This window comes from Piliocolobus tephrosceles, chromosome 6 (assembly GCF_002776525.5).
Source record: "Piliocolobus tephrosceles isolate RC106 chromosome 6, ASM277652v3, whole genome shotgun sequence".
NCBI lineage: Eukaryota > Metazoa > Chordata > Mammalia > Primates > Cercopithecidae > Piliocolobus > Piliocolobus tephrosceles.
In genome coordinates this window covers 118211965-118284053 of record NC_045439.1, presented here as the reverse complement: position 1 = coordinate 118284053, position 72089 = coordinate 118211965, and the positions used below count along the sequence as shown (strand labels likewise).

At 34.9% G+C, this 72089-nt stretch overlaps 1 long non-coding RNA gene across 1 annotated transcript; it reads left to right on the top strand.

The window, feature by feature from the left end:
- Positions 1-25155: 25155 nt before the first annotated feature.
- Positions 25156-55213, top strand: LOC111552857. Its single transcript, XR_002734760.3, has 3 exons — positions 25156-25217; positions 31871-31970; positions 54988-55213. It is a non-coding gene; the product is annotated as an uncharacterized LOC111552857 (long non-coding RNA).
- Positions 55214-72089: the final 16876 nt, after the last annotated feature.

Genomic DNA, 72089 nt, shown 5'->3' with positions numbered 1-72089 from the left:
AAGAGGTTTACTTGACTCACAGTTCTGCATGGCTGGGAAGGTCTCAGGAAACTTACAATCCTGGCAGAAGGAGAAGCAGGCACCGTCTTACCTGGAGGCAGATGAGAGAGAAAGCTGTGAAGAAGGAACTGTCAAACACTTAAAAAACTATCAGATTTCATGATAACTCACTCACTGTACGAGAACAGCATGAGGGAAACCGTGTCCATGATCCAATCACCTCCCTCCTTCAACATGAGGGGATTATACGTCCCTCCTTGGACCCACTGGGATTACAATTTGAGATGAGATTTGAGTGGGAACACAGAGAAAAACCATGTCAATCTCTTAACTCATCTTAATTTCTTCTTCACACAATAGCATTGATTTTGCCTCCTTGGAAATAAATATTTGATAAATATGCCAAAGTACATCATTGGGGTAGGTAATTAGTGCTATTCTGTGTTTCCTTGATGTTCTACCCAAGCTTAATAAGGCCTTTTTTTAAACTTTTATGTTAGATTCAGGGGTACATGCACAGGTTTATTGCACAGGTAAATTGCTTGTCACCAGGGTTTGCTATACAGATTACTTTGCCACCCAGGTAATAAGCATAGTACCCAATGGGTAGTTTTTTCACTTGTCACCCTTCTCCCACTCTTCACCTTCAAGTAGGCCCTGGTGTCTGTTGTTCTCTTCTTTGTTTCCATATGTATTCAATATTCAGCTCCCTCTTATAAATAAAACCATGTGGTATTTGGTTTACTTTTCCTGTATTATTTTGCTTAGGATAATGAGCTCCAATTCCATCCATGTTGCTGCAAAGAACATGATCTTGTTCTTTTTATGTACTATTTCATGGGGTATATGAACCACTTTTCTTTATCCAATTCTCCACTGATGTGAATTCAGGTTAATTGTATGTCTTTGCTATTGTAAATACTACTGTGATGAACATATGCATGCATGTTTCTTTCTGGTAGAACGATTTATATTCCTTTGAGATATATTCAGTAATGGCATTGCCAGTCAAATGCTAATTCTGCTTTGAGTTCTTTGAGAAATCACCAAACTGCATTCCACAATGACTGAATGAATTTACATTCCCACTAGCAGTGTATAAGTGTTCCCTTTTATCTGCAGCCTTATCTGCAAAGCTGTTATTTTTTACTTTTTAATGATTGCCTTTCTGACTGGTACTAAATGATATCTCATTGTGGTTTTGATTTGCATTTCTTTAATGACCAGTGCTGTTCAGCATTTTTTCATATGCTTGTTGGTTTCATGTATATCTTCTTTTGAAAAGTGTCTGTTCATGTCCTTTGCCCACTTTTTTACAGGTTGTTTTTGCTGGTTAATTGGTTTAAGTTTCTTAAAGATTCTGATATCTTCTTCCTATCCTATTTGTATGATTTTTATTTGGAATCTATATTTGCCTCAGGCTTCTAACTCTTAAAATTTATCTTTTGAAGAGTTATAATTGTGCCTGTCAAGACCACTGATCACACAGTACACCATATTAGTATCTCATTAGTTCTGACTACTCCAAATTATGATAAGCATGGAGAAAATAGAGGGGTAATCTCAAAAGCCTGGGCCTGAATGTAAAAGCTGTTGACTCTTCCTTTGACTAGCTATAACCTGTGGCAAGTTACCCAATCTGGACATCAAAAGTTTCCATGTTAGTAAAATGAGGATATGAATAGCTTATACTTCCTTTCGTTGTTAGGAGCATTAGATGAGATAGTACAAGGTGCCTGGCATAAAGTAAGTTTCTCATAAATGCTGGTAATAAAGCATTATAAATTGTATTGTGGACGACTGAATCTACTGGTGTACTATTGTTATCTCATATTGGTTCATGGGAGCTAATTGTGTGCATCTCTTGACAACATGAGGTCATGCTGGTAGTTTGGTAGATTAAGTGTGTGGAACTGGGTAAACGGTATATGTATGTTTTTTTGTACTGGTTTTATTTTTCGTAACTTTTCTGTAAGCTTAAAATTATTTCTGAATAGAAGTTACAGGAAAGAAAAAAAAGAAAGTGGCCATGGGAAAGTATTTACAACAATAATTGGCCGGGCGCGGTGGCTCAAGCCTGTAATCCCAGCACTTTGGGAGGCCGAGACGAGCGGATCATGAGGTCAGGAGATCGAGACCATCCTGGCCAACACGGTGAAATCCCGTCTCTACTAAAAAATACAAAAAACTAGCCGGGCGAGGTGGCGGGCACCTGTAGTCCCAGCTACTCGGGAGGCTGAGGCAGGAGAATGGCGTAAACCCGGGAGGCGGAGCTTGCAGTGAGCTGAGATCCGGCCACTGCACTCCAGCCCGGGCAACAGAGCAGGACTCCGTCTCAAAAAGAAAAAAAAAAAAAAAAACAATAATTGCCAAATATTCTACATCAGGACCTTTTTTTCTCTCTTTGATTCTTCTATTCTTTCTTTCCTTCATTCATTCTTTTTTTATGAGCACACAACTGACTGAATCTTATGCATGCTATCAAGGAAGCTCTTCCTATTAAAAAAGTTTGCATTGGCTATATGTAACGCAATGTCTCAAAATGGACATTGATCCATTAGTCATCATTCTTTGGCCTATGAGCACGTTCAGTATGCTAGAAATCAGAATAGCCATACTATCATCCAAGCTATATATACAATTCTTCTTCAAAAGGACATCTTGGGAAAATTTGTCACATGACTTACCAAAATCTACACAAAATGTGTCTTTAGGACAGCATAATACTCATTTCTCTTATTGGAACATCTAGCCAAAGAATAAAAGTTTGCTTGCTGTGGATAGTACTTTCAAAACCTATGAGAGTGCTAAATATTCAATATGTTTTAAAATTGTAGTAGTACTAGTAGTGGTAGTGGTGGTAGCAGGAGTAACAGTGGTGGTAGTGGTGATAGTAGCAGCACTAGTACTCATGGCTTACATTTATTGAATGTTTTGTTACACAAACATTCTACATTGTTCTAGGTACTCCATCTAATTCTTTTGATTAATCATTTCTACAAATCTATAATTCATGTGCTATTATTTTGCTATTTTAAAAATGAGAAAACTTGGGTAAGGAGTGTTAAATTTGATCCGTAACATATAATATTTGGAGTACACTCACCTTGAAGGCAGGAATTCTCTCCCTAGTGCCTACTTTTGTGCTTGTTCTGCTGCCTCCTTTTATGCTAAGTCATGTAATTTTTTTTCAAATTATGTTCCAATATTCTACAATGATTGACAGCCAGTTCATTATTTGAGAGTTTAAAAATCTATTATTTTTATTAATTTTGGAAAAAAAGGCAACAATTTTCTACTTGCAATTGCCCAACAGTGCTGTTTTCTGTGATCCTTTAAGAATGGCTGATAATAGCTTAACTCTCAGAAGCGTATATTCTGTCTAGGACAAAAAATCATCTGAATCTGAAATTAATTTGAAGCCTTCATATTATTTACTCATTTGTCATAGTTTTAGTTGCTTCTGAAATTGCTTTTTATATCCTTTCTGGTTTAGAAATTTTATTCTCTCAGAAACACCACTGGGTAATTCTCTTTCTATTCTGCCATCATTTATCTTTATCTCATCATCACAAAAAACTAAGTCGTACATTTTGTTTGCCTTTTTGCTATGGACACTGCCTTTAGAGTACTGTTCCACTACCCTTAGATTACTCTGACCTTTTATCTTCCTAAAAGTGTATTCTAAACTTTCTATGTCAGTCTTTGATTCTCCTTTGGCTAAATGCACATTCCCAGATAAAACTGTACTTTTAACTTTAAGTTCTGGTAATTCCTCAGTTTCTGTTTTGTTTTCTAGTTTGTTGGTTTATTTATTTTTGTTATTGTTGTTTTATAGTTCCCATCCTATTTATTGCCTTTGTATTCTTTCTGAATGTATTGATAGACATCTATTTTTGCGACTCTCTAGAGGACACATATACTCCTACACTTTTTAAAACATAGAATCCTCACAGAATTCAGGTCTGTTGCCCAGGCTGGAGTACAGTGGTGCAATCTCAGCTCACTGCAAGCTCTGCCTCCCGGGTTCATGCCATTCTCCTGCCTCAGTCTCCAGAGTTGCTGGGACTACAGGCGCCCGCCACCACACCCAGCTAATTTTTTGTATTTTTAGTAGAGGCAGGGTTTCATCATGTTAGCCAGGATGGTCTCAATCTCCCGACCTCGTGATTCACTCACCTCGGCCTCCCAAAGTGCTGGGATTACAGGTGTGAACTACCTTGCCCTGCCTATATGCCACATTTTCTTAATCCAGTCTATCATAGATGGACATTTGGGTTGGTTCTAAGTCTTTGCTATTGTGAATAGTGCCGCAATAAACATACGTGTGCATGTGTCTTTATAGCAGCATGATTTATAGTCCTTTGGGTATATGCCCAGTAAAGGGATGGTTGGGTCAAATGGTATTTCTAGTTCTAGATCCTTGAGGAATCACCACACTGTCTTCCACAATGGTTGAACTAGTTTACAGTCCCACCAACAGTGTACTATACAGTGTAAAAGCATTCCCATTTCTCCACGTCTTCTCCAGCACCTGTTGTTTCCTGACTTTTTAACAATCGCCATTGTAACTGGTGTGAGATGGTATCTCATTGTGGTTTTGATTTGCATTTCTCTGATGGCCAGTAATGATGAGCATTTTTTCATGTGTCTGTTGGCTGCATAAATGTCTTCTTTTGAGAAGTGTCTGTTCATATCCTTTGCCCGCGTTTTGATGGGGTTGTTTGATTTTTTTCTTGTCAATCTGTTTAAGTTCTTTGTAGATTCTGGATATTAGCCCTTTGTCAGACGGATAGATTGTGAAAATTTTCTCACATTCTGTAGGTTGCCTGTTCACCCTGATGGAAACTCCAGCTTTCTCATGATGGTAAGTAATCCATGGTTTTTAACAGGGTTAGGATTTAGAGACACAGCATCAAAGAGATTTTCTTTAAATTTGACCATTGCTCCTTGGCTCTCACGATGTTCAAATTTTATACCTTAACTGATACATCTGGAAATATTTATATATCAGGGATGAGTTGGTTGCCAGTTGGAGGGGAAGATTTTCATTCATTGTGCTCCTTCTCCCTATCACTATCTCCTTGGATAGAAAGGTTTCAAAAAAGGTTGGAGTGTTATAAAGATCTACTCTTTCCCATACATCTCTTCACCAATATTCTAGCCTTTAACATAGCAGGAATTCAATTTTAAGCATTGCAGCAGAAAAGGAAATTTATTTGAAATCAGTAATGTACATAATTTGTTTCTGGCCTGAGTTTATAATAATTTCAGAATTTGCCTACAAGCAGGAAATGTTTCCAGAAACAGTCAGAAGCTATCTCTGCGTTTTCTTATCTGCTTCCAGCAGGCAACACGGACTGTAGTTAATCCCTTTCTCACAAGTGCATGCCTTATTCTCTTGGAACTTCTCTAAAACATTAGCTACAAGATCCTTGCAAGCCTTATACTCAGCAGGCACGTGATCCTTGGATTGCAGGTAGACAGTTCAGTTACTAGTTACAGCACTACGTATATCAGCACAGGATTGAGAAGTGTACCTCGTGATTGTTCACTTTCCCTCCATACAACTCAGCAACTTTTAGTTTAATTTTCTCTTTTAGTTAGGCTCATTTGGTTGCAATTAAAGTTATTTCAAAATGTAAAAGGGTTTATTATGTAGCAGGTTTTAATTTTTGTCCCTAAACTTACATCTATAAGAAATATGACTGCCTGTATTTTCAAAATACCAATTAGAGTTTGATTCTGTGCTGCCTTTCACTTGTGGGAAAATATGACTTACAATCTTTTTGTAACATCTGTTCTTTGACTGCCCCATGTTTGCACCACAGCCCTAAGGTCTTTTGTAGTGTCAAAATGTTGGGAAAAGAGAACTGCTCCAGCTCTCAGTCATCAGTTTTCTGGTTACTACTGGGGCATCCACTATCACTGATGCTTAGATCCCTTCAAACCTTTTCCTTCTGCTGATTGCAAACCACTCTTGGGGCAGAAAAGATTTTGTAACCATGGACCTGTCTGCCAAGGTATGCCATGCAGTTGTCCTTTCTAGTGCTTGCTATATAAATTCCCTGGTGGCATCGCCTCTTTTTAAGACATGTGTTATTTTATTCCTAGGATATATAGACCTCTCTTGTTATGAACTAAATTGTGCCCTGCTCCTCCAAATTCATACGTTGGAATCATAACCCACAGGACTTCTGAATGTGATTATATTTGGAGAGAGGGCCTTTAAATATTAATGAATATTTTCAAATATTTCTCCACCCATTATTGGAAGCATACATATGGCATGCTGAAAGCAAAAATATGGAAAGAAAAGCAATTTCTCAAATATCTTCCCTAAGTACCTATAATAATCATTTTTCTCTTTCTTTATGGTCCACTTATTTTTTTTTTTTTTACTAATTAGTGCCATCTCCTATTTTATAATTGTTCTTCCTCATAATCTAATCTTTGACTTGTCCAATGATGGTCACCATCTGTCTTCTATCTGGATCATTTTTCTATATAATCATCCTAGTAGTTCTGTTTTCATTGTCAGCTGCTGTAGCCCCAGAATTAGATTAGTTGCCCTAAAGTCAAGTATCAGTGACAGGAGAATAGGACCGAGAACACAGCATGCTGTTCTGTTAGTGGCCTGGTAAAGCTGATGGCAAGGAGATAAGCATCTGAAAGGATACTGTACGACATGAAGAATAAAAAAGAGGCAAAAATTGCATGACAGCTGAAGATTGAAATAGATAATAAGTAGCTACTATAAATACAGATTTGCATAGAGAAAAACTAGGTTTAGATATGATTTTTATGAAACATTTTTCTAGGATGCTCAGCATCTAACAAGTTAGACCCTTCAAGGAAACTTGTAAATATCCACATTATTCTTCAAGATAAATTTCAATCAGAGATATATTTCCTGTGAATGTGTCTCTAAGCTAGGAAAGAGGTCTTACAATTTATGGGAGTTGTATTTTGAGGGCTCATGTCTGGATTTAGCACCTAATGTAAATAGTGTCCAGATATCTCTTAGGTTAAATATTTAACCTTGACCTCCAGCTAAGAGTGTCTTTAAGTTTGACTTCCCAAACGGAGGAATCAAGGAAAAAAGAAAGTAGGTTGATTATATATGCAATTGTGATTCTTGGAAAATACAGCTGAAAAATCAGACCCTTCATAGAGTTAGTGATAATGAAGTTAGAATTATTTGAGGGGTAAATATGTTTTGTTAGAACTATGATCTAGAACAAGATGTTTCAGATAGGTCAGGTTAAGATGATGCTATAATTTGTATATTTGTCCTCCCAACCCTCATGTTGAAATTTGATCGTTAGTGTTATAAGTAGGGTCTAGTTGAAGGTGTTTGTATGATGGGGGTGGATCCCTCATGAATGGCTTGGTGCCATTCTCAAGATAGTGAGTGAGTTCTTGCTCTATTAGTTCCTGCAACAGCAGGTTGTTTTAAAAAGCCTTCCCCACCTTTCTCTCTTGCTTCCTCCCACACTGTGTGAGCTCTGAACTTGCCAACTTCTTTTAGCCTTCTGCCACGAGAGGAAACTTCCTGAGGCCTTCCTCTAAAGCAGATGTTGGCATCATGCTTCTTGTACAGTCTATAGAATCATGAGAAAAATAAATCTTTGCTCTTTTTAAATTACCCAGACTCAGATATTCCTTTATGGCAACCTAAACAGACTAAGACAGATGACATTGTAAAAATCCACTAAATTCGGTAAGCATTAAAAACTTACATAAAAAATTATGAAGTATAAGTTATTTTTACCCACACTTAAATTATTGATTTTTATTAGGAAATAAAAAGTGCTACTCTTGGAAGTAAGAAAAGCCTTTGTCAGACATTCTCACAATTGTTTAAGACTGCTAAATAGGTCCTCACCTGAGACTTCTGAGTGCCTATCAGCTACTGGAGAACGTGTGGTAAGTAAAGCTATGAGACTACAGTACTGAACAAATCAGTGGGAAATACCATGCCATGGAATTGAGTAAAGAATTTTTATTTGTCATCAAACCTCACTAAAAATTGTAGACATTCACAAATACATAAGTGAGGGCTATGTTCAGAATCTACAAATTCAGATGACTATAAGTGCCTGAAAAGTAATGCAAACAAGTGAAAACGCTGAGCCTAATACACTAGACAGTGGTGGGGACAGTTTCTTGCCAGTTTCTTGCCATAGCTAAAAAGGAAGTTGCCGTGAAACTGATTTTGTTGCTGTGAAGAAATACATGCCCAGTTTCAACATTTTTTTTTTTTCTAATAAAACCAGAAGTCAACAATCTCAATTTTGTGAGAAATATTTGAATTTTTAAATATTGGCAACTAAACAAATTTATTAAATAATGAGCTTGCCAAAAACATATTTGTAGATCAAATCTTGTCTGCAAATGGTCCCTCAGCAATTCTGAGGTTAAAGATTTAGGCATCCTGTATTTTTCATGGAACCAAACCCATATGAACTTGAATTTCTTTATGGGCCTTATATAAAGTCTATGAAGCGTGGAAAGGGTTGGAATCTATGAGTCAAATTCATAAATCAGAATTTCTTGGGGAATAAACAATTTAGGCTCTGTAGTCATTTTGGAAAAAAACACTGCTCTTTGATCTGTTCACCAGAGACTACTTGAAAGAATATGGAAGCCCAGAGGTGTCTGGATGAAGTTTATATGGGGAAAATTTACACTTGATTCAAAATTTTACACACTAAAATTGAGGCTTTGAAAACATATATTGCATTTTTTTCTCTATAACTGCCCTTATGTAATTTTTCTCTTATGAGATATTGAGGTAGGAATTATGTGGTTCTTAAATTTGCCAATTAAAAGTATTTCAATCTCTTTATCTTTAAAGCAATGTTTTTCAAGTTAACAAAGTCTATTTTGTTAACAAAGTTATTTTGCTATTTCAAGTTAACAAAGTTTATGATTAAATGTGCAGTTTTTTTCACAGTTCCTATTCTTGTTCACTCTGTTGCAAGTTAGTATGCAGATGTAGCTGAAAGTTTATGTGTTAACTTGATGTAGAGAGAACTCAGATCCATGTGTGTGTCCTCTTGAGCCTCATTAGTCATTGTTTGAGAGATGTTACCCTGCCTTCATCTGAAACTTTGCTTTTTTCTGCTCTTACAGAAGTGTGTGGCTGCTGAAACATTTCAGCTACATTCCACTGACTTTGACTGCTGGTGACCTCCTGGTCTGGTACCTGACACTACTGACTAGCTTTATTGCTAAAACCTTGATAACTTTGGGCAATTTACTGGGCTTGCTCTCTTTAGATTCCTAATATTAGGCATCCTATCAATGCATGACTCTTGATAGCCTCTATTCCTAATAATCAGCCTAGTCCACAATTTTTATTTGAATCACCTCACTCTATGAATGATCTCAGAGAAAGGAAGTAGAAGATAAGCTCACTTATGAATAAAAAGAAAGATAAGCTCACTTATGTCTGAATCCCCTTGCTCAGCCTTTTCTAGGTATGTGCAGAGCCTAAAAGACCCCATGGGGCTAATCAGCCATGAGACACTTGGGGGTTATTACTGTTCTCTACGGCATCTCATTACTTTATTTTTAAATTTCCAATTTTCTATCTGAGGTGATGTTCTGTTCAATGTTGTACTGATGTAAGGAAACTCAAACTAGTTCCAGCCTCTGTTTGGGAAAATAAAAAACTAGCCTTATTCCTTCAAAATTCTTTCTAATATGCCTGTGTTTTTTTTTTTTTTTTTTTTTTTTTTTTTTTTTTTTTGAACAGCAGCCTTCTTACCTCCATTCCCTTCATTCATTTCATTCTCATCCATTGTGGAGAGTCAGAAAATATTTGTTTCCTCTGCCCTGTACCTGTTATCATCCTCATTCCAAAAAGATTTATCCCTCTTCTATTGTATGGACAAACTCCTTAACTCACATTCCACATCCTGTCTAGCTATATGTCATATATTATAGAGTAAATGACTGAGACAGAACACACACCAGACCTGCTAGAGTAGGCATCCATTCAAGAAACTCAAAAAGCGATCAGAACTAGTTTCCAGTACCCACTGATTCTAGAGCAGCGCACCACTCATTCTAGATGCCTAGCATGGGTGGCATCAGACTCTAAAAAGGGAACCCTTATCACTAGGTTTTTAACTAGTAGTGACCAGGATATAATAACTGAGAAATAGAAAAAAATATTGCTTTGACTCTGTTTTTCAATGCCCTGTTTGTTTGTGGTTGGATAAAGGTTTGGCAGGGGGCATTTGGATTTCCCCTGACATAATTGAGGGGCTGGAGTACAAAAAGTTCATGTTCCACTGAGCTTTACAGAAGTTCAGTTCTTTTCTGGCAGGCAAGTAGTTTTGAATGACTCAACTCTTACCTCTTACTTCAAAGATTAATTAAAAGAGTACAAAAGAAACTATTGGCATTTAGAAAAGCCATTCTTGCCAGAAAGCTTGTCTTTCAAGACAATTTTCTCACTACAGGTCTAAAAGAGTACACTTAGGAGTCTCACAGATATCTGTTGGTAGTTTTAATGCCAACCACATCCATGAGCCATAAGCTCCAGATTTACGTATACAACAGATTTATTAGCATCTACAGCGGATATGTAATACGCATCTCAATTTCGCAAGTGTATAATAGATCTTTTGATTCCTATTCACTATCTATACCAATCCTCATTCACCGCAGGTCTTTTTTAGCCTAGTAATTGTGACCATAACTCACCATTTGAATTGAATCTAAAATTTAAAAGTCAAGATTAACTATTCCACTTATCCCGTCATACTTTCCACTCAATCAATTAGCAGGTCTAGTTCAACCTACTTTTTAGACGTAGCCCAGTCTGATCACTTCTCATCACCTTGATAAATAACATGGACATCTGGCCTACAATGATAAAATGGCCTCATAATTTCTCTTCTCATGACTCTTTAGATTCTTCTGTTTTAGAATAGACTCTAGGGTCTAGCATAACAGTTTAAATATGTACATCATACCAGTTTCTTAAAAATTCTTAATATATAATTCAAATTCTTTAACATGGTCTAATGGATCCGACATGAGGCAGTGCTTGTTTTCCTCTCCAACCTCATCTTGGACTGCTCTTGCTATTTCTCATTTGACTGAAGCCATCCTGACCTAGTCACTGAAATACACCACACCCCTTTTGATTTCTTTTGCTGCTTGAAATCAAATTTCCAGTCTTTGAATGGCTTAGATCTTCAATTCAATTTGTTCTCAGCTTAAAGAATTTTCACGAGTAATTTACTTAAAATTGCTCTTTTCTTCTATTGTTCAAGTCAATTTCTAATGTATTTTCCCATTTTATTTTTCATCATAGCACTTACTAGTATCTAAAAATGTATTGCACATTTGTTATTTATTTTTTTCTAGATTTCCCCCATTATAATGCAAACTGCACTAAGGCAAAAAAAAAAAAAAAAAAAAAAAAAGGCATGATTCTTAATGTATATTCTTGGCATCTAGTATAATGCATGGGACATTATAGTATTAAGCAAGTATCTGTGCAAGTAAATGAATAAGTGAGTGGAGGACTCATTATTGTAGATGTTTCCCCTTTAAAGAATGAATACCATATCTTTAAAACATGGACACCACAAGACAAGAATATTTAGAGGTCCTAAAACCATATCAGTATTTCAAAGTGTTTCTCTATTTAAAATTTTATTAAGGTATATTTTCCCAGTGACTTGTCTATTTCATTTGCATTTTCAAATTAACTAATGTAAACACTTTACAGCAATGTCTTATGTTTTTAAATCTCTGCTGTGCCTCTAATTATCTCCATTTTTCATTCATAAATTTTTTTTTTTTTTTTTGGTGGAGGGGGGGCCTTCTTTTTTCCTGGTTAATCTTGTCAGATATTTGACAGTCTTATTATATTACTTTTCTCAAAGACTGATGTTTTTCTCTCTGCTGTATCATTGTTTCCTATCTCAATAATGTCTGTTCCTATTTTTATTATTTCCTTTTGATAAATTATTATGTTTATTATTATTTTAGTTATTTGAGTTCAAGGACTATTTTCTTAATTTCATCCATTTTCTTCCTAGAGTTATCTTTTAAGGTGATAAATTTCCCCCTAAAACCTACCTTATCTGAATCACACAAGTGTGTTTTATTTCCATAATTATTGTTATACATATTTTATAATTTTCATTATGCTATCTAATTTGACAAATGAGTTATTTAGAAGTATGTGAGAATTTTTTTCTAGTTATTGACTTGAAAATTACAATATAGACAGATATTTTTAGCATATATGTTATTAGTTCATTGATATATGTTGTAGCTTGCATGATGGCCCAGTACATGTTCAACTTTTACAATTACTCCATGTGTCCTGGAGAAGAACATCCATTTCTTTTTTTTTTTTTTTAATTTTTTTTATTATACTTTAAGTTCTAGGGTACATGTGCACGACGTGCAGGTTTGTTACATATGTATACTTGTGCCATATTGATGTGCAGAACATCCATTTCTTAATCACTGAGTACAAAATTCTACACATCCCTTATGTTAATGGTATTGTTCAAATATACTATACCTTTACCAAGTGTCTTACTGAGTGTTCTGGAAATTATCAAGAGAAAATTACTAAAGTTCCCAGTCTAATTGCAAATATTTTCCATTATATCTTACATATTTTGGATCATTTTATTTAAATATTTTTAAATTTTGAATAATATTGAATGTATTAATTTGCAACGATAGTACAGAAAATTCTTATATACTTCACATCTACTACATCATGTTATTACATCTTATATTAATGCAGCACTCTGGTCATAATTAACAAACAAATATTAATACATTATCATTAACTAAATTGCATACTTTATTTTTATATTTTTTATACTTTTTATATTTTCATATTCTTAATTTTTAACTGATAGAATTTTTCCAATCCCATGTGTTTCATTCACAGCATGAAATTGAATTGAGTCATCATATTTCCTTAGGCTGCTCTTGACTGTGACAATTTCTCAGGCCTTTCTTCGTTTTTAAGGAGTTTTGAAATAGTTTTGAGGGATATTGGTGAGGTATTTTTTAGACTGTCCCTGAAATGGAATTATTATTTTTTTCATGGTTAGATTGGCATTACGGATATTTGGGCGGAAGACTACAGAGGAAAATGCCATTCTCATCACAGCATATTGAGTGTACATATAATCACCAAGATTTGATGTTGACATTAATCAACTAGTTGAAGTAATATTTGTCAGCTTTATCTTCTGTAAAGTTCCTCATATTTTCTCCCTTTTCATACTATACTCCTCGGATGGAAGTCAATAAATGCAGCCTACACCTAAGTGGTAAGGAGTTATATTCCACCTTAGTGAGGGCAAATGATGAACATAAATTATTTGAAAGTCTCTTACATGAGAAATTTGTCTCTTCCTCCAATTTGTTTAATAATTTATTTATGTAAGTATGATCTCAAGAAAAATAGTTGTATAATTAGGATTATAGTATAGTACTATTTTATTTTTTTCTTTTTTTAAGTTAATATTTTTTATTAAATTAAAATATATTTTTAAATTTTTATTAATTTTTTTTAACTACAAAGCACTGTTAGGTATAAGGGCAGAAACTAAAGATATTACAGACCCTCTATCATAATATCTGGCACATTATTATGTTTAATATATATCAATTGAACTGAATTGGATTTGTTTGGTCAACATCTTAGGTGAAATACTGATGTATAAGGTAAAATAAAAGCAGAGCTACTTTTGTCAAAGAGAAGTGGGTGGCACAACAAGGCAGGGAACCGAGCCCAGTGGGCACCCCCAAACTCCACCTACTCAGAGGGACATGGTGAAAATCATACCGTGTTAGAGAACACAGTTTCCAAATCAAAGAACTTAATAAGCATATAATTTTTCCTGGCTTCAACATTCTATAATTCCATGACTGAGCTTTAAGGAATTCCTTTACTAACATCTAGTTTGCCACATGAAAGTAATATGAAAGATATTAAGGATGTTGTAACATTATGCCATCAAGTGGATGGTGGGTTATGATGGAGAACCACAAAACCATTTTGTATTTCTGAACAAATGTACTGCATACGAGTTTTATTATCTTTCTCTATAGATCTTTATTTTTTGCCTTACTGCAAACTAATGTGGTATGCAATTGAACAGGGAACAGTTCTTTCAGCTTCGTTCTGTAAAAAACTGTCAAGCTGTCTACTTGTAACTACATAATTACAAGATTATATAAACTGATATAATTTACTTAATACAACACTTATTTAGATACCATATTTGCTTTTGAAATTCACTGAAACCATTTGAAACCAGAGTCTAAGAAATGTATATTTCCAATCTATTAATGGCAGACTATTTTGCCAATATTTAGTGAATAAGCTGATTATTTAGGCAGTAGAAAAATAAAATCCATTAAGATCACTTTAGGCAGGAAATAAGAGTATTAAAGATTAATCAGAGTGATGTCATATCTTTGAGAAGAATTTCAAAGCGATTGATCTCATCCTATTACCCAAACTTTCCTTTGCCCTTTATTTCTATCCTCTTGTTTTATTTTATTTTATTATTATACTTTAAGTTCTAGGGTACATGTGCATAACGTGCAGGTTTGTTACATATGTATACTTGTGCCATGTTGGTGTGCTGCACCCATCAACTCGTCAGCACACATCAATTCGTCATTTATATCAGGTATAACTCCCCATCAAAAAGTGGGCAAAGGATATGAACAGACATTTCTCAAAAGAAGATATTCATACAGCCAACAGACACATGAAAAAATGCTCATCATCACTGGCCATCAGAGAAATGCAAATCAAAACCACAATGAGATACCATCTCACACTAGTTAGAATGGCAATCATTAAAAAGTCAGGAAACAACAGGTGCTGGAGAGGATGTGGAGAAATAGGAACACTTTTACACTGTTGGTGGGATTGTAAACTAGTTCAACCATTATGGAAAACAGTATGGCGATTCCTCAAGGATCTAGATCTAGATGTACCATATGACCCAGCCATCCCACTATTGGGTATATACCCAAAGGATTATAAATCATGCTGCTATAAAGACACATGCACACGTATGTTTACTGCGGCACTATTCACAATAGCAAAGACTTGGAATCAACCCAAATGTCCATCTGTGACAGACTGGATTAAGAAAATGTGGCACATATACACCATGGAATATTATGCAGCCATAAAAAAGGATGAGTTTGCATCCTTTGTAGGGACATGGATGCAGCTGGAAACCATCATTCTTAGCAAACTATCACAAGAACAGAAAACCAAACATCGCATGTTCTCACTCATAGGTGGGAACTGAACAATGACATCACTTGTACTCGGGAAGGGGAACATCACACATCGGGGCCTATCATGGGGGGGGGGGAGGGGGGAGGGATTGCATTGGGAGTTATACCTGATATTTTTTTCTTAAATTATTTCAGCTTTGGCCATTGGCTATTAAGCTCTGTTAATTGTATGCCATGTCCCTTTATCTTATCCCCAGATTGTGGTGCTTTTTGGATTTGGGGGATGTGTTTTTGGGGTGTGTGTGTGTGTGTGTGTAGTTTTCTTGTTTGTTTTGTTTTGTGTTTCAGCATTTTCTTACTTTCTGGCATTAGAAGATGCTTCAAGCTCATACTGTGTGCTTCTTACTACACTCCTAGAAGCAGACCATGCTGCTATTAAAGCCATCAAGGCTCTCTGTTTCCAAAGAGCTCCGTTTTCAAATATGTTTGCAAAGGACCTTGATGCCTTCAATTGGGGCATGGTGTTGAAATCCAAGATTTCAGTGCTGTGTGTTACTGGTATATTATTGTTTCTAGGTTTTCTCAGTGCACAGAACTATAAAATGTGTGTCCACATATAACTCACATGTGCGTACATATCTATAAATATTTCTATATGTAATCTTCAGTGTTTATATCGAGTTAAGCCTGAATTTTATACTGATATATTCAACTGTAATCTATTACCACATATATCATTCTATTCTTCTTGTTTGTCTACAACCTCCCACCCCAACAGTAGGAAACCTGGCCCCACCATCCTGATTCATTACTTAGGTTTCAATTTAAAAATAAATATATAGTGGTAGCAGAAATTTTTACCTGTATCCTTGTAGGAAACAAGTTCATGAAATAGAATGCAGTGTTTTTGTAGTTCCATTATCTTTTAGTCTTTCATTCATTTTCAAAGTTACATAGATATCATCTTTCTCCCAACCCCTTTCAATGGGGGTATATCATATATTTGTAATACAGTTAGATTACTTGCAACATTATAAATTATATGGTGGCATCCCCTCTCTTTTCTAAATGTGTATTTTTTAATTTACACAAATTAAAATTCAACCTTTGTGTGGGGTGTTTTGATCTTGACGAGTATATAATGTCATATATCCACAATTATTTTTTCATATTGAGTAGTTTCATTTCCCTGAAGAATCTCCTGTGCTTCATCTATTCAATTCTTCCTCACCAAACCTCAGGCAACCAATAATGATTTTTCACCGATATATTCAACTGTAATCTATAGATTTGCTTTGTCCAAAATATCATATATGTAGAATCATGCAGTATATAGCCCTTACACAATGTCTTCATTCACTTACCATTATGCATTTAAGATTCATCCATGCCTTTCCATGGCTTGGTAGTTCATTTTTATCATGGAATAATATTCAATTTTATGAATGTACCACAGTTTGTTTATTCATCTATCTATTGAAAGACACCTTTGTTCCTTTCGTTTATAATGACTATAAATAAAGCTGCCAAAAACCTGTGTGTGCTGGTTTTGTGTGAACATAAGTTTTCAAATCAGCTAGGTGAATATCTAGGAGTGTGATTGCTGGATAACATCATAAGACTTTGGTTAACTTTGTAAGAAACTGCCAAACTCTCTTCTAAAGTAAATGGTAAAGTCTTCCAAACTTTACCATTTTGCATTGCCACCAGTATGAATGAGAATTCTTTTTGTTACATATTCCAGGCCCAAGATGGTAGATCCACCAATGGCTTGCACCATGGACCTGGAAAAGTCATAGACACTCAACACCAGCCCATGAAAGCAGCTGGGTGAGCAGATGTAACCTGCAAAGCCACAGGAGCAGAGCTGCCCAAGGCCATAGGAGCCCACTTCTTGCACTGGCATGACTTGAATGTGAGACATGGAGTCAAAGGTGCTCATTTCAGAGCTTTAAGATTTGATGGCCCTGTTGAATTTCAGACATGAAATCTGGGAAGGTCCAGGGGTGGAATGATATGGTTTGCCTCTGTGTCCCCACCCAGATCTCATCTTGAATTTTAACTCCCATAATTCTCACATGTTGTGAGAGGGAACAGGTGGGAGGTAGTAGAATCACGGGGACTGATCTTTCCTGTGCTGTTACCATGATAGTGAATAAGTCTTATGACATCTGATGGTTTTATAAAGGGGAGTTCCCCGGCACATGCTCTCTAGCCTGCTGCCATGTAAGACATTACTTTGCTCATCCTTTGCCTTCCACCATGATTGGGAGGCCTAGCCATGTAGAACTGTGTCAATTAAACCTCTTTCCTTTACAAATTACTCAGTCTTGGCTATGTCTTCATTAGTAGTGTGAGGACAGATTAATACAGGAGGCATTCAATAAATGTTTGCTCTATATTTACGGGAAAAGCTAAGTACTTACTCATTAGTTTCCTTGACAATGAATGTTGTAAACACCCTTCATATATGTGTTTGGGGGATGGTGTGGTCAACAGAATTTGCTCAGTGTGCTTTGGAACTGAAGTTGAGGCAGTGGTACATGCTAGGCCAACAGAGTTCAAGGTACAACTAATTTAAGTCAGCATAAAGGTCAAATGATAAGTGAGAACAAATTCAAATGCCAAATTTGTGGAGACTGGTCAAAACAACATCATGGAAACTATTCTGTCAGAGTCAGAAACACAGGAATGATGACAGTGATAAAATGAGGGCAATATACAAATGACTATATACCTACAGTCTGAGATATTTCCCTAAATCTCTTTAATAGAGGCCCATGAAGATAAAGGTGTCCCCAAGTTTTTACACAGGATTTTCTTTTCTTTTTTTTTTTCTTTTTTTTTTCTTGAGGCAAAGTCTCACTCTTGTCCCCCAGGCTGGAGTGCGATGGCATGATCTCGGCTCACTGCAACCTCCACCTCCTGGGTTCAAGTGATTCTTTTGCCTCAGCCTCCCGAGTAGCTGGGATTACAGGCATCTGCCACTGCACCTGGCTAATTTTTGTATTTTTAGTAGAGACAGGGTTTTACCATGTTGGCCTGGCTGGTCTCGAACTCCTGACCTCAGTTTATCCACCTGCCTCGGCCTCCCAAAGTGCTGGGATTACAGGTGTGAGCCACTGCACCTGACTAACTTTGTCTTTAAAACTCTGTTTTTCTGTAGCTCCGGCTGATTGCATTTATTTTTCAGACAACATGTTATCAAATCACTTCAGCTCTTATATGTATTGATTTTGGCTACAAATTCAACATAAAATGCTCTTCATTTTATACTTCATTTTGAAAGATTTAAGTTGATGTTCAAGTTGGGTTGTTTTTTCTAATCATATGGTTTTATAGATCTCTAGTTCAGGTATATGGTGGTAGATCAGGCGGCTTGGGGAGAAAAGAATAAACAATGGATTGTCTTCTTACCCTTTAATCCCTGCAAACTTTTTCCTAATCCTGAATAAAACACAAAGGTTCATTGCATCTGGAGTCACAAAAGTCTCCAAGGTAACACAAAAAGTGGAAAACAAGCTTTCTTTAGTATTGCAGTATTACTGGAAATTTTTTTTTAAAAGTAACAGGACAATAGGAGAAAAACATTAACATCCTATACACATTCAGAATAAGCATAAAAATTTATCTTTCTTATAGAAGAATTAGAACATAACTCACTTCAAGCAGTATTTAACAATCAAGAATAACTTTCACTATTTTTTAGAACTGTACTTTAAATAGAATATGATATCTAAAGAGTATTAAAGAAACTTTTGAAACCAATTTTTTCATAACTGAACATTTTCAAAGGTCAGCTAATAAAAATAAAAAATCGAAAATGATAGTTTTTTAAATAATAAAGTATTATGTTTAAAAATAGGACAGGTTCCCTCTTTTTCATAAGTAAATCAAAATTTTCGTTCATCCTATCAGATCTTTCCTTCAAATTCAATTGAAAATTAATATAGATTATTAAACTGGATCTTTTTCTTCCCTATTTTCTTCACAATTGCATATTTAGAAACCTGGATTATCTACATATTTTTCTCAAATTACTGTTATATGACTTATCTACATGCTAGTAATCTATCTCAAATACGTAAGTATGGCAGGTATATTGAAATGCACTAACACATGTTCTTTTTTTAACACAAAATGATAATCATATGAGTGCCAGAAGGATTAATTTCCTGAGGCATCTTATAACTTTAACAGTAGAAAGTATGGTATTCTACACACAGATTAATTATAAAATGTGGTATTCTAAAATATCTGAATGTGGTAGGTTCTCAATTAACAACTGCAGAATAGTTTTACATTATTATTTTAATTGAGAAGCTTATGTAACTGAAAGTATGAATTGTGATGGGCTCTGTTATACATTTGTAGCAAATCCTTATCAATGTAAAACAAAGCCCAATTTAGGGCTGTAAGGTCACCTATAGATTTATTATTGGTAGAAAAGTTATTAGAACTTTGGAGTTTCTCAGCAGCTTTGCCCAATATGCCCGTGGAATAGCACATTTCTGATGCTACATTTATTGTTAAGGGACATTGGGAATGGATTTCATTTTACTATGCCAGTTATCAGCACAGTCTTGTCATTTTCATCTGCTACACATTTTGCTTGCTGTCTTCAAAATCTCACTTTAGTGTTATCTCACCGGCCTGTTGTCATAGGCCATTGGTCTAGCAGAAAGCACACTACCAATATAAACACAATAACAAAGAACGGTTTACAAAAGGGAAAGATAATTGTCACAGGCACTTTCCTGAATTTTATTCTCAAAGGCTTTGGACTCAAAGGATTCCCCTGGCCCATCAGCCAAACCCATGTTGTAGAGTGTCACCATATCCGTGTCATAATCTAATCTATAGATGAAAATATTTCCTCTTTGGAAACCTGATATATTCTGACTTTATGTGTAATCTCTTTCTCTTGCTGGTCCTTTATCAACAAAGAAAGAACTTGCCAAACTCATTAATTCTCTTCCATTTGAACTGAAAAATGTTATCAGTGGGAATGCTTGTGAAATTTTAAATGTTGATTTTTTCCTTCTGGAGAATAGGCCATGAGGTATCATTGAAGGTTTTAAATGCTTTCATATACATGCCCTTCTCATATATTCATGCATAAATTACATTGACTAAAGAAAACCAAATTTAATCACGAATAAGTGAAATTTCCTAAATATAGTAAAATATACTTTTACTCAAAGTTTTATTATCAATTATAGAGATGCCTCACTTAATGATAGGATACATTTTAAGAAATGCATTGTTAGGTGACCTCACTGATGTGTGACTATCACAAAGTGTACTTATACAAACCTAGGTTACACACCTAGGATCTATAGTACGGCTTATATTCTAAGGCTACCAACCTGCATAGTATAGCATGTTGCTGTATTGAATACTGTAGTCAATTAAAACGAAATGGTAAGTATTTACATATCTAAATACAGAAAAGATATAGTAAAAATATGGTGTATGTATATATGAGGGGTGTGTGTGTGTGTGTGTGTGTGTATGGTACACTTGTATAGGGCTTCTATGAATGGTGCTTGCAGAACTGGAAGTTGCTATAGGTGATTCAGTGAGTGAGTAGTAAGTGAATGTGAAGGCCTAGGACATTGCTGTTCACCAATGTAGACTTTAAAAAACACTGTACATTTGCTACACTAAATTTATAGAGAATATATTTCTTCAATAATAAATTAATCTGAGCTTGCTGTAACATTTCTAATTTATAAACTTTTTAATTTTAAAAACTTTTTGATTCTTTTGTAATAAGCTTAAAACACAAACACATAGTTTGGCTGTACAAAATATTAATTTCTGTCCTGGCGCAGTGACTCACACCTGTAATCCCAGCACTTTGGGAGGCCGAGGTGGGCCAATAACTTGAGATCAGGAATTTAAGACCAGCCTGGTCAACATAGTAAAACCCTATTTCTACTAAAAATACAAAAATTAGCTGGGCGTGGAGGTGCATGCCTGTAATCCCAGCTACTCGGCAGACTGAAGCAGGAGAATCGCTTGAATCTGGGAGGTGGAGGTTGCAGTGATCTGAGTTCATGCCACTGCACTCCAGCCTGGGTGAAAGAAAGAAATTCTATCTCAAAAAAAAAAAAAAATATATATATATATATATATACACACACACACACACACACGGTACATATATATATGGCACAGTAGATATGTAAACCAGTAACATAGTCATTTATTAACATTATTAAGTATTATGCACTGTATATAATTGAATGTACTATACTGTTATATGATTGCAGTGTAGTAGGTTTATTAATACCAGCGTCTCAAAAGTAATGCATTGCACTACAGCATTACAAGATTACAAAGTCACTACGCTATAGGAAATTTTTTTGGCTCCATTATAATCTTATGGGACTACTGTCATATATGCAGTCCATCACTGAGCAAAATGTCATTATGTGGTACATGACTGTATTTCAAACATAATTTAGTTTCATACTCTAGTTAATGGAGTATTAAAGAATACTTCGTATTAGTCTCATCTCTCAAGAAATGCTATTACAAGATACTTTATTCCTGTTTCTGATTTCTTTCTCACTCAGTATGTTGGTGAGCTTACACCTGCTTTCCTCTAGTGAAAAAATTAAAGATGTCTTTCTTAATATTCACCTGTAAACCCAGGTGGCCTACTTATCTGCCGATTTTGGACGAATATATAAAGGAAAATGTCAAGTAATTATATAAGGCAATGACACACTTGCTTTCATCTTACTAACCTTGTTTGGTTCCAGATTCACATATAATTTATCTGCTTTTGGGTTCTCAGTTTGTAGAAAACCTTTAGATTCTTCCAGTAGCTAATAGGATTTGTCATTCTGCTTGAATTTAGTTCGGAATGTTCTTCTGACTTTGGACCTTGGTTTCACTAATGATATGGGAGAAAATGATGAAGAAAATTGATGGCATATTGTGTAGTCTTTTCCTCTTATTTCATGAGGAAATTAGACTTTCTGTCATGGTGTTTGATATGCTAGTGATTTCCAAGTGAAATTTTCCCATTCATGTCCCTTACAAAAAAAAAAAAAAAAAAAAGACAAAAAGGACTCTATGTGAATGGCATATCCAGTCACAGTTTATTAGATTAGCCATGTATTTCTACCACAGAGATGGCAACATTTAGATAGGATAATGAACTGATGTTACCTGGAGAAAAACAAAAATGAGTTTGATCAATCAGTATTGCTCCATGAAATCTGAGTTGGAAAATACGGAGAGAATAAGGTGATTAGAAACGGTAAATATAGATGAAAGGTCCTTAAAAGAGAAATGACATTTTACAAAAGGTGGGAAAAATGTTATAGAGTAAGAAGAATAGATGAGGTCTGAATGGGCTTAGGGACACACACCTGTAGTCCCAGCTGCTTAGAGGGCTGAGAAGGGAGGGATTTTGAGCCCAGGAGCTCAAGGCCAGCCTAGGCAACAAAGTGAGATCTTATCTCTTAAAAAACAAAAAGAAAAGAAAGAAAGAAGAAAAGAAGGAGAGAAAGAGAGAGAGGGGGAGAGAGGGAGGGAGGGAGGGAAGGAAGGAAGAAAGAAAGAGAAAGAAAGAACACCTTCTTTAAAAAACACTGTATATTTGCTACACTAAATTGTAGAGAATATATTTCTTCAATAATAAATTGAAAGAAAGAAAAGAAAAAAAAAAGAAAGAAAAAATTAGAATATGTGAAATCCGGCTGTTCAGCTTCAGAAAGCAGACCAAAGACCTCAGATGATAGTATGTACTCGGGGATCACCTTCTTTCCTTCTCACTAGAGAGAGCTACAATCTTGTGGTAATGCAAAGGAATAGTAAGGGGTGACCCAGAAATGACACCAGAAGGAATAGAAAATATTCAGAAACAAATACGATGTCAGCACTGATGCCAGCTATGGTTCAGCACAAGTCCAGTTTGTAAGGCACAGAGAGTAAGACACCAGAAAAGAGCTGTTGCGTTGTCTTTTATATCTAATGTGGCTTTGTTTTTACATTTTCTCAATTGAACGTGAATGTCCTAAATTCTCAAAACTTTAAATGTAAACAACATGCATGGTTTTTCAGAAAACAACATTTTGAATATTAAAATGATAAAGTAAGTGTTTGCTGAGATCATGAGCATCAGGTCATGTGATGTGTTTCTTAAAAATAAAATTTCTTGGCCTCTCTCAAACTTGAGGACTTAGAATCACCAGAGAAATAGCTCGGAAATCTACATTTTCACAATTTGTCCATGGTGAGTTGTATTCATTCTTATGCTGGTCATTGTTCCATAGATCCTTCAGATTCACTTGGCTAGGCTATCTAATGGAAGTGTGGTCTCAGTGATTACAAAAATTGAAGAGATGGGACGTGAGGCCTTTCCTGGTGTGCTGTAGAGGAAGGAGTGTGGAGACACAAAGAGACGGGAATAAGGTAATGTATTCATCGTAATTTATTCATCTATCTACTAAACAATTTTCCTCCTGCCATTGGAGATGGGCCAGAGTAAAATCTGTTTACTAAGTTATTAAGAATTGTGTTGGTAACAAGAGCACCAATGCCCTATGACTGAATAGACATAACTTAAAAGGAAATGAATGATGCTGGACAACGTTTTGAGACAAATAGCAAAACACAATGGTTAAAAAAGTTATCAGAGAGAAGATAATTGATGTATAGTACAAAAAAGGAGATTTAACAAAAGTTTTCTTGGTATTTCTGAAAAGGAGAATTCAACACTTTTCTGAAGATGAATTCTTCTATAAAATAGAAAATAATTTTCCTATCTTCAGCAGAACAGAGGTAACATAATAAAATGCCTTTAATATTACTGGAAAGTACTGATTCAGAATAATCAACATTGAGATATATCCTAGTTGTATAGTCTAGTTTCAAAAATATAAAATGTTCGGGTATCCAGGCAGAGAAATGCAAGACAATAAAAACATTAAGATTATCTGAAACTTCTCCATAGCCACAGTAATTGCCTAAAGGTAATTGAGCCACGTCTACAAATTATTGAGGAAAATAATGATTCAAGTGTACTGTATCATGCCAAGGTGTCAATAAAGTATAAAGGTAACAAGCACTTATATCTAAATATAAAATCAAGTAATGTAGAAGTAATGTAGACCCCAAAGATTAATCAATGAAAAAAATTCCAGTCAAACCAGAAGCTCCAGTAACAGGACTTGTGATCACAAGAACACTAAGAACTTCTTAGTAGTCTATTAAGGTAATTTGAGGTAATTAAAGTGACAATATGGAGGGTTTTACACTGAAGACTATTCAAGGTTTTCTAAATTATTGAGCATATAACTAAAACTGAAAAATTAAATGCTTAAAAGTGGGAAGTAGAAGTGAATGGATTTCTAAACCTCTCATGTTTGCATTTGGCTCTGCAAGTATTTCCCTGTGTTTTCTTGCAGACTTCACGTTAAAAAATACATGCCCAAACAATTCAATTAGAAAATGGGCAAAAGACATGAAGAGACATTTCAACAGAGAGGAATTATGAATGACAAGTAATTACATGCAAAGATGTTCACGACCATGTGAAAGTCAAAGTCATACTATGAGATCTCACTATCAGAATGGCCAAAATGAAAAAAACAATAGTGGTAACACCAAATGCTGGTGAGGATGTTAAGAACCTAGATCATTCATTTTAATAAGGAGTTTGACTTCAGTTGTCTGATGTTTCTGCCGACAGCTTTTAAGGCTCACCCTCCCTTTTTCCCCCTACCATTGGTCTGGTCAAGTTGATAAAGCCTAAGTATTTCTATCTTTGGCACTGAATATCTAAGGAAGACCTCAACCCAGATCCATCCCCTAACCACAATTAAAAAAAAAAAAAAGAATTCCTCGGCCAGACTCCCTTTTTTATTTTCTCAAGCCATTTAAGAACTGTTAAAGAAGGCTGCCCTACTCTTCCCAGAGACTGCAATTATGTAAGTAATAAACATTTGCATATTGTTTTGATGTATGTGTACAGCATCATCAGTCTCAACCTCAAAGCAAAATTTGAGGTGGAGTTCTTGCCTGTCTTTACAGGATGACCAAAATAATACTCACACATTCCTGTTGGGAGTGTAAAATGGTACACCCAAACTGGAAAACAGTTCAGACATTTATTTTAAAACTAGAAAGAGACTTACCAAATGGCCTAACTGCACTCTTGGACGTTTATTCCAGACATTGAAACATTTATTTTCACATACAAACTTCTACACTAATAGGCATAGCAGATTTGTTCATAAAAGCAAAAGTAGATACTACCAAAATGATCTTCCATGATTAGAGTTACACAAACCATGGCATATCAGCACCATGGAATTCCACTAATTAATAATAAAAAAAAAAAAGTGTATAAATGCAACAACAGGTGAACAGGAAGAAAATGATACTGCATAAAAAAACCAATCTCGTGTGTATACACACTGTATGATTCTTTTCATTTAACTAAGGAAATAGGGAAACGATTATTGAATGTCAGAGGTTAAGGATAAGATAGGGTGGAGCTATACAGAGGTAGCATGCAGGAGCTTTGTGGGATTGGCACAATTATGTGTTTTGATTGTGGTGATGGTTACACAAAGCTACACATATAATAAAACTATACAAACTACACACGTACATATAAAAATTTATTTACAAGTGGTGAAATGTGAATAATCTCTGTGGATAGCACCCTTGCTAATTTCATGTTAATTTTTGTATTTTACTATAGTTATATAAATTGTTGACATTGGAGGAGGCTAGATGAACGGTACACAGGATTTCCCTATACATTTCTTTTTGCATTCCTGTGAATCCATATTTACTCCAAAATAAGAAGTTAAAAACATTTTGAAAGACACTTCAGAAGCAGAACACAAACAGGAAGGCTGCAGGATATACAGGACAGAATCCCTATAACTTTACTTTTCAGAGACAGAAAATTACACCTATCTAAGTTAAAGGGTAAGTGTACAGTGCAATGTCTAATTCTTTGTTTCCGAGAGTGGACGTACGGTACCTCCACGGAAAGCTGGAGTTCTTGACATCGTCTGGTTTTGAAAAGCAGAGGGAACAGCTAAATCAGAAAGCCCACAAAGAAATAATGTTTGCTCCAAATATCTAGTCTCTCTATGGAGTGGAAATACATTATGTGCTGTCAATAATCCTATGGCCACATTAGTAAGTTAGAAATAAAAGGTAACAAAGTTCACAGGCAAAATTCTGGATTATCCCATTATCCTGAAACAAGACTCTGGCCGCTTCCTAATTAGGAGCTTCTGCAAATAGCTCCTTTTGAAAAACAATAACAACAAAAGAAAAACTTACCTCTTTCAAAGATGAGTAATCAGAAAACATCCAACTAGGATAGTACAGAAAAATTTAGAAAAAGGAAAGAGAAAACAAGAATAAGAAATAACCAATGAAGAAATATCACAAGAAGAATTATTAAACCCATATATATTTTGATATGTCATTATAAATGTTGATGTTATGTTGATGATTCGTGATTAACCATATTTTTCTATGCTTATAATTTTTCTCTAGTTAATTTGTTTTCATGATAGGCTGAAATTAAATTTTCTAATATACTCTTATAGACAATCACTTTCATTCCTTAATACATTGTGATTTTTCTTGAAGTTTAGAATATGGGTTATGGAGTCAGGCTACCTGAAGTTAAATAAGTCCTGGCTTCACAGTTTTGTGCCTTAGGCATATTTCTTAATCTCCCACAGCATGTACTCCTACTGCATATAAATATCCACTCCCCACTTTTTGCTGATTTTGATTTTGATTAAGGGAGCAATATATCCACCCGAAAACTCTCCCAGCTTTCCTTGCAGGTAGAGGTGACGATGTAATGCAATTATTGCCAGTGAGATCCAGACAGAAGTCACCTGAGTGATTTCCAGAAAATGTTGCTTTCTTGATAGAGGCTGTGCTTCCACCTCTTCTCATTTATCTCCTCATGCCTATAATGTTGGTCTCATGCCTGAGGGAAGAGAAAAGGCTTGCTATCATGAACGTAAAACTGAATGCCAGGAATGGTGGAGGAGATAGGTACAAGGAGGGTAGTTACCCTGCCTCGAGCAAAGGCATGAACCCCTGAACTGTGTGCTTTCTGACCACTTATTTGGTGAGAAAAAACAAGATTTGAAGGTGTTGCAGTGGTGTCACTGTTATGTGGAGCAAAATGCATTTCTCTAAAGTTCAGTTTTTCATCAGTAAAGTGAGGCGTACAAATCACATATTTCAGAGGTTTATTTTGAAAATTAAACGACTGTATTGTTTAAGCCACTATTGTTTCTATTATCTGTTACTAGCAGCAAAAGCTTAACTATTACATGAGATTTGTTTTTGTCACTATTGTGTTCTCTATATCTAGCCCCAAACATAGTAGGCATTAAATATATGGTTATGCAAGCCCGTATTGCTTTAATGAATTAATAGGGCCTGCCCTGAAACACATCAAATCCCACTGACGAATTGTGTTTACAAAATGTTGACTTTTTCATATCTCTTTGAGTAATATCTTATAAAAATATGCATAATATACGAAGTTAACACCAATTTACTGAATTAAAATTTTTCTTCATATAGGCAACCTTACTTTTTAAAGATTAATCTTGTTGGCTCTACAGGAACAAAAAAAAAAAATCACGTTTGTTTGAGACATTTACACCAAAGAAAATAAAATGAGATGGCTAAAGAAAATGCATCCCCAAAATGTGTCTGTTATTATAAAATGCTGTCAAAAATGCAAATATTTCATAGTATATTGGAAATACGAGTTTGAACCCTGAATAAGGCTACTTTGCGCATTACTAAGAAATTATTCCCATTTTCATTGCACTTGAAAGCATGGGATATTTTGTACATGTTAATAATTATAGTGAATTAATAAGCATATGTCATCATATCCTATTAACTATTGACATTGTCACTTTATGATTTTCTTTTGTCAATAGTTCAAGAATTTCTCATTTAATTTGTTGGTTTTCTTTTGGTGGATTTTTGCCACCAAGAGAATTATGAGACAACATGAGTGGTTATTGGATTCATTACTTGAAATACTGTGGATACATAATTGACAATTAAAATTATACTCTGACAGAGGCTCTGCTTCTACCTCTTCTCATTTATCTCATCATGCCTATAATGTTATTCTTATGCCAACATCACTTTTCTTTAACTTCCAATAGTCAAATGGATAATAATCAACCACTTTGATTAAATATTTAAAACTAAATATATTTTCTGTTTTTCATCTTCATTTTAGCTATGACATAACTCTGATTATAATTCATATAATTCATATAATTCTGGTTATGTTTGATTTATCCAAAATGTAAATAATGGAATGAAATTTTTAAACAGACTACCCATATGTCAATTAGTTCTCTAAGCAATGAATATTTCATAGATATTTAAATAGTTTTACATTACTAAATTTATGACTATCAAGCAGTGGTGATAGACAAATAAACAAAATGGCATCTTCTCTTTTTGAAGATAGTTACGGAGACTGAACAGTATATTTTCTCATTTTGGCTACTTTTATTGGAAAAAAAAAAAAATGCCCTAGCTTGATGTAGGCAAACCTCCTATTCAGTGAAAGGAGAACAAAATAGCCTCAAGTCTTGAAACAGAAAGTTCTGCACTGATGTGCCCACTTTCTGAACACGTGATGTCTTAGACAGTGGTGAGATATACCCAGGCAGGTGAAGATGGGTACCCATCCTCACAATAAGCACACATTACTGCACACACTGAGATCCCTGCATGTTTCATGTAATTGTTTTATCTTCAAGTTGAGCGTTAACATGAGTGTTAACACTAGCAAAACATTTCATGATTGAAATGATGCTAATACAAACTTGACATGATGCTCAGCTTCTGGGTTTGTCTCTTTCCTGTTTGACAAAGAAAGTGAAGATAATGTATCTGCATTTACTTACTAGCAGAGTATAATTTCAATAGTCAATTATATATCCACAATATTTTAAGTAATGAATTGAATAACCACTCATGTTGTCTCATAATTTTTTGGACAGCAAAAAATTCTGCCAAAAGAAAACCAACAAATTAAATGAGAAATTCTTGAAGTACTGATAATAGAAAATTATAAAGTGACAATATCAATAGTTAATAGGATATGATGACATATACTTATTAACTCACTGTACTTATTAACATGTACAAAGTATCCCTTGCTTTCAAGAGCAATGAAAATGGAAATAATTTCTTAGTAGTGAGCAAAGTACCCTTGTTCAGGGAGATGTCTAAGTAAAGCGAAATTGGTAGATAAATAGTTATACAATTTATATATCTGTATTACTTCTTTTGTAATCCAGGAGGTCATAAGGACCATCTTAAATAAATTACTTAGTATTTCCAGGATCCCTGTGATTGTTACCAGTTCATAGACATTCTTTCTACATCCTTACTTTTTCCTCTAGCGCTAACTCAAATTTATAAATAAATGTTACAAACCAAATACCTGGAAAATGGAGAAAGAATAATTACATGAAGATTAGTTTAAGGGGCATTAATTTTTAGTCTTAGTTGTGATTGTGTTAATTACGCTTTATTGATCTCTCTGCTCTGCCATTCACCCCACCTTCCATCAGTGTGCTGACAAAATACCATTTAGTGAATATTAAAGGTGCACTGATACTAACTTGTTCATGTGTGTTTCTCAGAAAACATGCATTTTGTCATTTTCACATATAAATTGGAAAACAGTTGAAAGAAGAGAATATTTTTCTTTGAGAAAAGGTTGTGAAATGACAAAAGAATTATCAAAAAAAACTATATTTATATACTCCCATAAAGTAATCAATTTGGACAATTTATTTTCATGTCACATGTATACAGTAATAGATGCTTATTTCCTTTACTCTTCATTCACTAGTACTAATTTAATTTTGGATCAACTAGTTAGGAACAGGAGGGAGTTGGTTAGGCAAATTTCTGTAAGTCCTGGAAGGCTATCATTATCCATGCTATAATATTGTATATCTGCTAATTTTTCTTTCTCACTGCAGAAACTCATGGGAATATTTCCTCTCCATTGACTTTCATACCCTAGAGCAGATGTTAAAATGTTTTAAAGAATTAAAATTATTATAGATATTGTGGTTTGCTGTTTGTTATTTTGGCAAGGCAGGGAGGTCATGGTCTTAGTGATGCTTGGTGGCTTATTGAGTAAATCTCTTTTTGCTTGTAAATCCAGGGAAAATACTCAAAAAGAAAAAGAAAAGAAACATTCAAAGATCTTTGAGGAACTGTGCCTTATGTGTCAGAACATTAGCCCTTTGGTCTTTGTGTTGAATTTTAAAATGTTATAATTCTATTCAAATTCATATCATTTCTTAAGATGGCACTGACACTATGTTTTTGTAACAGTCTCACTCATGATACAAATGTTTTCAGTATATCTTATGACAATATAATATGATAATTTTAATTATCAAAATTATTATCAATAATATCTGTTGGTGACTTATTATTTGCTAAGCAATTTCCCCATATAACAGATATGGAAATATAAATTTTGGCGAGAACTCTAGAAATGTACATACTTGTTTTCACAGTATGGTACCCGACTAGGGTAAAAATGTTAAAAAGTGCTCAAAAATCTATCTGATGACTCTTAACCACCTCTTTCACATAGAGGCTATATATGTTTGGGGAAGTCATAATCATGAGAAGGATTTGTGAGTCAGAATTTTTAGAGTTGATGTGCTGTTGCTCCTAGTAATAGGTATCTCCAAGGTAGAAAGTGGAGTTTGCTTGGATCTCACCTCAAGCCTAGGAGAGGGGCTTCAGCCTGTCTTGTTTCTTACTGGTGGGGTACAGAGTAGCTTGCTATTTGACTCCTGCCTGGAAATTTAAAGTCAAAACACAGACTGGCTAATGCTGATGGACCAGGCTGGACACAGATGGCTGAACTGAGGATTGGCCTGCACTCTGGGGCTTGTTAGGACAAATAATGCTGGAGTATTTCACAGAAAATACATGAGAATCACAAATGAGTCATGAATCATAAATAAACTATCTATGCAGAGTCACTGTGTATTCTATACAAGGAAACTGGCTAGAAAGCAGTTACCTTTTAGTCCTGAAAGAGTCAGGAATAGCACCTTGGGAGTCAGGGAGACGGTAGGTACAAAAGACACAAGGAGCCAATCATATCCATTTTCCTACTCGGGACACCCACACATAGCTGGCTCAAGCAAGAGAGGAGAAATTTATCTTTAAATCCAGTTCAGAATGTTGATATTTTGGACTGAATTTTCTAATATCTGAATCAATGTTGTATTTTGTGAATGAAAGTGATACATGATTTATTATGTAAAACCAAGGATTCTCAACTTTAACTGCATATTCGAATCACCTTGGGATACTTATTTATTATTATTATTATTATTATTATTATTATTATTATTATTATTAGTGGGCAGAAACTGTGCTTTACTCATCTCTCTATTCATAGGCCCTAAAGGGTTAATAAAAAAATAGAAATTATCATTTACCTGTTTTGTTGATAAGCCTTGGCATCAGTGTATTTAAGAGTTCCCCGTGTTATTCTATGTTATAGCCTATGTTGAGAAACACAAATTTTAAGGAACAGCAAACTCGTGGAACCTGTTGGAGATTTCATCCAGGGAAAGAGAAGAAATGGACCCCAGTGAACAAATGTAAGACTTGGGTGTGAGAGAAAAATATGGTACTTTATGACTTTGCTGTAGGAGTTATGCTTGTTCAGTGTTTTACCTACACATTTATTATCCCATTTTATTCTCACATTAACAACATAAAGAAGTGATTGGTAATTCCACTGAGTCCACATAGAGAGGAAACCTGTCTAGGTATAGGCCTGTTCTTTTTTCGCCCGTGTAGCTTTGCTGCATGTCAGCATAAAAGGAAACAAATAGTATATGAATTCAAGGGAAAAAAAAATGAGAATAGACTTTAAAAATCTAGGAAATGTGAAGATTAAACTTTTACTCTTTGCCTTCTTGCCAGAGATGTGATGTCTTCTCTATAAACTTACCTTTTATCATGCCCCAGGTCAGGATCTCTTTTATGTCTACCAGTTTTTAGCATCATAATTCCACCCTGCCTTCTAAAACTGTCACTCCCTTCTGAACATATGGCTTGGATCAGGGAAATATCTGTGGGAATACAGCTAACATTTTACCATATCTTATAAGAAAACTAGGTCAAAAAACATAAAGCAGTTCAGGCTAGCAGTTTACACCTCTGAAAACTTTAAAAACAATACAATTTCTGTCCATTTAAATTAAAGGAAAAAATTTACTATGGCCAATGATAGCTGGCTTTGTCTCTCATTTTTCACTTACTAAAATGATACCAGATTTTTTCAAATTTCTTGTATATGAGAATTATGGTAATTAAATAAAAGCTAAACTTAAAATTAACTTATTAAATGCATAAGAGTAAAGACATTATTTGGATTGTGTTTACCATGTATTATTCAGAGCAACTGACTCATTTGAAAGGATAAAATAATACCACGACATAATTGGAAGTGTTCTCTAATTAGAAGTCAAATAAGCTTATTTTCTTCTTTTCAAGTATTTTTTCACAATGGAATATGGACCAGATAGATAATTCATGTCAGTACTGAAACATACTGTGTTTCTTAAATGCAAACAACAGTTCAAGCTTTCATGCCTTTTCCCGTGTTGTAAGTACTGGGAGACAGCTCTTACTAATGTTTTCATATTTCTGCACAGTCTAGGCTTTCTGAGCAAAGACCACTGAAAAACTTGATTAAAGGATGATTAAATGGCAGACATAACTTAGAAGTTAGAGATAAGGTATCCCTCCAAAGGATTAGAGATTTAATTTCCTCAGAGTGATTTGCTCACATTCCAGGTGGAGACCTTCCTCTTCCCTAACAGGAAAAGATTTGTTTATATTCTATTTAAACAAAAGTCTATCTCTCTTTCTTACTCCCTCCCTTTCGAGGGAAGAGGGGGCAAATGCATCAGCCCTACAGAAGTTCTGAGTTTTATTGTATTGGATTCCATATTTACTGATTCCTTTCCAGTAGTACAACGCCTCTGCACAATCATGTGGACACCTGGCCCTCGTCACATTGTCCTCTGGGAAACTGGAGCATAGGAACTAGTGCTAAGGTAGTCTGTGAGTAATAAACAGCAGCCATTACTCCGACCCAGAGATCTCATATTTCCTGACAGAAAAGAAAACTACATAACCATATGCATGCACATATGCACATATCACATATATGTATATGTGTTTGTGTGTTAAGTATATGTAAGTGTTCCCTCCTCTTGAAACATCAGCTTCCCAACTCCTCATCCATCCTTTCTGCTTGGCAAATAACACTTTTCATCTAGAATCTGTCAATGTCTTCTTTCAATGAAGCAATGCCTAAGAATTACAGGTTGGTCATCCCTGATTATGTGTGTCTATAGGGCTTTGTGCATATTTCTTCAAATACTAATGATTCTCCCTTTTAATGTTTTGATAAGACTACATCTTCCCTTTTGAGTTAGAATCTTAAAAGATACCAACCATGTTCTAGTCATTGTTTTATCCTGGCAGCTATCACGTTCCTCAGGATATAATATGTGATTTAGAAATAATTAGTGAATACTAAGAGGTTTCAGTGGGTTCTGGGTTACAGGAAGATTATAATCTTTGTCATCTTTAAGTCTCAAATCAATTTTTACAGGTATAAAATTTTTAAATAAGTATAATGGACAGGCTAGTAAGTATATGCATTAAGGGAAGAAGGTAGAGGCAATCTGATTCATATGCATAGCTGGTCTTACAGATTTACAAATTGGTTAGTTGATTTCAGGATGAAGACGTTAATTGGCTAATTGTTTGTTAAAGAAGCAAAGATTCTCCTTACCTAATCTAATGACCTTGTTTTTCACTCTCAGACCACCCTCTGAGCTCATTATCTAAACTCCATAATCCAGACACGACACTGATTCACTGTATAAATATTGGTAATGTCTATTTTTCCTTGGTAAACTGTATTTAAATCATTCCTTGATGAAGCAGGCACTCACAATATGACTGTTCTCTAATAACAGAGGATTCTTAACATTTTACCAAAGTTTAAATAACAAAATATGAGGTAGTTTCCCATTTTCTGAAAGAATATATATATTTTTTCAAATACACACCCACTTTTAATGCACAGATCCTATGTAGTATTTAAATATGTAATGGTTTTTCCAAAGCACCACAAAGATTTTGGTTAAAAAGTAATTTGTAAACTTCACTGAAACTATCTTGTTTTATGACATGGTTCTCACTGGAACCATGAAATATGGAGTAATTTGATAAAGGAGGAGGCAAATAATCTCAAAATGCAGTGGAAGATCAATGTCAAAGTAACTAATTCCATGGCTAATTTTTTGTTATTCCATAAAATAAGACTATGTTAAAGAAAAATATTCGGGGATACAGAAAACTGATTTCTCTAAGAAGCAAGCAATAGATAGATATATTAGACATACAAAAGTAATCTTCCTTTGAAATCCTGAAAATTTATTTTAAGAAGAATGTTGACCATAACACATAAGTAGTGTCACTAATAGTTATTCAAATTGTACAATGCCCTGGCCTCAAGCCTTGGCATGCTGTCACAGATTGGGAACATAATAATCCTCACTTTATTTTCTGAATAGAAATAAAAGTTAAAAATATCATAATACATCTAAACATTATAAATAAATAGAAAAGGGCCAGGCGCGGTGGCTCACGCCTGTAATCCCAACACTTTGGGAGGCCGGGGAGGGGGGATCATGAGGTCAGGAGATCGAGACCATCCTGGCTAACATGGTGGAACTCCGTCTCTACCAAAAATACAAACAATTAGCTGGGCATGGTGGAGGGTGCCTATAGACCCAGCTACTTGGGAGGCTGAGGCAGGAGAATGGCGTGAACCCGGGATGTGGAGATTGCAGTAAGACGAAATGGCACCACTGCACGCCAACCTGGGCAACAAAGCGAGACTTCGTCTCAAAAATATATATATATTGCCCCTCATTAAACTTCCATATACAGATCAACCGAAATCACTTCACCTATTAATACTTGTCACCTTATTCAACCAACAGATTAAATCACATTCGACTACACTGCTTCCTCTAAAAAGATGACACCAAATATCCTTATCTACTCCCTAATATGTAAAAAGCTTTCTCTTTATTTCCCTGAGTAGCTTTTCCCTTACTATTCTACACTAGTCACTTAGTTAAAATATAAAAACAACTATCTTCTAGTTTTATTAATGACTCAAATTACTTTGTAACATTCCTTTCCCTAAAATCACACAATTTATTTTCCAGAATGTATGTGTGTGTGTATATGTAAGATAAATGTGAGATACTGAAGCACATATACATAAATGCATGCATAACTGTGTGTACATATATATATATATATATATGTAAAATGAAAAGAATTAATACTTATTCCAAAATACAATATTCTCAATGATGATGAAGGAGATGACAGGTGGAAAGAAAGACAAAGAGAAAAGTTTAAATCCATTTCAGTCACTTTGATTAAATGTTTTACATTTTCACTCTGCATTAAAAAGAAACACATGAGGTCAACCAATGACATTTAACAGCACATCACTGCTTTAAAGTATAATTCACTTTGCACCTTCATTTTCAAGTTATAATTTCTCTTCCTTTTCATTGTGAGCTCTTACAGAAAATGACATCTAATACTTGCAGCACTTTGGCTATTATGGAGATTCTTCACTATTATATATTATAGGTCCAAATATTCTGCATTTTATCTTCCATAACTTTCCTTTAATGATAGAGCATTGTGAGAAAGTGAGCATATGTTTGTATGTTTCAGGTGAATATACTGGAATTGTTCAAAGCTATTGTATGTGGTAAATAGGCTTGTACTAGATGAGTGACGTTTCTCGCAGCAATTTGGAAAGAGTCAGTGGTTTTTAGTGAAAGAGCTTAGAGAGACCTTTCTGTCATGCAGGAATAGCGTAGCATTACCTTTTCCTTGCTATCCAGCTGCCTGGAGAATAGCTAGCCGTGGTCAGAGATAGCTCCATTATCCAAATGGAAGCAATAGCGGGGCTGCTCATCTGCTGTTCTCAGCACACAGAAGGCCCTCTCATTTGCCTCTAATTCTCCTTCTTCCTCACCAGTTTTATCAAAAAGAATTACTGGTTATAATATACACACATTACCACGCTACTCTAGTCTATTCTCCAGGCAGTTATAAATGCACACAAAGTCTCTTGTTATTGCGTGATCTGTACAACAAAGTAGAAAATACCACTAAACTATGTGTAATTGACTGTTCAGAATATGTACTGCCCTATCACCTGGTACCTCTCCATTCGGATATTCTTTTCAACAGGATATCTGTTTTGCTCTCTGACATAATTTTTTTCTACCTTTCAAGAGATGGCATTTCTTTTAAACTGTGATACATTGAATGAGTTATTTCTGCACTTCAACAACGTACTCCTTCTGTATTTAAATGTTGATTCAATAGTTGATTTACCTAAGCATTCAATGTTCATTAGAATGAAAGTTTAACTGTTCTAAAAGTGAGAGCTACCCTACCAATTCTTCTGTCTTCTTAGTTAAAATAAAACCTAGGAACTGAAAATTACATAGGTCCCTTAGCCTGAGTTACCGAGAGGATAAAAGAGCTACAAAGAAAAATAAACTGTTTAAAGGGAGAGATAATTTGAAAGGGATAAAATGATTATATTAATTTGACTTTTTCTAATTGATATGAAGGTGACTTGTATATAAAAGCAAAGATTCTGTGAACAATGACAGAAAACCAGTTCTATGTTTCTGGGTCTAAACAGAAGATGTAGATTTGAGAATTTATGAGAACTTTGAGAATTCAAATTTATGTGATAATCAAGCTGTTCAAATAACTCAGTTGTCCCAGAAAGACAGAGACCTAAGACAGAGATATGGGGAGTGTTCAAAATTAAATGAATGCAAAGCAAGGTAAGCCAGAAAAGGAAAAGAAAGGAGACATGGCTAATATGTGTTATGAGTCAGGCTTTGTCCTGGGTGTTTTGCCACCATTATTTTATTTAATCTTTCCATCATTTTTATGTAATAAATAATTGTACAGATTTTATAGAAAAAAAAATTGGTTTCATGAGATTGAGTGACTTGATCCAGCTCTAATCACTATAGGTAGAAAATCAGAAGGAGAAAGGGAAAGTAAAGGGGAATGGGAGGAATATCATGCCAGGAAGGTAAAGCAAAAAGAGTTTAAAAGGGGATTAGGAGAGAAGGAGTTCATGGTATCAAATGCCTAAAAAGCTGTTGAGATTTAGATCTGAGTAATGGCTAGTGAGAAAGCTTAAAATGAAAGAGTAAAATTTAGTTGTTTGTTCGTTAGTATTGAGACGTATTGTCTAGACTCCAGATATTTTATTAAATTCTCAAAGCTGATTCCTTGGTTTGGCCTGCATTTTACATTCTCCCTAAACACTTCCTTCTTTTTTGTTTTTATATTTCCTGGAATTTGAGCAAGAATTTTGTATGACTCTTAAACATAGGCAGCAAAGACATGTGATATTCAGTTATCTAAATTAGGGACTCCACTGCTAATTATAATCTATATGAGATTAGGATGCTGAAATGGGACTGAACCAGAAGATAATGTGATAGTTATTACAATACAATATAGTATACGGATCACTTTATAAAATATATAACATACATTTGGAACATCACATTACTTACTTCTGTGTTCTGACATGGGAAATAAAATAATCAATAAATTAGTAAGGATTGTCAAGCCAAATTTATCACTATATCAAAACAGCCCTAGTGAGATCAAGGAACCCACATGCGCTGGTTTGGGGTCTTATAACTAAAACCCTCATGCAATATCTTATCAACAGATGATATCAACAACTATATCTAACTCTTGCTATCACTTACCTATGAGTATGGTCCTGGTTCAATTTTACTTTTTTCCACATTATTTCTGTCTCAGTTCATGACGATTTCAGCATACAAAATGCTTACTTACTAAGGAACCATTATCTCTCAGTGATTTTGTCCTTCATCTCACAGCCGTGGTCCTACCCCAGAATTGTCATTTACCAGCCTATCCATAATCTCAAAATCATGAATCCATTCCTTAGACCATCACCTCCTATACTGGCAGCTCACCCCCTCTCCTACTCCATCTCAAACAATCACTGAATCTACACAGACAACCAATGCATTGATTCGATCACCTTTCACAGTTCCCTCACCCTGTTAATTTTCCCTCTATCCTTCTTTCCTATCTCAAAATCCAAGGTCAATGCAAATAATCTTTATATTTCTTTTGTTCTATCTCACTTGCCTTAAAAGAGCCCAACCCTATTTAAATTCAATTCCATCTACCAGTTTTCTGCATGCATTCAGCTAAATGAGGCTGGAGAAAGCGCACAGCCACACTGACTGGCCTTGAGTCATGTTTACGAGCACAAACCTCAAGTGAGGTTCCTATGACACCTGACTGTCATTCATGCTGTACTTTCCTCACGTACTAATGTCCTAAAATACTTTCCACACAGATGATGATCCCACACCTTCTGCTCTGTCCTCAAACCTCTGATGCTTCACTCTCCATCCTGACTCTCGGCAGAAAATTGTTCTCTATTTCATGAAGGAGAATTAGGAAAGCAATCAAAAGAGAACTTTTACAGAATCTACCTCTTAGCTACAAGCATTTATACACATAGACGTCTGTTTCCATAAATGAAGTATTTATGTTTCTATCTAAAGTTATCTTCTTTCATGTATTATATTCTCACCGACTTAAGGACAATACTTGAAAATATTTTTCCTGGCCGGGCGCGGTGGCTCAAGCCTGTAATCCCAGCACTTTGGGAGGCCGAGACGGGTGGATCATGAGGTCAGGAGTTCGAGACCATCCTGGCTAACACGGTGAAACCCCGTCTCTACTAAAAATACAAAAAACTAGCCGGGCGAGGTGGCGGGTGCCTGTAGTCCCAGCTACTCAGGAGGCTGAGGCAGGAGAATGGCATAAACCCGGGAGGCGGAGCTTGCAGTGAGCTGAGATCCAGCCACTGCACTCCAGCCTGGGCGACAGAGCGAGACTCCGTCTCAAAAAAAAAAAAAAAAAAAAAAAAAGAAAATATTTTTCCTTTCTTAACATACTCATCAAGCTTTCCTTGTTTACTGGATTCATCCCATTAGTTTATAGGTATGCTATTAATTATCCTATATGAAATACATTAGACAACAATGACAACAACAAGAACAACAAATTTCCTACTCATTTTTCTCCTTGCATGAAAGTTCTTCAAAAAAGTAGCTGGAACTAATATACAAATTCCTTATCTTGTATTTTTTCTTAAACTCACTTTTGTCGGGCATTTAGTTTTACCATTCCATTGGAATTTCTCCTTAAAATATCACCAGTGGCCTCCACTTTTCTAACTCCCGTGACAAATTTTCTGTCCTCACTATATTTTACCAATCAAAAGCATTGTACATAATTGATCTCTAAGATACTATATTTCATGGATTTTTTTTTCTGTATTTCATTACTCACTTATTATTAATCTCCTTTGCTGGATCTTCATCTCCTTCATCTGTTAATGGTGTAATTACTCAGATCTCAATCCTCTCTCCTGAACTCCAGACTCATGTATCTGACTATCTACTAAACATTGTCACCTGGCTGTGTAATAAAAACCTCAAGTTTAACACATTGTAAAGGAATAACCAATCTTCTCTCAAAATGTACTCTACCATTTTCTTCATCACAGTTGTTGACAACATCAAACATCATTCTGTTTCAACACCCCTGTTATCTTTCATGACTTTTCTCTTCATATTCCATATCATATCTGTTAGAAATCTTATTGAATGTTGTTTCAAAATATATTTAGCATTCAATCATTTATCACAAAGGGCTACCACAAGTTGTAAGGGTGGCTAGGAAGTGGATATTCAGTTGAGGACATTCACTATTGAGAAAAATCAGATTTTATTTGACTACTGGTAATGTCTAATATTAACCCACCATTGAAGGCGCAGAGAAGTTGATGAAAAGCAAGTGCCACTTGACCAATTGTAACCTCAAGTTGTCAGGTCCTGCCTAGTACTCCTTAACACATGGCACAGGAGCAGGAATTGTAAGGGAGGAGAAGCCACACATTATTAAGCGCTTTTGGTTTGTTTGTCTAAATTCTTTTAAATAGAGATGGGGTTTTCCTATGTTGCCCAGGTTGGTCTTGAACTCCTAAGCTCAAGCGATCCTCCCATCTCAGCCTCCCAAAGTGCTGGGATTACAGGTGTGAGTCACCATGCCCTGCCTAACAGCTTTTTAATAGTACTCTGTTACTAAATTCACTAGTGAAATATGGCTCAATGAATATCCTGAGCTTTGATCAATTAGACTAGTAATTCCTTTCTCTTAGTGAGTTGCTAAGAAGGAAATCAAACTATATGGAAATTCTTGATATAGAGAAGTATGACACCCTCCTATTACACATTTCCCTTAAAATAAAAAATTAAATACATTTATCTTTCCTCTAGTCCATCCTCAAAATAAAAGTCTTCCTTTCCTCTCTTCTTGATTACCATCCCCAAAGCTACTAAATGACAAAAGGGCTTCATCTGGCCTCATTCATTATATGTTAATTTTCAGATGCTGCATACAGTTTTTAACTGACATAAAAACTACAGAAACATGCAAAATTCCTAAGTATGAAGTTGTAGAAATTTTTATAATGTAATGATATCTGTGAAACAACCACTCAGAGGTAACCACTATTCTGATTTCTTTCATAATAGACTGCTTTATCTAATTTGAAATTTATATAAATGTATTCATAAAGTATGCTCTACTTTGCATCTAATTTATTTTCTGATATTCATCTATATTGTGTGCAAAGATGGTTTGTTAATTCTCATTGGCTTTATATTATTTAGTTAAATGCATATGCCACAACTCATTTTTTATTGTACTATTGATGTACATTTGATTATTTCGCAGTTTTTGGTTCTTTTGAATGGTACTGCTATGAGCATTTTAATATGTGCCTTTTGGTGAACATGTGAATAGGTTTCTGTTGAGAATACACTTGAGTGGAATTGCTGATTATGGGGCATGTTCACGCTCAGCTTTAGTGATATAACGAAGAGTTTTCAAAACTTGTACCAGTGTATATTCTCTTCAGAAAAGTATGACAATTTCAGTCAACTCATACACTCAGAAATACTTAATAAGTTTTACGTTTTTCAAAAATTATTGTATCCATTCTGGTGATGATTAGTGATATAATATATGCTTTTATTTGCTTTCCCTTGATAATTAATGAGATTTTCATAAGTTATCTTTATGATGCATTTCCTATCAGAGTATTTTTTTAAATTAAACATTTGCTTTCATCTTTTATTGCTTTGTAGATTTTTTCTATATTTTAGATACAAATTATTTGTGAATATATATAATGCAAATAATGTCTGTGTCTCTGTGGTTTGCCTCTTTATACTTTCATTTTGTATCTTATGTGTGTGTGTGTGTGTGTGTGTCTAGACGGAGGTCACACTCTATCGCCTAGGTTGGTCTTGAACTCCTGAACTCAAACAGTCTTTCTATAATGGCCTCACAAAGTGCTGGGATTACAGGCATGAACTACTGTGCCTGTCCCTTGTATCTTTAAATGAACTGAAATTTATAAATTTAAGAAAGTCAAATTTTTCTCTTTTCTTTTATAATTTTTGTTGCCATTTACTAGTTTAAAAAACATTTGCATACCTCAGTTACAATAATAGTTTTCTACTTATTGTTTAGATTGAATCTTAATTGTTTTATCATACATATGTCAGTGTCAATTTACCCATTGTCCATTTTGCGTATTATGTAAGGTAAGGGTCAAGATGTTTTTATAAAATATGATATTGAATTTACCCACAATTATTTTTTAATAAGACCATCATTGACTACTGAATTCAGATGCATCATTTTTATAAGTAAACTAATAAGTGACATAGAATTATAATCTCTGGACTCTACTCCAGTGTTTTATGTGTATATTGATGAGCCAGTAGTCATATCATATAAATTAGGGTGTATTTCTAACACTGGGAATGTGAGTCGTCTAACTCAGTTCTTAAAGTTTATAATCTTGTCTCTTCTCTAGTTTTTCAATTTCCATATAAGTGTAAATTATCTTCTGAATTTTCACAAGTAAATGCTGGTAGAATATTTTATTTGGATTGCATTGAATATATTGATCAAGCTGAAGAGAATAGAGTTCTCCAATCATTAACATATTGTTTCTCTTTATTTATTTAGACATTCTTTAATTTTTTCATTGCTGTGTTAAGTAGTATATTAATAGAGTGCTTACATTTCTTTCATTAGGTTTATTCTAAGAAATCTGATGTAATCTGTGCTATTGCAAGTGTTCATTTCTGTTCATTTTGAATTATTTTTGGTGGTATATGGAAATTATATTATTACTTTATATCAAAAGATATTTTTATGTTTGCTTGTCAATACTTATTAATTCTCAAAGCATGTTTATAGATTCTTTGAATTTTTCTGCATATGAAAATCATGATATCCTTGAATACAGTTTTTATACTTTGGTTCCAAACTTTTAACATTTCATTTTTTTTTTTTTTTACTTGACTTTAGGAAAATGTTCAGTAGAAAGAGAATAGTAAACAATATTTACATTCTTGACACCAGTGGGAAACGCTTTTATATATTTCAGTATTTCACCACAAAGAATAGTGCTAGTTCCTTTTTATTTTTTTTCTAAACTGTCAGATTAAGTCAGTTCCTTTCTATTTCAAGATTGTTAAGGGGATTTTGTTGTTATTTTAATTACTAAGAGGATTTTAATGCTCTCAAATTCTTCAGTTACATGAAAAATGATATATGGCTTTGCCCCTTTTTAATTAATGTGTTGAATTACAATGATGAATTTTCAAAAGTTATATATGTTTTATTTAATAAAATGAATCTCACTTTGTATGATATACCTTTTTGTACATAACTGAATTCAATTTTGTAATACGCTACTTTGGAATTCTCATGTTGTTTACAAATATATTGTCTTTAATTTTTCTTGCTTACATTGCCTTTTTTCAGGTTTACATACAAGATTATGTTGACTTCATAAAATGAGTTAAATATTTTCACTCTCTTTTAATTTTCTGAAAAAAATGTAAATTTACCATCATTATTTCTTTCAATATTGGGAAAATTTCAACAGAGAAGTAATCTGATCAGGCAGGAAGATTTTGTGGTGTGGTTTGCATTCCAGATACAATTTATTTGACAGATTTAAGACTTTTTAGATCTTCTATTTCTTCTTTTGTCAGTTTTACTAATTTTGTTCTTTTCCAAAAATTTCTTCATCAATGCTGTAAAATATATTGTCATAAAAAATTTTATAATATCTGATTTTAAGTATATGAAGGATTTATAACCTTCTTTAACTTCTAATATTGGCAATTTGTTAGTTCTATTTGCTTTATGAGTTTGTTGAGACATTTGTGAAATTTATGAATTCTTTCAATGGAGTTTTTGCTTTCTTGAATTTCTTAGTTTCTTTATTCTGTATACACTTTATTTCACTGATACTGATTTCCACTCTTATATTGGCAACCGGAACTTTCTTCCTTCTACTTAGACACATTGTAAAGTCACAATGTAATATGAAATTTATTTTTAAATGAATAGTGGTTAGAGAACAAACTTTTATAATTCAATTTATTGAGAATTTATTGAGGCTAGTTTTATGAGTCGGCATATGGTTTGGTTTTGTGCACTTAAAAAGAATCAGTGTTCTACAGTTGTTGAGTTCAGTGTATTATATCACTTAGGTCAATTTGGTTTCCTGAATTGTACAAATCTTTTTAAGGCTTACTGTTTTCAAATTTTAAGCAGTTTTTATTCCTTATTTTTAATTCTGTTTATTTTTGCTATACACATATTTCAAATAAATACTGAATATTTATAATTTTGTGTTGAATTACCATGTTATAATTATAAAATGGTCACTTAATCATCAGTAATACTTCTTTCTTAAAGTATCTTTTGTCTGTGTAGTAGAAAGTTTTGACTGAGACACACTACTCCATCATAGCGAAACTAGAAGTCTAATGCGTGCATGTATCTCTTCTACATATTTCTTAAACATTGATGATTGATATGCTTTCCTTTTCACTTAGCATATTGAGATTTTTTAAATCATATCTAGAATATCATTGCAATATTCTTTTAAATTGTTATTTGTCATCAATTTATTTTCCTTCAAAAATTCTCTATGTAGCTTTGCAATCACATTTTAAAAATAAACATCTTATTTTTCTCCCCTGCTTAAAATTCATCTTTGAAATGCATTACTTTTACAATAAAATTAAAATCCATAGTAGAATCTATAGGACCCTCAGTATCTAACTACCCTGCTTGACCTTTTAAAATCATCTCTTAGCAACACCCTATTTTAGCACTTCATTCCAAACACGGTGAATGAATTCCATCATGATCAATCAGGTTTCTAACTTTTCACATGTAATGTACAATGAGAATTATACTTTCCTTCCTACACAACTCACTCCAATTTGCTTGATGAATGAATTCTTATTTCCTACAGTGCTCAAAAATCAATCTCTTAAAAAAATTCTTGACTCTTTTCATATCTAGCTTCCATCCAGTTTCTCAAATTGAGTTGGCAACTTTTCTCTTGGCACCTTATTGATACATCTATCACAGCACTTATTCTATATGACAATTGTTTATTTATATGTCTGTGCTTCCAACTAGACCAAGTCTCTCAAGGAAAAATGTTATGTACGTATTTGTTTAATGTTTGAATGATATGCAACTAGAACATATTCTGGGACTCTATAAATATTTTAAGACAAATTAAGAGACAACTGTCACTGTGTTTTACCAATAAGCTTCTTAAAATGATTAGACAGAACTGCATATTTCTGTCTATTCAGTATGGACAGGCATTCAGTATGGACAAAAGCAGATTTGGTTTATGTCTTTTCCATCAATTGGGTAGCAATTTAATATTGAGATAGTAACTTAACCTTTTTTTTCTTACTCTCCGTTATAGGCTGAATCTTGTCCCCACAAAATGTATGAGTGAAACACATTACTCCATCACACAGGGAAATAGAAATCTAATGCATGTATTTATATCTTCTACATGTTTCTTAAACATTGATAATTGACATGCTTATCTTTTCACTTATCTACTTGAGATTTTTAAAATACTTACTACCCTGGGTGTGGTGGCTTATGCCTGTAATCCCAGCACTTTGGGAGGCTGAGGTTGGTGGATCACGAGGTCAGGAGATCGAGACCATCCTGGCTAACACGGTGAAACCCCGTCTCTACTAAAAATACAAAAAATTAGCCGGGCGAGGTGGCAGGCGCCTGTAGTCCCAGCTACTTGGGAGGCTAAGGCAGGAGAATGGCGTAAACCCGGGAGGCGGAGCTTGCAGTGAGCTGAGATCCAGCCACTGCACCCCAGCCTGGGTGACAGAACAAGACTTCGTCTCAAAAAAAAAAAAAAAAAAAAAGAAGAAGAGGAGACGAAGACACAGACAGCAGAGGAAAGAGACAACAGAGGAAACATCAGATGTAGATAAATGGAAAACATGGCCAATTACAAGCCAAAGAGAGAGGCCTCAGAATGAAACCATCATTGCCAACAGCCTAGATCTTGGCTAATAGCATCCAGAGCTGTGAGAAAATAAATTTCTGTTGTCTAAGTCATCCAGTCTTTGGTATTTGTTATGTCAGGAGCATTAGTGAACTAATACAATATTCTATGAATTTGGTGATGGCTGAATAAGATAAAATATATAACACTGCTTGGAAAGTTCTAACATGTGATGTTACCTACATTCTTAAATAAGTATAGTTATGAGCCACATAATAATATTGCATTCAACAATGAGCAGCATATATGACAGTGATCCCATATAATTATAATATATTTTTACTCTTCCTTTTTCTGTTTAGATATGTTTAGATGCACACATATTTATCATCATGTTAAAATTGCCTACGGTATTCAGTACAGCAACATGCTATACAGGTTTGTAACCTAGGAGCAATAGGATATACCATATAGCCTAGATGTGTGGTAGGCTATGACATCTAGGTTTGTGTTAGTACACTCTATGATGTTCCCATGACTATGAAATCGCCTACTGATGCATTTCTCAGAACATAGCTCCATTGATAAGCACTGCATGACTGTTTTCTAAATTTTAATATCAGCTCCCCCAAAAGTTAACTTCTCTGTCATTTTTTAAAAAACTTTTAATGTGGGAACAATTATAGATTTATAGGGTCATTGAAAAGGTAGGACAGAGTTTCTGTATACCCCACTCTCAGTTTATTTTTTACTAACATCTTACATGAAGAGTGTGCATTTGACACAATTAATAAAATAACATTAATGCACTATTACTCATTAATCTCCATTTTTAATACACCTAAAAATTTCTTACAATTTTATGTATATTATTTATTTATACATATATAATCTGTCTATAATATTACATACATATAATATTTATCTATCTCCTCAGGTTCCACTTGTAAGCTACTAAAATAAAAAACTCTTCAAACACTGAAGTCTGGAATCTTTACTCAGAAAAAAGCTCATTAAATGATTCAGTGTAGTCATGTCTGTTAACCCTTCCTTTAGGCACAGCTATAATAATTCCAATGTCAAATAAGGTTACTTCAACCTTTCCCTTATCTACAGATTATGAATTTCCGGTAGCTCCTCAAGAGTTCTATGATTTATTTTTTCTTAGTGACCTCTGGTCCCAAGGGCCTCTTTTCTCTGAATTATCTCTGTTTAACAGAATCTTATCATTCCACACATGTTGACACTGTTTCTTACTGCATGAACACAGATGTGAAATGCAATCCTTTTCATTCTTTTCTAAATACATGCACATGCATAAAAACATAAACTAATAGCAAATATTGCATTGTGTATTAAATTTATACTAAATTGCTATATAATAAAAACAAAAATAATTTAAAAATGAATATTTCACAATTTTCTTTAAAAAACAACCACTATTTTTCCTCACCCATTTTGCAATCTGTTCTGTGATCTCTTGCAAGTGTTTTAACCTGTTTTACATTATCCTATCAAACTTCCTTCCCAGAAAGAAAAAATAAATTACTTTATATTTTGTTTATGAAGTTACAATATACCATAGAAATGTATTCTATAAAAAAATCAATCCTCAGTTGATATTGTTCCAAGTCAATAGTAGAGCAATATGGTTTGGCTCTGTGTCCCCAACCAAATCTCATGTTCAATTGTGATCCTGAGTGTTGGAGGTGGGGCCTGGTGGGTAACTGGATCATAGGGATGGTTTCTGATGGTTTAACACCATCCTCCTAATGGTGTCTTGCGATTCCTCACAAGATCTGGTTGTTTAAAAGTGTGTATAACTGCTTTCTTTTCCTCCTGCTTTAGCCCTGTAGGATGTGCCAGCTTCCCCTCTAGCTTCTGCTATGATTGTAAGTTTCCTGAGGCCTCCACAGCTGTGCTTCCAGTACAGCTTGTGGAACGACACGCCAAAAAAATCTTGTTCCTTATAAATTACCCAGTGATATACTTATGCTGTATCCTCAACCAAATCTCACCTTGAATTGTAGCTCTCAATGTTCCTATGTATCATGGGAGGCACCCAGTGGGAGGTAATTGAATCATGGTGCTGGGTTTTTCCCGTGCTCTTCCTGTGACAGTGAATAAGTCTCATGAGATCTGATGGTTTTATAAATGGAAGTTCCTCTGCACATGCTCCCTCACCTTCCACCATGTAAGATGTGCCTTTGTTCCTCTTTCACCTTCCACCAAGATTGTGAGGCCTCCCCAGCCATGTGAAAACTGTAAGTCCATTAAACCTCTTTCTTTTATAAATTAATCAGCCTTGAGTGTGTCCTTATAGCAGTGTGAAGACAGACTAATACATGTAGTCCTTTATATTATATTGGTGCAAAAGTAATTGCAGTTTTTGTCATAAAAGTAAGCAATGTGAGAACAGACTAATGCACTGGGCATACTAGAGAGTTAGTACCAAGGAAGCTGTGAAAGAGCTTACTGGTTGTGCCTGTCAAATTAGGGACTTTTATATACATATTCCTTTCTACCTTCGTGAAAACACTGAGGTGTATTTTTTCACTGCATTCTCTCATTGTAGAGAGGAAACTGAGGTACCAATAGTTCAACATACATCGAAATGCACAGTTTGTTAAAAGTGTAGAAGCAGAAGTTGAATTCAAATACAGACTCCAAAACCTTGATTATTTTTACATAAACAGTCCACTTCTACAGCTAGAACCTTAAAGTGTTCCTACTAATGCTCCTTTCCACCACCAATTGTGCTCCAGCCTTCTGAGAAGACAAATAGAGTGGTAAATTTTCCAGGAAAGCTGCAGCAATCTGGAGAGTGGCAGCAATTCAAATTGGTGAAGTTAAAGGTAATAGCAAATGGAATGTTGGTTGCCCTTTTGACGGATGTAACAGCTACTAGCATTAATTCATCTCCACACTTGGCAGGTGCACCAGCTACTGGTGTTAACACCATCTAAAATAGGGTTAGTTGATGGAGCTAGATTAAAAATAAGACAGATCGTCTAATTTTCCTACAATTGCTTAGACAGTTACCCAGTGGTTGCCATATGCCATCTAAATTAGTACTTTTACATTTACAAACAATATAGTTTCTCTTTGCAAGGGCCTTTCTTTATCTTAGACTTTTCTTTCTATGTAACTGACTCAATAATTTGATTTATACTCTGTGAACTTTAGTAACAAACCCAACGTAGATTAATAAGCTCCGGACAATCAAAGACTATATAATTTTAAATAGATCTGGAAAAGCCTATACTTCTTTATGTTATTAACAATACTAAAGAGAGTTAAGTCTAACTAACTACTTTGTTTTACATTTATCTCATCCTAAAGCTGGTGAATAATATTATCATGCAAATGCAGAAGCAGTTAATTTGTTTACATGTGAACCAAAAATTAGATATAATTAGATTTTCCTCATGCAACTCTTCACTTCAAAATAGTTTTTAAAGTATTATCATTTATAGAAACAATAATAAAGTGTCTATAGAAATAGTTATTCTTAGTAACAAAATGGAAAAATGTGAAAAATTTCTTTTCCTTTTCTCATTCTTATTTCTGTAATTTTCATAGCTCCTCACTCTTTATAGTATATAAGAGAGGTCAACATTTTTTCTCCAAATTGTATGTGATGTTTACATTAGGTAAGCAATCTGATCACAGAATCTCTACACCAACACAATTATAAAGTACTTAGTAAGATGACACTCAATAAACCTTGAGATTATTTGACTTGTTTTTCTCTTTAATTAAAATGAAGAACTAAGAAAACTATATAATTTCAAGCAATAAATTGAATAACTATATTTAAAATTCTAGGTCTAAAGAGTCCATCCATTTCCGTTCAGATTTTCTTCCTTTCATCCTCTATTGTGGTACCTACTTAGGTTCTTAAATAAAACAGGAAGTTATAATTTTTCTACATTTCATAAGATGTGCAACTGATAACAAAAAACCTTCTCCTCTGAAGCTGTTTCTTGCATTTTACTGTGTTTTAGGATAATTACCCCAACAACACAGATTAAATTCAAAGGAACAGTGAGATATTTTCACACACGTGAATTCAACACTCATTATTTAGATAATCTTTCTTCTTTTCTAATACGGGCCATGGAGCAGATATTTTCATTTTAACAGTGAAACCAGTTATTCAATTTCACTTATATTTAATGGATAAACCTAGGGTTTTATTTTTTTGCTAACAAACGCAAGGATGGGAAGTGATCTTGGGAATGAGTGACAGTTGACAGCTTCTACAGTCATCATGCTTCTGCAGCTGGTGACAATGCTTAATATTGCAGCTCCAAAGACTTGTCCTGGCTGGGGGCCAGGCCTCTTGTTGGAATTCAAAGAACCCATCTGGATAAAGCTCCCCTGACACGGACCTGAATTGAGATCACAGACTGGCATAGTCCTTCAGATTCTAGGTATTGTGTACCTTTTATCAAGGGCAGGCCATGACACTGACAAAAGAAGAAAATACATATTCTCTATATTGACAGATTTTTCTCCCACTTTTATAGATGTAAAGCAATATATAGAAATAAAAATCAAACAGCAGAAAAACAGAAAGACCCTTTATATCTTGAGTATAAAATATGTTTATGTGTATATTTTAAGCTTATGTTTGTGAAGTGATGTTTTTTACAGACTTTCATTTAAGTTGGGGATTTAAAGAGCATTATGTTAGGGAATGGGGTGCTTACATGAGAAAAAATTAATGTTTCACAGTTTAAGCATAATTCTTCATGGATGATTATCAGCTTTAGGGAGACAGGTGAAAAGTTAGAAAATATGATTATGTATGTCATTTTGTTTCATAGCAAAATAATTAACTTTTTCTGTGCCTTATTCCTCTGCCTTAAATCATGCAAGGAGAAGTTTCAAAAGACTTTTTGAGCCAAACTTTGGTAAGCAGCTTTCCAAGCTGTAAAAGTCACTGTAGCCTTCCTGTGAACACCATTATAGGTCTCCTAGACTCCATGAATCATGCCCTGGAAACCCCCTTACATGACACAGCATCATGACTCGAAACGCAGTCTTCTCACAGACAACCATAATTAGACAAAAACATTCTGAATCATAGCAGGAGGCTGTTAGCTCTCATCAAAGAGAGTCACAACACTCATCCCAAATGTACATCCCTACTGACCTTAGTCACAGCCTGTAGCAGTCAAGTTAGGCTAGATTATGTGCTAGTACCAAATACATTCAAAGAGTCTGTGGCTTGCATCAACAGATACGTATCCCTTACTCATACTACATGGACGTTTTAGACCCAGTGTTGCTCGAGTCCAGTTTTTCCCCACTGGAACCCAGATAATGAAGCAGGGTCAGTATGAAATATTGCTGGTTATTGTAACAGGAAAAATAATGTATGGGAAAATATAATCCTGTTCTAAAAGCTTTTGCTCAAAAATAATATGTCACGTTTGCTTACATTCTATTGACCAAAACAAGTCACATAAATCTCCAGTTAACATTTTTTAGGTGCTACCAAAACAACAAAAAAGGCAAATATGTAAGCCATTTCTTTTTTAAGTTGAGAGTGTTTCTAGACTAGCAATGTACCCAGATGCCAGAAAGAAGCAAATGCAAACTATTTCCAGAGGATAAACCTTCATTTTAGGTCTCAAATAACTCAAGATTACAAATAATTCTTCAAGAAAAATTCTCAGTTCACAATCAGAAATAACCAAACACAAAAGAAAAACCAAGAATAAGAAACAAAGAAAACAAATGAACAAACAAAAAAAAAACTAGTGTAAATATATCCCATAAGACTTCAGATATTGAAATAATCACAATAATGTAAAGAATACAAAATAAATAAGCTTACAATATTTGAGAACTATTAGTTAAAAGCACCTTCAGGAAACAGTAACATGCTACTTTTATAACTCTAAGAAGAAAAAATTGGAAAAAAAGGAAAATGCAAAAAAAAAAAAAATGCTACATTTATTTACAATAAAACTAACAAACCAGGGATAGAAGGAAATTCACTTAACCTGAAAAAGAGTGTCTTCAAAATCCTTAACCAAATTGCTTTTTTTTGCTTTATTATTTATTAATTTTTTGAAATTAAGTAACAATTGTTTATATTAATGGTGTACAACATGATGTTTTGAAACGTATACATTTTTGAATGGCTAAATTACACCAATTAACATATGCATTGACTCACATATTTATCATTTATTTGTGGAGAGAACACTTAAGATCTACTGTCTTAGCAATTCTTAAGTATACAATACATTGTTATGAACTATAGTCATCATATTACAAAATAGGTAACTTAGATTTATTCTTGCTGTTTAAATGCAGTTTTGCATCCTTTGACCAACATCTTGCCAATCCTTCCCCCTCCTCCCATCCCTGGTAATCATTATTCTTCTTTCCGCTTCTTTGAGTTTAGCAGTTTTTAGATTTTACATATTAGTGAGATCATGTATTATTTGTCTTTCTATGATTGACTTATTTTATTTAACAAAATGTCCTCCAGGTTCATCCATGTTACTATTAATGCCAGGATTTATATATATATATATGTATTCATGTGCCATGTTGGTATGCTGCACCCATTAACTAGTCATTTACATTTGGTATATATCCTAATGCTATCCTTTCTCTCCCCCCGCCAACCCCACAACAGCGCCGGTGTGTGACGGTCCTCTTCCTGTGTCCAGGTGTTCTCATTGTTAAAATTCCCACCTATGAGTGAGAACATGTGGTGTTTGGTTTTCTGTCTTTGAGAGAGTTTGCTGAGAATTATGGTAGATACATTGAAAACTTTCTCTTTAAGATAAGAAATAAAGAAAAGTTGCTGATCCATACCACATCTATTAAACAATGTACTAGATGTTTTAGCTAGCCCATCAAGAAAAGAAAAAGAAGAAAAGAGTAGATTAGGAAAAAATAAACTGTCATTAACTGTTACAGAAAATACAATACGTATCAGCAGAAAAAATTTAGCTTAAAATATACAATAGCAATTTTTCAAGAAATAAGACCAAAATATAAAAAGCAACTACACTGTTATAATCAAAACAAGTCAATCATAAAAATAGAAAATATTTATTAAAATTAGCCATCACCTTTCTAAAGTACATAGAAATAAATTTAACAAAAGTCACAACTGAGAAAAAAATTAATATAGAGAAAAATGAAAGAAGCTACAAATTATAGAGAGTATAATTTATTTTCTTAGTATGGAAGACTTAAAATTATGTAGTTATTGATGCTCCCCGAAGTTTTCTATGGAGCCAATGCAATTTAAATCAAAATCTCAATAGACTTATTTGTGTGGCTTTGACAAGCTGATTCTAAAATTCAAGGACCAAAAATAGGTATAACTCTTTTTTTTTTTTTTTTTCCTTGAGACAAAGTCTCACTCTGTCACCCAGGCTGGAGCGAAGTGGCGCGATCTCGGCTCACTGCAACCTCCCCATCTCCTAGGTTCAAGCTATTCTCCTGCCTCAGCCTCCCGAGTAGTTGGGATTACAAGCACGTGCCAACACACCCTGCTAATTTTTGTATTTTTAGTAGAGACGGGGTTTCGCCATGTTGGCCAGGCTGGTCTTGAACTCCTGATCTCAAGTTATCTGCCTGCCTCAGCCTCCCAAAGTGTTGGGATTACAGGCATGAACCACTGTGCCCAGCCCATAACTCTCTCTTGAAGAAAAAAGAAGTTGGAGAACTTACCCAAATGTATGTAAAAAATAGTATAAGGCTATTCTTACTAAAACCAGTGTGTTATCTATGGGGAGATAGCCAATAGCTCAAGGGACAAGACTAGAAGATTCAGAAAACCATACTTAATATTGACACATCTATCAGTTTCTTAGGGATGTTACTACAAAGTACTACAAACAGAAATCTATTGCCTCAGTTCTTGAGATTAGAAATTTGAAATCAGGTGTTAGCAGGACCTTGTTCACTGCAACCTGTAGAGGAGCCTTTCCTTGACTCTTCTACCTTCTTGTGGTTTGCTGACATTTGTGTTCCGTGTTCCTTGTCTTGTAGATGCATCGCTCCAATCGTCTGGCGTCATGTGGCATTTTCTTTGTGTATCTGTGTCTTCATATGACCATCTTCTTATAACACTGCTCATATTGAGTTAGGGAACTATTACTTTTAATGGCAAAAATCGCAATTCCTCATGCACCAACCTAGTAGCTTTTTGGATGTGATTTTTATCTAAAGAAATGGATAATGTTTTGATGTCTAAGAAACCCATCAACTTGAACTGAGTGATAAAAGTTTTAAATCTTAAAAGGCTTTTGTGTTCTGAAATTTCTATGGGCCAGAAGATGGATCTGGAAGTAACTTTTTTGTAAACCTGAGCATTGCATATGGAAGAAGAAGGATGACTTACAGGGCAAAGGTGAGAGGCCGGAAATCAGAATAAGGACCCACGGAGAACGACCCTTAGGTTGGTGGTTTAAGATATCATCAAGGAAATGGCAAGATGGGTCTGGCTGTATTTCAGAATTTCTATGAACCAGTGACTGGACTCTTACTCTCAATTTCCCTCTTCTTGATTGAACACATCCTCTGTGTTTCTCTTGTCCCTGTTTCACCTCTGTGTATTGGGTATGTTAAAGGATATACGCCTTGTCTCTTTAGTTGTCAGATCTTCAGATGTAGAAGAGCCATATCTCATGAGCTTCATCCATACCTGGACATAATTAAAGTGGTGAGGTCTTGGACTATGATCTTGATTCAGTAATAGGATGAAGCTTTGTGGTAAGCTGGAGTATTTGGAATGTGGGACTGTTGCAATTTATTTATAATCAGAAAGTAACTGCAAAGTATTAATTGTTTCAGATTCTTGATTCTTCCCTCACAGAGTTGGAGTTCATTTTTCTTCTATTTGCCTCATGTGGACAGTGCCTTCTGAACCAATAGACTATGTTCCAAATGATAATGTGCCTATTCTGGGTCTAGCTTTTAAGAAGACTAGTGACTTTCTTTTTTTTTTTTTTTTTTTGTCTTTGAATGCACACACTTAGGACACTGCCTCTTGGAACCCAGCCCTCGTGTTTTGAGAAGTTCAAGCTGCATGGTACAGTCACATGCAGGCCTGCCTGCTAGCCAGCACCAACTACCAGCCTTTCAAGTGAGTCTTTGAGTTCCCAGATGACTACAGTCCCAGCTGATAACTTATGGAGCAAAAGAACCAACCAACTTGACCTGGTCAGCCCGAGAACCATGACAGATAATAAAACAGTTGTTACATTAAGCCAGTATGTTTTGGGATGGTTTATTTTGCACTGATAATTTAAATAGTTTAGGATATGATCAAATAAAACTGTTATTCTTGCTATTCTAATTGTAGCAGAAATCATGCTTAAGAAAACTCTGCTATTTAATACAATGTATTTATCCTATTGACATAACATGTAATCTCCTTATTAATTTTTTCCAAGTTTATGATTCAAAAATCTACAAAAAATTATAGTACTATAAATAGATTATTTTTCTAAAGATGATTATATATTAATTCTTTCCATTTCAGTAAACTGATTTGGTTTTCAAGGTAAAAAGTGGAAAAACAAGGATTGGGAAATAAAATAAGAACATGCAGTTTTTTGGTGAAGAAAGAATTCTGGTAAATTTTTGTTTGTTTGTTTGTTTCTTCCTGAGACAGAGTCTTGCTCTTTCTCCCAGACTGGAATGCAGTGGCACTATCTCGGTTCACTGCAACCTCTGCCTCGCAGGTTCAAGCAATTCTCCTGCTTCAGCCTCCTGAGTAGCTAAGATTACAAGCATGCACCACCATGCCCTGCTAATTTTTGTAATTTTAGTGGAGACGGGGTTTAACCATGTTGGCAAATTAGTCTTGAATTCCTGACCTCATGATCTGCCCACCTCAGCCTCCCAAAGTGCTGGGATTACAGTTGTGAGCCACTGTGCCAGGCCAATTCTGGCAACTTTACAGTACAGAAAATTGTGAAGTAATATTGAATCCAGACTTACTCCATTTCTGCTGAATTTAATGTTTTTGAAGATTGCCCTACACATTTGAACCATTTTTCTACTGCTTTATTTTCATAACTTGTAGTGACAATATTCTCATTCCACATTATGTATTTGTTTTTATACAAAGGTCCTTCACAAGCCTCAAATTTTTGGACACTTGTGATAACCTGTGGCGGGGGCGGGGGGGGTGGGGGGGGGCGGGGAAGGAACCACAGATAACAAACACCCTGCAATTGTGGATAAGATCCTTCATAACAGAAAGGTGTCCAAACACATATGCTAGCATCCCTGCTAAGAAACATTGTGCTGATATGCAAGGTTAGAAACAGTATAAACAATGCAGGCCATAAGGCAGGATAAATGGCAAGAAACTCTCTGAATAGATCAATCCTTAGGTGTTCCTAAATTACACCTTCCTACATGTTTTAAGTCTGTCGCTATGTAGCTTAATAAAATACAAAATAAAATGTATGTAGGCATAAGTACCCTTTACCTGATTTAACTTCCCAATTGTCAATGGTAATTCAAGGAAAACATCAAAATACACCAAAAGAGAGTTGTTAGAAGGCCCTTGATGTTCACTCATTGCATAAGCTTCCACCTAATAATGATTCTCAACCTTGGAAGCATGTTGAATCATTCTGAGTGCTTAGAGTACCAGTGCCCAGGACTTAGCCCAGACTATTTAAACCAGTATCTTGCAGATGGAGCCCAAGCATACATATTTTTTAAAGCCACCCAATATAATTTCTATGTATAGGCAAGCCTGAGAACAACTATTAAGATTTCCTGGCTCTTGCTTTCACTTATACATTAATTAAGAACTGGAGAAACAGGTTCTCATTAGAATTAGGTAAATAATGCTACAAACTGAGTTATGGAGCAAATATGCTACAATGAGATAAGTCTCAGCACTTGCCCTTGAAATGGATGAGATACTTTGCCCCATCCCCATCCCAACCATGATATTATATTTGTACAGAAAACTTACTGGCTCCAAAAATGGATTGAACTCACTTCTCCTGGGTCTCCAGCTTGCTAAATGAGACCTCTCAAGCTCCGTAATCATGTTAGCCAATTCCTTATAAATCTCTTTTTCTTTTTTCCTCTCTCTCTCTCTCTCATTCTCTCTCTCTTTCTTTCTCTCTCTCTCTCTCTTTCTTTCTCTCTCTCTCTGTCATTCTGGCTCTTGCTCTCACTCTGTCTCACTCCCTCAGGTCTGTTTCTTTGGAGAAACCAGATTAATACAATTCTAAGGTTGAAAAAATATATCTGCATTTAGAAAACATGAAAAAGGAAACAAAAACAAAAAAAAAGGAAAATCGAGCCACCCTCAAATATTAAAGACAAAAATACCAGATAAATAATAAAATTGTAATAATCCTATTTTGTAAGTTAATAATTCAAATTGTGATGCAAGCAGTAATGATATATAAGCTTAAAATTGTTTCGTGCAACGAAAAAGCTTTAACTTTTTTTTTTTAATCAAACATCAATATAAAATCAATCTGAAACCAAAATTTGCACACAAGTGAAAACTACCCAACTAATCTGAGTTTGGGATATTGATGTAGAAAAACAAAATAAAATTTAAGAACTAATTTAGCATTCCCTATTTTATTTGTATAATAGCACTGCATCTCTCTTTTTTCTTTCTTCCCACTGTTCCTTCCTCTCTCTTTTCTCGTTTCTTTTGGTTCAGTCTTGACAGAGATATTTCAGTCTCATTTATCTTTCTCAAGAGTTGACTATTATGCAAATAAAAATTTGCAAGATATATACTGGTATAAGGTAAACCTTTTGATTTCCTTGCAAATGATAAAGTCCATTCAAACGTGCATGTAGTAACGAAATAAATTAATCAATTCAAGACAAAAATTTTCAAGGCATGATTTAATTCAGAACCTCAAATGAGATCATCAAAATTGTGATCCCATAATTTCTTTGTTCTAAGTTTCACTGCATTGACTTTATACCTATGATAAATGTGGTGGCTAAAATCAGTTTCATGCTAACAGCACCCTCATTCGCCTTCTCAATGTAAACAAACAAACAAGCTAACAAAGTACATGTTTTCCAACAGTCCCTGCAAACCTTTTATGCCATTTCAGTGTCTCTGCTTGGATCCCATACTTGTTGATGTACCAATCACTGAAACACCATGCTATGCTTGACTCCATCTAAAATGCCAGTCTAGCTCTGGATCCAGACACATAGCTAATTGCATCTGATATACATCCACTAGAAGAAAGTCGGAATTAAAAGAGCTGTGTATGGTAGGATTTTGGTGGCAAAAATAACAAATTTTCTTAGTAGTACACAAATACTAGCTTTTAATTTAGTTGAGTTTTGAATTTAGTAAATTAATCTCTTAATTTACTTTTCCTTAAGGATACCATGTGACTATCATATTCTATTAGAGGCCACCCTTCTCTAGTGTCACCTCATTGTAACTTGACTAATTACATCTGAAACAACTCTATTTCCAAACAAGGTTACATTCTGAAGCATTAGGGCATAGGATTTCAATATATGAATATCTGAGGGAACACAATTCAACCCGTAACAGTAACATTCAAATAAATATTTAAAATGTGCTTAATGCATCTACTACATTTAAGGAATACAATTAGTTTAGAAATATAGTGAGTGACCTTAATGTTTGAAAGTAAACATTTTCCAACAGCATCACTCTATACTCTCTAGCTGCCTTCACTTGCATTTTATTAACAGAAATCAGAAAGACACAGTACGTCTCCAACAAAAAAAGCAATGATTTAAAAAAAACTGTTTACTGATTCATCACAGTTAATGAAGTCAGTGAGAAAAGCTAAAGCACTGTTATACTGCCATTAAATAATAATTTGTCTCAACCTTCCATCTGGGAGACATATATGTTCGGTATGATATTGGAATTTTACAGGCAAGAAAAGTAAGGGAATTATTGAATAAATCATTTTAAATAGAACATTTTCAAAGTTTTGGATATGATTGCTCAGCTAGATTCTTTTTAGGCATTATTTAAAAAAAACAGAAAATATTTTCAAAACAACGAAAAGTAAATAAACTCCTTTAAGTATGTACATATTGGAAAGAATGAAGGCATATAGTTGGGTAAAACTTTTCAATATCCATGCCACATTACTGGCTTTTCATTTAGCTTCACACACAGCATCCACCTCTTTACCTAACCAGCATTAAAGTCTAACCAAGATTAATTCTGATGTTTCCTCACCATCTTACCTCCTAACTTCACTTCATCATGACAACTCAATTACCTTGCATTTCCTATTTCTACACATATGATTATGATGCCTTTTGCTTAGAGCTTTGCAGCTCAGATATATCCATTGATTAATTGAACTTAGTTTTTGGTTACCAAACTTAGTAAACATGCCTATATTTTCTCTTTGCCCACATTCAATTTTAGAAACCTTAACCATACTCACAGAATTATCAAAAGAAAGATCTAAAAGCTATATGATACCAGTCAATTTATTTTTTAAAAAAGAACAACTAATAACTACTAGAGACTGTTAATTTGAATATATCATTTTAAAAATGATTTAAAATAATAATAATAATCTTCTCTATTCCGACTTGACTCACTGTACTTTCTTTCATAGAGGTTTATGTTCTAATCACCTGATTTCAAAATGGTTTGAAATCATGTGGTTAAAAAACAACAACCTTTGGGAACTTTAATATCCTTTTTTTTTCTTTAACGAAAAAGCATTTCCATTGATCAACTTAGACTTTGAAGAGCTTGTCTGTGTTATCTTGATTATTTTAATTTTAGCAATCTATGCTGTTTTTAATCTTCACCTAAGGACATTAATTTATGATATCCTTTTGTGGTATTTTTACAATCAAATATTATATCTTTGCAAATTGCTTGGTCAAGAAAGCAGTTCTCTAATTTTTCTGTTAATTCTCTTATATTTAAATATAAGTAAATTGTGGTTGAAGCTGTTATTTGTATTTTGTTTTATTTCTTTGTTTTTTAAAAAGTCTAGTTCTACAGGACCCTGGGAAGGAACCACATAAAGGAAGGAACCACATAAAGGACATTTCCCTCCTTAAGTCAGAAATTATTAATGTATTAAGCCAATATATATATATATATATATATATTACATTATATATATAATATGATATTATATTATGTTTTGATATTATTAGGGATTAGGTTAAGTTTTCAAGATAACAATCAAATCAAAGGTATAGTCAATGCTCATGATGTATTCAAAAAACGGAAGAGGTAGTAACGCCAGAGTAAAGACATGACACCTAGTTAACTTTTAATTTTACATATACAATGAATGTCTTTTTTAAAAAAGTATATACAGTACATATTTCTGTGCTATATTTGATGCAGATATAATATGGGACACAAAAAGAATTCAGTGAACAAATTTCTGAAATTATTCACTAAACTGAGTAAGGAAAAATGGTGCTGCACTAAGTGACTTTAGAAATGAAGAGATTTCACAAAACTCAAGGCAAAAGAAACTTCACATAAGCACTGTGCTTTAGTTGGTAAATTTATTTTTGATAAGAGCATAAGTTAACTATTCTACTACCACTATATGTGTATACTGGAACAGTTAAATAAATGGATGCTGGATAGTAGGAGCCCCTTCTCACTGTATGAGTGGGAGGCTGCAAATAAGGGGAGCTGGTTAAAAGATCAATGTGTAAATATATTTAAGTTGAAGACATCAGTACAAACTCATGTTCACCTTAATATTGATATAAATGCTTATATAGAGAAGCATTTATAGATACTAATATATGTACATATACAGGTTAATATACACACATATTTATCTTTGCTTTGTTAGGTGAGGAAGCTATAGCAGCAAGGACTTCCCAGAAGCAACAAGTCCATCTGCCTCCCAGATCCTTATTTCTAATACTATTCTACAATGGAAGAAACTAGGGTTCCTTGTAGAAATGACTGATAGCCTATTCTAGAACTCAGGCAAGAAATATACCTGACGAGCCCACATCATCTTATAATGCATGAAGTAAGAAAATGCTAAACACAGAGACACATATACTAATGGGGGTATGTCAAAGGGACACAGGAGCCAACCGAAAGAGTTCCTAATGATCATAGTTGGAACAATTTGCCAAATAAATTTAATACTATAAAATTATAACCTAACATATAAAATAAATATTTATAAGTCCACACTAATATAAGTGACAGAATGGACCAATAGTGTACCTGGAGGAGAAGAGACAATTCTCTCCTGTAAAAAAAATAATAATAATTTATTTAGGTACTCTAGCTTTTTACAGTTCTGCAGGTTGGAAGTTCAACACAGGTCTCACTAGGGAAAATCCAGATGGAGACAGGGCTACATTTCTTTTGGGGAGTTTTAGCGGTGAGTTCTTTTCTATGCCTTTGCCAGCTTCTAGAAGCGGTCCACATTATCGTGGCTCATGGCCGCTTTCGGCATCATCAAAGTAGGCAACATTAAATCTCAATGACTATTCTTCCATGGTCACATTTTTTCTTCCTGATTCTCCTTCACTTTTAAGGGCCTTTGTAATAAATTGATCCCAGCTGAAAAAATGAAGATATCCTCACTATTTTGAGGTCAGCTGATTAGCAATCTGAATTCCATTTCAACTTTAATTTCTCTTGCAATGTTAAATGACTTATTCAGAGATTTTGGGAATTAGGAAATGCAATTACACGCTATGGGAATCTTTATTGTGCCTACCACATCCCTCAAGCGGTTGGGACATAACTCCCCACTCCTTAACTGCATAGTGACTTCCTTCCAAAGAACATAGTGTGGAAATGGGTATAAAAAAAGTATATTGTAGAAGAAATCTGATCTGTACTTCTTCAGCCACATGATAGAAGTTAACACCAACCATGATGTCATGTTGATGATATGTATCCTTGATTTTATGTGATGTAAATGACACTTTACTCTGTTATCTTCCTCCCAAAAAACACCATTTAGTTTAATTTTAAGAAAAACATGAGACAAACTCCAGTTAAAGGACATGCTACAAAATACCTGGCCAACACTACTCTGAAATGCAAGGTCACCAAAAACAACGAAATTTTAAGAAACAGTTACAGCCAACGGTTCTCCCAAGAAGAAATGATGAGTAAACTTAATGTAGTATTCTGGCTGGAATCATGAAACAACAAAGGACATTAAGAAAAAAACTAAGGAAATCTGAAATTAGTATGGACTTCAGTTAATAATATTGTGTCAATATTGGTTCATTAATTATAATAAATGCATCATACTGATGTAAGATGTTAACAATAGGGGAAACTTAGTGTGAGTATATGAGACCTCTTTGAACTATCTTCACAACTTTTCACTAAACTAAAATTGTTCTAAAAATTTAAATTAAAAAAAAAAAAAATCAGTGACACAGGAAGCTACAAATGCCCTGCTATAAAACCTAAGAAAATCACCTAACCCAAACCGAAAAGGTCACAATCATCATCTTCCCCCCCCCCCCCCCCCCCCCCCCCCCCCCAGGGGTTTAGCTAATAAAGATAAGCATATGAAATGAAAAGAAGTGAATAATGTCGATCCTGATTCTCTTCCAAATGGAATACTGACTCATTGGAAGGTATGAATGAATTAAACCAGGGCAACCTAAACAATAGCAAATGAGACAGAATTGGGAAAGAGAATGGTTCAGAGAGACAGTGTTCAGTGAAAGGTGAAAGAATAGGATGAAACGAGGTCATGTAGAAAATGGTATTAGGCATTTTCTATTCCATTTTATCAGGGAAGACAATGTGTATTTTCTATTTTAAAAATCCCACAAAATGACAGCCTCTTTGATAAGTTTGTAGTTATGTTTAACCCTAAATCCAACCCTCTGAAATTTAAGCAATTTCTGCTTATTTGTCTTCAGCAGAGCAACTTGACCAAAGCAATATTCCAGTTATAGACTGGCTTGACCAAAGCAATATTCCAGTTATAGACTGGCTTTGCCTGGGAATGCTCTGTGGCAGATGTGATGTGAGGGTATGTCAGAAGCTCAAGACCACTCAGGCCTGCCTACTGCTAAGGGCTGTAAAAGCCAGGGACTCCTGAAGTCAACCTGCCAGTGGTGCAGGCGAGAGATCAAGTTTGTCATACAAGCTTAAAGCCTGGGACTGTGTGATGATGTCTGCTGCTGGAATAAGTGTAAAGACAGTTTTTCAGTACATCCCTGGAATATGGAGGAATGGAGGGGAGTCTACCCAGTGCTGAGTTTTACTCTGGTTTGCTTGTTGTTTGGATCCAAAGCAAAATCTTATATTCACTCTCCTCTCTTTCCCACAAGGAGACAGTATCTCTCTTCATGGTGTGCTGACTGGGCTTGGGGTAGGGAAAATGTGGGTAATATAAAACTGACCAACCTACCCTCTTTAATGTGTATTTTCTTATTACTGTGCTACAACCACATACTGTGAACTATTGCCAGGGTTTTTTATTTTATTTTATTTCATTTTTCTTGTTTAGCTCTTACGAAGGTATATTAATGCATGGGTAGATTTTTAAATTAATGTTTCTCCAGGGCAACAATCAATGGAGAGTCATACCCCATCATCTGCAAGGATTTCTTAAATTTCTATATTAGGGAAGGTCAGAAGGAATACTCAATAAACTAAAGGCACACCTCATTTTCTTATTGACCTTTGCTTTATTGTGTTTTGCAGATATTGCCTTTTTTACATATTGACGTTTTCCAGCAACCTCATTTCAAGCATGTCTACCAGTGCGACTTTTCCAACAGCATGAGCTCACAAATAATTCATGTCTCTGTGTCACATATTGGTGATTCTCATGATACTTTAAACTTTCTCATTATTTTTGTATTTGTTATGGTGATCTGTGATCAATTATCTTTAATGTCACTATTGTAATTGTTTTAGGGAGTCATTAATTGTGCCCATATAACATGGCAAACGTAATCGCTTAATGTCGTGTGTGTTCTGGCTGCTCCACCAAACAGCCATTCCCCCATCTCTCTTCCTCTCTCGGGCCACTCTATTCCCTGAGACAACAGTATTGAAATCAGGCCAGATAATAATTCTAAGATAGCCTCTAAGAATTCAAGTGAAAGAAAATGTCTCACATCTCTCACTTTAAATCAAAATCTAGAAATGACGCATCTTAGTGAGGAAAGAATGTTGAAAGCCAAAAAAGGCTGAAAACTGGGCCTTTTGTGCCCATCAGCCAACTGGTGAATGGAAAGAAAAACTTCTTGAAAGAAAACAAATGTACCGTTACAATGAACATATGGATGATAAGAAAGAGAAAAAAAAAAAAAAAAACCTTTTTGCTGACATAAAGAAAGTTTTAGTGGTTGAATAGAAGATCCAATCAGCCACAATATTTTCTTAAGCCAAATGCTAACCCAAAGTAAGGTTCTAACTCTCATTAATTCTATGAAGATTGAGAGAGGTAAGAAAGATGCAGAGAAAAAGTTGGAGAATAGCAGAGGTTGATTCATAGTTTATGGAAAGAGGTCATCTCCATTACGCTGAAGTGCAAGGGGAATCAGCAAGTACTAATGTAGAAGCTGTAGCAAGTTATCCAGAAGATCTAGCTAAAATCACTGATGAAGGTTGCTATGCTAAACAACTAATTTTCAGTGTAGATGAAACAGCCTTATATTGGAAGAAGATGGCATCTAGGACTTTTCTAGCTAGAGAGGATAAGTCAATGCTTAGCTTCAAAGCTTCAAAGAACAGGATGGCCCTCTTCTTTGGGAGTAATGCAGCTGGTGACTTTAAGCTGAAGCCAATGCTCATTCAATTTTTTTTGAGATGGAGTCTCTCTCGGTTCCCTGGGCTGGAAGTGCAGTGGCGCTATCTTAGCCTACTGCAACCTCTGCCTCCCGGGTTCAAACAATTCTCTGCCTCAGCCTCCGTAATAGCTGGGATTATAGGCATTCGCCACCACACCAGGCTAATTTTTGTATTTTTAGTAAAGATAGGGTTTCACCATCTTGGACAGGCTGATCTTGAACTCCTAACCTCATGATCCACCCACCTCAGCTTCCCAAAGTGCTGGGATTACAGGTGTGAGCCACTGTGCCCAGGCCTTTTACCATTTTAAAAATCCTAGCTCTCTTAAGAATTATGCTCAATCTGCCCTGTGGGTGTTCTGTAAGCAGAAAAATGAAGACTACATGACAGTACGTCTGTTTACAGTTTGGTTTACTGAATACTTTAGACCCACTGGAGACCTAGTGCTCAAAAGCGAAGGTTTCTTTCTGAATATCACTCAATACACCTAATCACCCAAAAGCTCTGATGGAGATATACAAAGAGATTAACGTAGAATATCCATTTTGCAGCCCATAGACCAAAGAGTAATTTTGACTCTCAGGTCTCATTATTTAAGAAATACTTTTCATAAGGCTATAGCTGACATAAACAGTGATTCCTCAGCTACATCTGAACAAAGTCAATTGAAAGCCTTCTGGAAAGCAGTTGCCATTCTAGATGACATTAAGAACATTCATGATTCATGGGAGAAGGTCAAAATATCCACCAGAAGTTGGGAAGAAGTTGATTCCGACCTTCATGGATGACTTGGAGGGGTTTTAGACTTCAGTGGAGGAAGTAACTGCAGATGTGGTAGAAACAGTACAATAACTAGAATTAGAAGTGGATCCTACAGATGTGACTGAATTGTTGCAATTTCATGGTCAAATGAAGCAATTAGGAGTTGCATCTTATGAACGAGAGAAATAACTAGTTCCTTGAAATAGAATCTACGCCTGGTAAAGATGCTGTGAAAATTGTTGAAATGACACCAAAGGATTTAGACTATTACATAGGCTTATTTGATAAATCAGAGGCAGAGTTGAAAGAGATTGACTTCAATTTTGAAAAAGAATATCACAAGCTACTGAGAAATTTTCTGCAAAAGGAAGAGTCAATCAATACAGCAAACCTCACTGTTGACTTTTGCTAAGAAACTGTCATAGCACCCAACCATCAGCAACCACCAACTGGATCAGTCAGCAGACATCAACACAGAGGCAAAGACTCTGAAGCCAGTAAAGAGATTATGACTTGCTGAGGGCTCCGATTATCACTGGCACTTTTTAGCAATAAAGTAATTTTTAATTTTTAGTTAAGTTATAAACTTTTTTTGTCACCAGGCCATTGCACACTTTATAGACTACAGTGTAGTTCAAATATAACTTTTATGGACTGGCAAACCAAAAATTACATAACTCACTTTATTGTGACATTTGCTTTATTGCAGTGGTCTTAAACTAAACCTGTGGTATCTCTAAGGTATGCTTGTACTTGCATTGTATAAATAAAAGAAAAAAAAAAGCCTTTGGAGAAGACAACAAAATCCATTCAACTCTGGCTATTAGTATTTTTTATATTAGTCCAATAAAGGGTCTCTCTATTTCTTTCTGGGAATATTTATTTTTAAAAAGGTGATTCACTTTGAAATTTCTCTTACTTGAGGTTGGAAGGCTTTGTATGAGTTTTCTTTCTTTTTCTCTATGTCTGCAGCTTCGTTTGTTTAATCACAACATGTTTTGTTTAATATTTCAGTGTTGTTTATCAGGACACCCTAATTTGATTGTTTTCTTTCGTATTTGTCTTCACCAGGTGTTTCTTGACTACAGCACATTTCCCACATGATAAAATTAAAGGTCTAATTAATGCCTTTAAGAACACTGGTGCACAATTCAACACCTAATTTTCTGCAGGGGGTATATTTAGGTGTTTAACTAGGTGGAACTTGGTGCCAAAGATTTCATTTGCATACAAAGCCCCTCTTTTTCCTTGTAAACACTCTTCAATACACAAAGAATGCATTCACTCAGTATGCACTTTTCTAGCAAGTAGAATATAGCAAATAAATATATCTAAGCCACATTTCATCAGAGCAGAAACAAAAATCCTATTAGATGAGATGTTGAAATATGAGGTCCATTTCTTTGGAACAGTGAGCATAATACCCAGCACTTGAAAATAGTTGGGGAGTGGGGCTGGCGCTGCAAAAGTACTGCATAAAAAACAAATGCTTTGAAAAATCACTTCTGAGATGTAGAGGATCTTAAGAAAAATATGGCATCACATCAAGCACAAAAAGACAAGCTAAATCACCACCTGGCAATGGTGGGCATAGAGCTGGCCAGAAAGCCAAACTCATTCATCCATCTTACGACTACAAGGACTGGGAAAGGGACTATCTATATAAAGGCTGGGACAATGTTTCTAATCTTATTTCATTTTATTTACTTTCAATCTAGTTTGAAACAGAAATGTGACAGATGTGTTAGATCTTATTACTAATACAATTTTTGCTTGATTATCAGGCTATTAAATTTATTAAAACTTGCATTTCATCGCAGTGTCTTCAAAGACATGATTTATTAGAGACAGATCAAATTTTGACCCAATTTGTACTTCTCTTCTACAAAATTATAATCTTTATCAGCACCTTACTTTTGACATGAAAAACAGACATTTTCTCAACATTCCCAAAATGTTGTATCAAAGTAAAAACTGCCCTCCACAAGGTAAAAACAACAACAACAGCAGCCACAAAGATTTTATTCAAGGATGTTATGATAGGAGATAGAGGCCAGAACTCTTTCTGAATTCAACTGCACTAAAACAAAAGGCTGGAGGGTTTTTCAAGAGATGGGGTGGGGAGATTATAGGCTCTCTGTGTTTGCTAATTGACTTTCCTTAAAGTAAAAGTAAACTTTCTTACATTTTCATGAAAGGAAGTAGTTTTACAACTTGGACCAAGACACTTCACTGAAATCAGGCTCTTATCCTTCCACAGAAAGTGAGAAACAAAGACCTTGTCTTCCTGAATGCTTACATTTTAATGGGTTGGTTCACAAATTCTCCAGAAAGACTTTCCTGGTGGTAAATCTGGTCAGAGGCTTTTTAAAGTTTTACATCTGAAAGAGATAGAGAAAGAATTTGCAAGTACATGTTTTCTCCAGGAGATGCTGTAAGTAAAAAGAAATTAGGGGCGTAGAGGCAGGAAAACTACCTGTCTGAAGTTTATTGAAGTTAAAGGAAACTTTAAGAACTTCTTTGGTCACTAAGCAAATATAACTTTTGAAGAACTCTAGCAGGCCAATCTCTTCAATTCATTTATTGCCAATATATACCACCTAAACAGAAATTCTAGAGTCCCCGTGTTTTAGTCTTCATTGTTAGATTAACGATTTCCTCTAGCCAAGTGTGGTGGCTCCAACCTATAATCCCAGTTCTTAGGGAGGCAGAGGCAGGAGGATAGCCTGAGCCTAGGAGTTCGAGACCTGCCTGGGTAATATAGTGAGACCCCATTCTCCACAAAAAGAAAAAAAAAAAGAAAGAAAAAAAAGTGTAACGATTTCCTCTAGTGTGTTCATCCATAGTCATTTACTGTGTAATATTATGTAAGTATTATATTGGATTGAGTAAGAGATATTGAAATAGAAATCAAATATTAAACTGGAAATCATAGTAACAGGATAACTAAGTAATGTGAATCATAGTATTTCATCTTCTTACTTTCCCTTTACATCACAATAGTCTGAGGATCACGCAATGAGGTAATGTCAGCTTCAAATTTTATCTCTAATGCAGGACTGGTAACACAAATTGTGGGGCTCTGTGCAAAAACAAATGTGACCCCGCATTCAAATATTATTTAGAATTTTAAGCTAGCAACAATGGAGCATTAAACTAAGAATGAGGCTCTTCTTCACAAAACCAATACAGGTTTTATGGCCATGAAGTTGGTCTTTCTCAAGTGCTAATTTTCCCTTAAGAATATTTGTATAATCTTGTTGGGGCTCAGAAAATGATATCTTATATGATATGTTGGCATACTGAACACTTTAAACTAAAATAGGAAGGTTTTAAAAGCTGCCTCAGAATCAAAGACTTTCAAATCTCTTGTTTCTCCTCCTTCCCCACCCCATGCTACTCCCTCAAGCACAGAGGGACTTCTTCTGGAATTTTCCTATCTGACTCAAACATTTTATTCCAAAAGAAATGCAATTGTCTTAAGGTCCTCTCCCTAGGAATCCCATCAAATAACCAGGAAAGATTAACCACTAATGAAGAGACTAAAAGTTTGTCACCACCTACAGACAGACTTTCCATCTATTCTTCTGAGGGCAACTCTGAGAGATTACCTGGGAGACTTTATTTGCGTAGTAAGACAATCTCCATTGTTCATAGGGAAGTTCTGTCCCTCACCTACTTGCTGCCTCCCCCTGAGCTCAGGGGAATTTTGTCCCAGCCCATTGCTTTTGGGGCTTATTCATTTCTCCTGAAAGTCATTTACTATCCCTTATAATTACCTATACCTATCCCGGCAAAAAACCTTTCCTCTCCTCTGTAAAGAAGGGATTTAAGCCTCAACTATCTGGCATTTCTTTATATTAATATTATATATATATTGAGACTCATATTTATGAGACTCCTGTGTTCATATTGAAACTGCCACTGCAAAATTATAACTGAGACAATGAAAGAAATCTGACCTAACCAACTCCATCTTGCTTGTAACCTCCAAGTTGTCCCTGTTCATTCCTGGGCATAGGCTAAACTAATCTTGGGAGAAACTTAGTTTATAGTTTAGAACAAAGACAGTAACAGCCCTTATCCAAAACAAACCCTTCTTGCCTGGGGACTAGATTGCCTTTGTAGGACTAACAAATTAGCCAAAAGATTAGAAATGATGGTTTAGGAGTCATGGAGCTGGAGGCTACAAGATTTTGATCCCCCCAAAATTGTTCCTTGGGATAACATCACTACTGTAAAGCCTAAGGTTGGTGCTTAAGATATTTTACAGACCCTGCACTTGATGGATCAACTGGCACCACAGATTGATAAGCTGGCTCATTTGATCTGTGGCCCCCACCCAGGAACTGACTCAGTACAAGACAGCTTTGACTCCCTATGATTTTTTTTTTTTTTTTTTTTTTTTGAGACAGAGTCTCGCTCTGTTGCCCAGGCTGGAATGCAGTTGCGAGATCTTGGCTCACTGCAACTTCTACCTCCCGGATTCAACCGATTCACCAGTCTCAGTCTCCAGAGTCCTCTCCCTAGGAATCTCAGCTGGGATTACAGGCATGTGCCACCATGCCTGGGTAGTATTTTTTGTATTTTTAATAGAGACGGAGTTTCACCATGTTGGCCAGGCTGGTCTCAAACTCCTGACCTCAGGTGATCCACTTGCCTCAGCATCCCAAATTGCTGGGATTACAGGCTTGAGCCACTGCGTCCAGCCGGACTCCCTGTGATTTTATCTCTGACCCAACCAATCAGCACTCCTGACTCACTGGCTGCCCCATCCACCCACAAAATTATCCTTAAAAACTCTGATCCCCAAATGCTCTAAGAGACTGATTTGAGTAATAATAAACCTCCAATCTACCGCACAGTCAGTTCTGCGTGAATTACACTTTCTCTATTGCAATTCCCCGTCTTGATAAACTGGTTCTGTCTAGGCAGCCGGCAAGGTGAACCCACTGGGCAATTACAATATGCACATTAATACATAACTATACCTTTCCTCCTATTAATCTGTCTCTTGTCAGTCTTTCTAGTGAACCTTCAGAGAGGACAGAAGGGAAGATTTCCTGCCACCCCTACAATCCTTATGCAGATTGACTACCTATCTTATCAGTCTCATAGCAGTTTGTTCTTTTGTTTCATCACGTATTATAACAACTTGTAATTACTTTCTATTTTCCTTATTAGTTGAATGCCATTTGAGAGCAGAATAAATGTCATATTTATTTTTCTTACTTGTTCAACAGTTTGTATATTGTTATTATTATTATTATTTTAGCTGGCATTTCACTCTTGTTGCCCAAGCGGGAGTGTAATGGTGCGATCTCTGCTCCCTGCAACCTCTGCCTCCTGGGTTCAAGCGATTCTCCTGCCTCAGCCTCCCAAGTAGCTGGGATTACAAGTGTGCGCCACCACGCCTGACTCATTTTTTGTATTTTTGATAGAAACATGGTTTCACCATGTTAGCCAGGCTGGTCTCGAACTCCTGACTTCAGGTGATCTGCTCACCTCGACCTCCCCAAAATGCTGGGATTACAGGTGGGAGCCACCTTGCCCAGCCTTGTTTTTATTTAGAATCTAAAAATATACTTAAGAACCACATCATACAGTTCACAAAACACAATAACATAAGAAAGGTATATATTGCAAAGTCTTGATTTCACCCTGCCCAATCCCCTTGTTTCTAACTCATCTGCTACCTCCATAGATAACCATTTTATTAGTTTGTGGGCATATTCTTCTGTAGACTCTTTCAGCAAATGTGAGGGACATGTGAATATGTGTTTTTACCCCCTTTTTTCTTGCATAATTGTAATATATTTTATGAACACACAAACATTTATTAATAGATTGTTCTGAACTTACTTTTTTCAGTTACACATATATACTGAAGAATGTTTCATATCCTACATAGAGAATTTCCTCTGTGCCATAATTTTTTAATCAGTTCTAGATGGATATTTAGATTATTTCCAATTTCTTGCTATTATAATGTAGCAATAAGTATATTTATAGATAAATGATTTCATTTAATAATGCATATTTGTAAAATAAATGCTTTCCTATGCTTTTCAAAGTCTCTTTTTTCATCTTGCCCTCTTTTAATTCAGACTTAAATTCTGAAACAACTTTGATTTTTTTTAATTATTTTTCAACATTTTAAACATTTCCTCCTACGACTATCTATCTGTATCACCTGTAAGAGTTTGTATTTCTGTTTTGAGGGCTTATTTCTTAGTAATGTAAGGTGTTTTGTTTTGTTTTTAAATCAGATAGGAATATTTGGCTTATGCTTTTTTATGCCTTTCAAATGAAATATTCTTGTAATAAGTTTTGTATTTATTCATTGTTTGGATGCTACTTATTTACATTTTTCTTACAGTATGTCTTTAGGCATATTGTATTTGTTCTCTTTTTGATATATATGTTTAAATTTTTAAAAAGTTCCTGGATTATACAGGGATACAATTTTCCATTAAAAGGGTAGAGGGGCCATGGACTTTATTAGGTATCTCCATTCAAGTCTTCCTCTTCCTTGGCTATAATGATGTATTTTTCATTAAAAGATGCTTGTTCTGTGTG